Raw genomic sequence first — 72,089 nt, forward strand, 5'->3', positions numbered from 1 at the left:
TGTTCAAAATAATGTTCTACACAATATGCAACCTTTCAATATATGCTAAACGTCCCCATTAAGGAGTTGAAGGGCCGGCCCCTAAATATTTCTTTTGCATATATCTCGGAAACGAAAAAGAATTTCTGAATAGTTGTTGAACAAAATGTGTTCGAAATCATAAGAGCTTTAAGGTGAAATCAGGAAAAAAAGGGGCTGGCCCCTCAAAATCGGGGCCGAGAGGGGCCGAAAGTCTTTCATCAATAACTCTTTAAGGATCAATATTTTGTTATACATTACTGAAGCAAAAATGTTTATCTGAACAGTCTACAACTATATATTATAATAAAAATCTCATATGTTACATAATTAGGGGCTATAAGGGGACCAGAATGCTAAATCTTTGACGCTTTTTATCTCGAAAGTGGGGAATATTTTTATAAGCAATATTGAACAAAAGATGTTCAAAATAATGTTCTAAGCAATATGCAACCTTTCAATCTTTGCTAAACGTCCCCATTAAGGAGTTGAAGGGCCGGCCCCTAAATATTTCTTTTGCATATATCTCGGAAACGAAAAAGAATTTCTGAATAGTTGTTGAACAAAATATGTTCGAAATCATAAGAGCTTTAAGGTGATATAAAGGAAAAGGGGCTGGCCCCTCAAAATGAGGGCCGATAGGGGCCGAAAGTCTTTCATCAATAACTCTTTAACGATCAATATTTTGTAAAATATTACTGCAGCAAAAAAATTTATCTGGGCAAGCTACAACTATATTATGTTATTCAAATCACATGTTACATAATTAGGGGTCATGAGGGGCAGAAATACTAAATCTTTGACGCTTTATAATTCGAAAGTGGGAAATATTTTGATAAGCAATATTGAATAAAAGATGTTCACAATAACGTTCTGAACAATATGTAACCTTTCAATTTTTGCTAAACGTCTCCATTAAGGAGTTGAAGGGCCGGCCCCTAAATATTTCTTTTGCACATATATCGGAAACGAAAAAGAATTTCTGAATAGTTGTTGAACAAAAAGTGTTCAAAATCATAAGAGCTTTAAGGTGATATCAAGAAAAAGGGACTTGCCCCTCAAAATAAGGGCTGATAGGGGCCGAAAGTCTTTCATCAATAACTCTTAAACGATCAATATTTTGTAATAAATTACTAAGGCAGAATAGATCATCTTCACACTCCTTAACTATATAACGTTGTTGGCATCATATGTTTCGTTATAAGGGACAATAGGGGCCAGAATGCTAAATCTTTGACGTTAAAAAGGGACATTAGGGGCCAGAATGCTAAATCTTTGACGCTTTATATCTCGAAAGTGGGAAATATCTTGATAAGCAATATTGAATAAAAGATGTTCACAATAACGTTCTGAACAATATGTTACCTTTCAATTTTTGCTGAACGTTCCCATTAAGGAGTTGAAGGGCCGGCCCCTATTATTTCTTTTGCAGATATTTCGGAAACGAAACAAAAATGTAGAATAGTTGTTGAACAAAAAGTGTTCAAAATCATGAGAGCTGTAAGAAGATAGCAAGAAAATAGGGCTGGCCCCTCAAAATAGGGACCAAGACGGGCCGAAAATCTTTAATCTATAATCTTTAATGATCAACATTTTGTTATAGATTACTGAAGCAAAATTGTTCATCTTAACAATTTATTTATATCATTATATTTGAACAAAAGTCTCAGTCAAATTCTTATCTCATCTTATCAAAAATCGGACGGGAGACCCACTCGTTGCTCGCAACGAGATCGCATCTAGTTATTATTATTATTATTATTATTTTTCTTCCTGGGTACTTTTTTGTCCGTGAGTGATCTCCGAAACTACACATCCGATTGAGGTGAAACCTTTTTAGGGTTAATAGGAATGTTATGTAGATTTGCGGAACGAAGGTCATTTTGCGCGCACGCGCATGCACGTGCGTGCGCGTGCAATGCGTAAAATGACCAATATACTTGTTATAGTTGTAACTTTTATATTTTTTGATGAAATGCTTTGATACTCAGAATATAAGGATGTATTAATAGTGTATACAAGATGACATGGTCAGAATGCGCATGCATGCACATGCGCGCATGCGCAATGATTGAAATAACCAATGCAAATGATATAGACTTAACTTGTACATTTTTTGATGAATTGCTTTGAAACTCAGAATATAAATATATATTAGAAGTGTACACAAGATGACATGATCAGCGCACACATGCATGCACTTGCAAGCACGTGCGTGCGCGTGCAATGAGTAGAATGACCAATATACTTGATATAGCCAAAACTTTCATATCTTTTGATGAAATACTTTAATACTCAGAATTTAAGGATATATTAATGTGTAGACAAGATGACATGGTCGGCATGCACATGCATGCACGTGCGTACGCGTGCAATGAGTAAAATGACCAATATACTTGATATAACCATAACTTTTACATTTTTTGATGTAATGCTTTGATACTCAGAATATATAGACCCTTTATAAATGTAGACAAGACGACATTGTCAACATGCACATGCGCGCGCATGCAATGCTAAAATGACCAATTTACTTGATGTAGCTGTAAATTTTACACTTTTTGATGAAATGCTTTGATACTCAAATATGTAGATATATTAATAAGTGTTGACAAGATGACACGGTCATCATGGACATGCATACACGTGCGCGCGCTTGCAATGCGTAAAATGACAGATATACTTAATATATAGCCGAATTTTTTTTATCTTTTGATGAAATTTGAATATAAAGATGTATTAAAAGTGTAGACAAGTTGACATGGTCATTTTTTACATGCATGCCCGTGCGCCCGCGTGTAATGCGTAAAAAAAACAATATACTTGATTGCCTTTTTTAATGAAGCTTACAGGGAATAAGACACCAAAAGGAAGTTGGGGAGTGTTTGGGGAACATCTGTAACGGTCCCCGTTACAATTAATACTAGTTATTGATGACTTAACAGTCAGTTAAAAAAATCAGCCTTATTCAGAATCAATGCTTTGATTCAATTTCATTTTTTAAAGGTCATAATGTAGAATTACTTGTAGAATGAGCGCATTGTAGTAAAATGATACCAAACTGTTGTAAAATCATTTGCAATAATATTTATTGCTGATTAATGGACATGTCCTCAAAATCCTAGACTGATTTTCAAAACCAAAAGCAGCGAAGGTAGGCCACCAGATTGAAATATATACAGGTCTAATCATTAACGATACATCAGACATCAACATAGGCTCTCAAAGACCTTTACTCTGCATATGTGTAGCAAAACGAAAAGGTAAAAACGCATTGCATTTTGGCCTCTTCCAATTTGAAATTTCCACGGATATTTCTTACTGTTTTTCAAAAACAATTTTTGCCATGTACAACTTACAACAAAAAAATCAAAACCTATTCTATGTTATGGAACTATGGGAAAAAATGCTAGGTATAGAACTAACTAACAACAGACTCCTTTACAATTAAAAGAATAGTGGCTCAGCATGCAGCAGTTTCCCATCTACATGTATAATATGGCGATTTTTTTTTCTTTCGATTTTTTTTTTTTTTTTTTTTTTTTTTGATAAGCTAAAAATGAATGGTTGTGTTAACGAGAGATTGTCCATTTATTTTTTTAGCTCAGCAGACTGCGGCAATCAGACGCATTGACGTCCATTTGCTCTTCTATATTGTCTACTTAAAAAGGTTCATGACATGTGAGTGTTATGTACAGTCAAACTTTGGCCTCCGGAGTCAATGCAACCAAGAAAAAACTTCGAAATATCTAGGTTAAAATACATATAGAATTAAGAAGTGGGATTTCCGACTCACTTCGACATATCTGTAGTATTCGAAATAGCAGTGTTCGAGATACCAAATACATGTATAAGTGTACTTCTGCACTGTGTTCTAGTGAACTTTTAACTTTAGAGTTTCCGATACATATCTGTGATAACTTTAACATTAGAATTGTACACATTATATAGTGTCGCTTTACAAATACCAAGACAATAATTATCAAGCACTACAATTTAATGAGTTATCATCAACTGGATATAATGTGTGGGGTAGGGTTTTTTCTCTCTCTTTTTTATGCCCCCGCATCGAAGATTCGGGGGTATATAGTTTTTGCCTTGTCCGTCCGTCTGTCTGCATGTCTGTTTGTTTGTTTGTCCGCAGAAAACTTTAACCTTGTCCATAACTTTTGATTGGTTGGAGCTATGACTTTCATATTTCACCTGTGTATTCCTTGTGACAAGACCTTTCTTTGGGTACCATCATATTTGACCTTTTGACCTTGGAGTTTGACCCACTTTGTCAAAATTTTATGAGACTCTAACTTTTGCCATAACTTTTGAACGGTTGGTGCTAGGGCTTTCGTATATAATATGTCTATTCCTTGTGACAAGTCCTTCCTTTGGATACCAACCATTTTGATCCTTTCACATTGACCTAGGAGTTTGACCTACTTGAAAATCTTTAACCTTGGCCATAACTTTTGAATGGTTGGTGCTAGGGCTTTCATGCTTCACATATGTAATCCTTTTGACAAGACCTTCCTTTGGATACCAACCACTTTGACCCTTTGACCTCGACCTTGGAGTTTGACCTACTTTTGAAAATATTTAGTCTTGGCCATAACTTTTAAACATTTGGTGCTACGGCTTTCATACTTAAATTCACATGTGCATTCCTTTGGACAAGACTCTCCTTTGGATACCAACAATTTTGGCATTGACCTTGACCTTGGAGTTTGACCTACTTTTAAAAAGCTTGAACTTTGGCCATAACATGTGAACGTTTGGTTCTAGGGCTTTCACATTTCACGAACATGTGTATCACTTTTGAGAAGACCTTCCCTTTGGGCCACATCTGACCTTGACCTTGACGTTTTATTTACTTTTAAAAAACTTTAACCTTCGCCATAACTTTTGAACAGTTGGAGCTTGGTCTTTCAAATTTCACAGGTATATTATTCCTCCAGACAAGACCTTTTTAGGGGTACCAACATTTTTTATCTCTTGACCTGGAGTTTGACTTGCATTTGAGAAACTTTAACCTTCGCCATATAAGCTGCCATACGGGGCATCAGTGTTTCACAAACACATTTTGTTTTATTTTGTGATTAGGTGGGTAGGTTCTGGAATGCAATATGGGCTCATAAAACATGTAAGGGATCAAGAAGAACGGAGTAGTATTTTATTTCTCTATTTAATTAATTAAATAACAGTGATTTTTGTTCATCAAGGCCTTAATTTCTAGCTGCCTTTGAACATTATATTTTTCCCTAAAGGATGTAAATGGCTGGTACCATATATGTTGAAAATAACACATACACAAACTCAATATCTACACCTTTTATCTGATTTCATTTCTTTACACGTTTAAAAAGACATGTATTTTCATATATCCACAAGTACCTAGTATTAGTTCCTCTTTCAATTACATACTATAGTATCTTATACACCCCACATTTAAGAAAATCATTTAATTTTTACGCACACTGTACGTCTCTTTGGTGTCAGAACATTTGGTACCGGTTTCTGGCGTCGCCTTTCCTCCCTTCATGTTTTTATTTGCTTTTGAATAGTTTTTTGTATTTTTGATAATTTATGCCAATAATGTCCACGGCAATAAGAACAAACAGGAACCTCACATTCCTCACAGTATTGTTTACATTGTCTTTTGTCATGTTGTGGACATCGTGGGTAGGTAGGTAATCTTTGTTTTAGTGGTACAGCAGTATGGTTTTTGGATGAATCTGCAAAATGTTTTCCAAGGCACGCCATGCAGAATTTTATGTTACAAAATACACAATGTCGTTCTGCCTTTGCGGCCTCGCACAAATCACACTGTGGGGTATCTTCACCGTTGTCCATGGGGTCCATTTTGTTGTATCTCTATCGATAAGTTGTATACATGTACTACTTGAAGAGAATCTAATAAACAAAAGAAGAAACTGAGTGACACTGCTGTACGTAAACTACATTAATTGAAATAAGGTAAAAGTGTAACCCCATACTAGTATCCAAGCTTAAACGAGAGAAGCTTAAAGTTCATTGAACCCCTGGAAAGAAAGACAACTCTTACTGGAGTAAATTAACCTATTCCTTTTTCCTCTGTAAAAATACATTTCTGTCAAATTTTGGGCCACAAATTATTTGAATGGTCATGTGTTTATTTTAATTATAAATTACATATCCTTTAGGTAATCGTAAGCAATAAAACAAAGCAATAAAAGCAATAAAACAAAATTTCATATGAGATATGATGGCCCTTAAAATATTCTCCAAAATGCAATATCATTAAAAAAAGCTCCCAATAAAAATCAACTATAGGAGTTTCTTAATTGTGCCGTACATACAAAGAACGGACTCAATTTCTTTTAACTGTAATGAACATTCATATGAAGAAAAAAAACGCAATTATTCTCGTAGAAGATTTTTTATACTAATACCCACGGCCTATATCGATATAAATTTAAAACATTCATGCCTTTTAGGATATCCGCTCTCACCCAGGAAGTATAACTCTTAAAATTATTATTTAATTAAAAAAAGTCTCTAAATGAAGCTTAAAATTGTAATCTTTTCGTGCAACAATTTTTATTTCATGTATCTCAATATGATTTAATTAAGGTGCTTTGAAGTTTTGGAAACGGTCTTGTAAAAAGTTGACATTTGTACCCCTAAGAGTATTTAAAGAAAAAATACATTTTTAGAGAAATCAAATTGTATGTCTTGCAATGATAGCAAAAGCTTTTTACACCTTGTATTATATAACAATTGAACTATATCTAGAAGCGCTAAAATACCATGTAAGTATTAAAAAAACATGCATTTTTCTATGAATGCCTGGATACCTATAGTTTTTTTTTTAGCTCACCTCAACGAAGTTGGGGGGGGGGGGGACTTATGTAATACCTTCGGCGTCGGCGTCCCATGTTAAAATTTTTGGAGCAGAATTGTTTTCAAGTACTTCTATGCTCTATATTAATCAGAGATGCACGGAGGATGCTTCTAGTATGTTACGTTGTACCAGTCAAGGTTTCAGATGCTGCAATTTTAGCTGAAGAATGACCAGGTTAATGTTTTGGAGCAGGTTTAAGTTTTTGGAGCAGGCCTCATTTCCAAGTAACTGTAAGACCTATATTGACCAAACTTGCATGCCTTGGATGATACATACTACTGGACTTGCTTAGGATGCTGGATCTGACCCACATTTTTCGGATGAGTGACCAGGTTAAAATTTTTGGAGCAGGTCTCATTTCCAATTACTGTAAGCCCCATATTGACCAAACTTACATGGGTAATAAATGTAAGGATGCACACTACTGGACTTGCTTCTGGATCTGACCTATATTTCCCAGATGACTGACCAGGTTAAAGTTTTTGGAGCAGGTCCATTATCAAGAAACGGTAGTGCTATCTGAACCAAACTCCTTTGGATGATGCATCACGGGATGAACACTCTCAAACTTGCTTCAGATGCTGGGTATGACTTACATTTTCTGGATGAGTGACTAGTTTAAAGTTTTTAGGTAAGTCCATATTGCCAAGTCCCATTTTTATGCAAGCCCCATTGGACCAAAATTGCATACAAATGTTGCCTCTAGGGATGCACACTCCTAGATTATTAGTTTAGTGTGGGACTTTGCCTTACTTAAAGACAACATTCGTTGAGGTGAGCTCGTAATCTCTGATTACCTATGTTTATATTCTAAAATATATTTGTTGATCAATTTTAAATTAGAAAATGCATATATCTGGTGCTTTTAGTCGCGTTTCCTGAAAATATATTTGAGATTTGATAATTAATTTCCCCTATATGATATATGATTAATTAGTCTAATTCATCATAAGGGTTATACATGTAATTTCTTTGTGAATTCAGAGACATTTTTGTGAGCATTTTCAGTAACTGCTGATTTTCGGAACCTGGGGATCGAACTACCTTAACGATTAAGATATTTAATTTGCCAGAACAGAGAAAACCTTTTTTTTCATCAGCTTGAAAACATCGAGTAACTGGACGTGGTATTTCAAGTTAATTTTAGTTTGAAAAACATGCAGTAATAATTGAGTTTAATGTAAAAACGATTTGGCACAGTTTCAAGAGAAAAAAACCTAGCTGTTCTCCCACACAGTACAGTTATGGTAAATGTAAAATTTACAACATGATTAATATTTTTTTTGTTTTGAATAATCATGAACCTTAAATTAAGGAGGCTGGGGGTCAACAAATTAACCACAAATTAACCACCAGATTTAACTTATTTTTTTAGATATGATATCTTAAGCTGTCAACTATCATTTGGCAAAGAAAAATTTCAAAAATTTTAGTTTTAAAATTTGATCATTTTCTATATCTTCATATGGAGCTCTTCTTCTAAAGGAGATCAATATAGTCTAAAAATGGCCACAACCCCCCAGCCTCTTTAAGCCCAAGAAACACGCACACACACAAAAAAAAGGACTCACCATCCTTTAGAGCAGAAAGCGGAATACCCGACTTCCTGGTCTGTTTTCGTATATATCTACCTACATGTTATTGAAATAAAGATATAGGTTCATTTGGATGCATTGAAATGGATATCTATATCTATTTAAACTTTTGTTCCACATGAGGAATTTTCTGTTATGCTCGCTGAAAAACTCTGATATAGATAAGATTGATTTACTTATATTGATGTTGACAGAGATTAAAAAATATATCGGTATTTAAAACTCCTATACAGAAAACGGAAGCACTTAGAGATTCACGTTAACTTTGTAAACTTAACAATTTTTGTTGCAAATATTACATACAAACAATATTATGTTATACCAAGTGTATGTAAAATATTTTATGTATATGTATATTGAATTTCCTTCTGTTTTATATATCCTTTATTTTGTAATTGCCTATTGATTATGTAATCTGATAACCATGCATATGACTTAAGGGATAAATAAACAAACAAACAAAACATTCATGTTTTTGACGATTAAGGTCTGACGACACGTTCCTCAAACATCTGCATGTTTTATATCTCTTTGTAATATTAAAAAAAATAATTCATAATTGTCATTCTCTGATGATTTCTAATTTTTTTTTTTTCCAAAATGTCTTAAATATAATAAGTTCACCAAAAACTGTAATATTGGCAATTCAAAAGACTAGCAAAAGGATTATATACTGAGGAAACACCACCCTCTGGTATCTTGCACAAATGCCTGGTACTTGGTACCTCAATTTTTTGTGTAAAAAGTTGTTAAAGTAGCCATACTTCAATGACAAATTCTTGGGAAAAATTATATATTATTGAGTAAAACGTGTCGTCTGACCTTAAACTGATCATGTTAAATCGCCAGATCAGAAACAAGTTTTTCTTTCTTTTTTATTCTATTAGCTTGAAAATATCGAGTAACTGGGCGTTCTATTTCAAATTTTATATACATGTACACCTCGATCTAGGATTCCGTTGCAAATACAAATAGACCTAATTATATATTCTCAACACCATGTTAGTTTTTATAAAATTAATTTAGCTCTCTGATTAGATTATGTTTGTCATTTTTCCGTCCATCTGTCGACTGACTGATATCTTTTCACATTTTCGATTTCTTCCTCTCGGCCCCTAGGCTAATTAATTTAAATGCATAAAGCTCTGCACCCCTTTAAAAGTAGAGATAATAGCAAAACTTAGGGTGTGATCTTTTTCAATATCTTCTCAAGAACCACTGAAAAAGAAAGGAAAAAAAATCAAACAAAACAAAATTTATATGAAAACTTTAATTTATTGTGAGTTCGGATTTAAAGTACAACCCTTGCCAAATGGACTAAGAGTGGGGCTATATTGGGATCAAGGTTTCACATTAATTGTAACATGTGTGATATGTAGAGAAAGGTTTGTTGTCGGATTTGATCGGGATCGGCGATCGAAGATTTAAATATGGCGGCTGGTGGCATGGCGGTAAATTCGGGTAAATTCCTTTTCTCTCTGAAACATTTGTCTGCATACACAGAACAATATTAATCAACTAACAATTGAGTCTTAAACGTTACTTCCTATGATGATGTATAACTTACAACACCAGTGTGATAAAACAATTTTACATTTAGTTAGAATTTCCTCCATGGGAATTCCCGGGTGTCAAAACTCTGAGGAATGAAGACCTGTTTGCTAATCTATGCAGGGTTGGCCGGGAAATACCAGTGGTAAATACCGGTATTTCCCGTCCCGGGAAATTCTACATATTTTCTCTAAACTGGGAAATACTAAGTTATTAGAGTTTTTTTTTATATCTCTAATTCATTCAATCTGATACAAAATTTAAAAATAAAATAAACATAAAAACAGAAGATGAATAATATGGAATATGTCTCAAATTGCTATATAACATATTCAGAATGTATCACCTACTCCAGGTCCCATACCCAAAAGCATTCTGAAACATTTCCCTGGCTGTACAAAAACTGAAGTTTTTCAATTCAAGTTTCTTTTCAGTTTTGTAAAATTATTAAGTTTATTAATTATAAATCCAAGAACAACAAAAAAACTTGTTTTCATCCTTCTATAAACACTGTAGTTATTACAAACAATCATGTTGTTTTAACAAATTGCTCAGTTTTGTGCTCCTGTTTTGAGAGATAATTACCTTGAGTAAAACTAAAGGCTTCTTCTCAGATTTGATATTCATACCATACTCTACATTTAAGAATTTTCTTCGATCCTTCTTTAGTTACATAAAAACCCAATTGGGATCTTTGTGTTCATTTCATGGACCTTTATAGACTACATCTGACTCAAGCACTCATGATTGGTATATGAATATACAATCTTATGATTACATGTATATAAAATGAATTACTTGGAAACCAGAATTTTTTAAATCGGGAACAGTGATACCAGGTAGATATCTTAGCCAATAAGGTGTACTACATGTCAATATGAATGAAATATGTACCTATATCTTATTTCCCAGTATTTCCCGGGAAATACCAGTAATTACCAGTATTTCCCACCATCCTGGGAAATATGAGTATTTCTCAGTTTTTTGCCAACCCTGAATCTATGATGTACAGTTATAAAGATTGATACATCAACAGATGCTGCTTCATTTTTGAGGATCTCTTTCTTTTAAAGAATTTACTCAACAGAAACTCATGCAGAAAATGAACTCTCAATATTTTATTTAATGATGATTGGGGGGGGGGGGGGGGGGATGCTGGAAGGCCATAAAAAATGATATTAAAAAAGTACAGTTAAATATTATGTTTTGTACACCACCATTTTTTCATAAAGGCAAGAAGGAAAAAAAATTTACAGAATGTAAAATTTTAACCTCTTTTAGTTTCACTTTGTAACACATGTATATAACAGCTGTAAGTTATAAGTATAAATCCATGAATTTACAGTCTTATTGTACACAAACTGACTCATACAGAGACGGACTCGTATGCAAGAATTCAATTTGTATTCAAAACTGTCCAGAAGTCAGCTCGTATAGTAAACACTTGTAAGGTATTTTCTTCTGTTACATAAAATCTTTGTATGAAAGTGAAGTCAACTCTTACACAAGGTTTTTTCTTTTCTTTCTGTCCATGTAAAAAAATTAATAAAATTCACTGGATTTGTAAAATTCAGAAAAAATTAGAACAAATTAAAATATCTACTGTTGTTGGTCTAACAATGAACACCCTTCTGGTTTGGAAATTAAATGATTTTTTTTATTGTTAATAGCAATGCAAACTCAGAGGTTTCTTGAATTTGCAGCAAACACTAATTAAAACATTCACTGAGATGTATCATTTTAGACAAGTTTTATTGAATTATTATGCAATAATACTTTTACAATATTAATTATTTTACAATGTTGGGATCTGATTCAGTTGTGATGATACTATTTTAGAAAAAAAAGAAAAACAAATGATATTCAGAGTGAAAAGATTATGAAACATTATTAATTTCTTTACACAGTCCCATTTAGTTGGGTGGGGATGGGGGACAACCAAACATTTTCAGTGTGGGGGCACACCCAAGAAAAATTCCTTGACAAGCATTAAGTAAACCCAGGGATTTGTCTAGCTATTTTATTTAACTACCCTTTTCATATAAACAGTCAGGGGTGAGACTGAAAATCATCTTTTTTAAAAATGATGATTTCTAGTCATGAAATTGATTTTTAAAAATGACTAAAATTCATCATTTTTATCAAATTGTTAGATCTGAGCGCACTTAATTATCTAGTTAGTTTTACGGGGCGCACTAATTTATTTTGGTTTCAGTTGTTTGTGAAGATGTTTCCCTACACATGGGTCCATGGCAGGATAGTGTACTATATCTTATTACTGTAGTAAATGGGTTGGAAGAATTCACTTGGGAATGGAAATATGAAAACAAGTCATATTTACAAAAATAATAAAAACATGTACATAATGTAGTTAGAAGAAATGACAATTATCAATCACTTTTAAATATGACAGATTTCAGTCTCACCCGACTGATAAATGGGGAAAAATGAGAACAATCGGCTGACATTAGAGCTAGAGGTTTGAATACAGTATGAATGAGAGTCAAGGGACATGTTCCCCCTGGACCTTTTCAAATAAATGTGTCAAAAATCTGCCTTCTGAGAACTAATCTGGGGGGATCATTTTTTTTTTTTAGAACTATCATAAATAAAATCATATTATGTATTTCAGATGTTGCACATTTGTTTACGGAAATTTGCTGTGACTAAAAGGGGAATTTTGATATTTTCCCCAAAGGTGCCATTTACTGGTAGTTAAAAAAACATTGATAAATCCCTCCCCACCCCCACCCAACCCCCAGTTGTTATGGCCCATGTTTCACTCATTGTCAAATAAAATTCAAGTGCCGGTGTGCCAGATATAATATGTATGATACAATATTTTATGTACACAAGAGAAAAAAAAAACTTTGCGTAAGAGTTGACAGTTCATTTTTCCTTGTGTACAAGTTGACTTTTCAGTATTTTATATGACGAGACTTCAAGTTGGCTTTTGTAGGAGTTGGCGTGTGTATGACTCGATTGGAGACCAACGCATGATTATAGTCTGTTTCTTGTTAAATGCACAAATTGCAACTCTTTGTTCTCCATAGAAAATTTGATTTCTTTTATTGTAGACCCAGTTTTTTTGATACTTGATTTTAAAAATGTTGTAGAGGCCAGATTATGGGGGCCATTCAAAGAACTGGAACAAACAGTCCATGCAGCCATCCATAGAAAAATTCCTGATGCCATTCACGATTTGGAAATTGCTCTCAAGAAACATAAGCCAGATTTCATTGCATTGTTAAAGAACCCAGTATGTTTTACATTTTGACTGACTTTTTGTCTGAAAGAGAATCTGTGAACACCTTATAAATTAAGATCATTTGTATACATTTGCGTTTAGTTTGTTTGCAGAGTTTTTTTTTTTTTTTTCCTAAGTCATAATAATTATTCAAATGTATTTAAACATCTACATACCGTATAATGGGTGTTTTTTACGTGCTGCTAATTTTTACGAATTTTATAAATCCGTAAAATTTAAATGTGTAAAATTTCACAAAAGTAAAAAACGCCTCACATTAATTTTCAAACCTCGTATGTATGGGAGTAATGCTAATTGCCATTCAGCTCAGTACTGTTGGTATTTTTGGTCAATTACCTGGTTACTGTATTATTAGTATTTTTACGAGACACAAATTTTCTGATAATTAATTATTACAGATCTTCCAATTATACCCGTTTTTTAAGTCTTTGACCCTTTCTTCTGTTTTTGTGCTTCGAATAAATCAGGATGGTTTGAGTTGTCTTTCTTTGTTTCCAGTAAAATCAGCGTTTTTTTTTTCTTATATAACTGGTACCGATAAACTGTACCATTCCCAATGCCAAAAAATGTTAATTTTTCCCAATTTTGAGATTAAAAATTCCCAAATCAACTGCCAAACAACAGACTACGATGACATCATATTTCTTTTTAAATGAAACATTGTACAAGTTGACTAATTGTTTCACTTCTGCATAAATTAAAAGTAGAGATTAGTCGAAATATGGCGGGACCTCAGACCGATCTGTGATGTAGGCAACGTAGTTTCATACATTTTGACAAATTGAAAGCATGAAAATGCGAAAACAAGGGATATTGATATGAAAAACAGTAAATACTTGTTGTTATTCTTTAAAACACGGAGTAATAGGTTATGAGGTTGGAATAAACGGAAAATATGTTTCATTTGTTTAAATGACAGAAAATTCTCCTTTGTAAGTTTGTTCTACTCCGATGCTATTTTTCCCAATTGAATCGGTACCGGACCCTTTCCCAATGGGTAGAAAAAAATCGCTGAAAATCAAGAGGAGCACACGGTGCACAACAATAATGATACCTAGCAATGTGTATTAAAAATACAGGAATGAATGAAAAGCATACGTTATATAAAGGTAAATGAACAAACATATTTATAATTTGTTGAATCGTTATCACAGGAACAATTTCTTTTCTTTTCCTTTCTTTTTTTTTTACATCAGGTTGTCCAGAAACATTTATTTGAATGTAAACGCATTCAAAGTGCTAACATCATTGATCTGGAATTTTACCTCCGATGATTTAAATTTTTTACAGATGCTCAATTTGTAAAAATTTAACGCGTAAAATTTAAAACACCATATTTGAACCAAAATTTACAGAAGTAAAAATAACCCATTATACGGTATTCTGTGATATGTATGGGTAAATTGATATTAAAAAAGTATTTTTGTGTATCTGTATCAATTTTAGAGTGTGGGGATGGGGGGTATACTTAATCATAGTATGAAAATGTAGATAAGCTTTATATGATATATGGTACTGGAGAGTAGTTGAAGATTGTTGCATTTTAGTAGCTTATTCACAATACACTTGACTACTATACAAGGATTATAAAATAAAGAAGACCTTGATATCTGACCTTGATACTTACAAGAAATACTTTTACAGCCTAAGAATGCCATGTACAGGACAGCGGTCCGTAATTCCACAAAGGAGGGGCTACCAGTTATGGGGGACCAAACCAAACAAACCTTCTCACAACAGTTCATTGAGGAGGCCCTGATACTTAGTGACCTGTTTGATATGAGTGAAATAGCAGCAGTAGAACTGCTAATGGCAGGTAAGTTATCAATTAGCTACAGCAGTTCATAAGAGTTATTCTATGCTTTAGTGTTTGTAAAGGGGGATATTACTTAGTTTTGATTTTAAATTGAAGAATAATTGGAAGTTAATGGGCAAGGGACAGAGATTCATAGTAGATAGAGGAAATGTATGGTAGATATAGGAAATGTTTATTATGTAAACATGATATATATGAGTATTGGATAATTGGTAGATACTCGGAAAATGCATGAGGTATGATACAACCTTTACAGGTAAGGTGCACTGCTATCACAGGTGACTTTTCACCTTTTTACAGGTGAGAGACAGCAGGCAGAGTTCCCTGGGTTGACCAGGGGCCTGGTAGCAGTGCTGTTGTACTATGATGGACAGAAGAGTCTGGTTAACTCCCTCCGTACCCTTCTTCAGTCCAGGGAGGGAAGAATGTGGACCATGGAGTTGACCCCTGACCTCTCCAGCATGGTGAATCAATACACAGATCAACTGATTCAGAAAGATCGTCTTATTAACACTATACTAGGTAACAACTTTACTTTGAAATTTTGACTGGTAATCCAGACCAAAGCAGATAGAGTTTTGATCATGATACTTTATTATTTATTTTTTGCATTTTATCTGAATAAATTTTATTGCATCTTGAGAATAACATGGAGAGACAGTGTCAGTAGATTTAGATATATGTGCATGTACTTCTCTATGACAATTAGGTATGTAGGATTGTAAAACACTGAATCTATAAATGGGTAGGAGCAGCTGGTTAAAAAAAAACTGATGGCTTTGTACATGTATACACAAGGACAGTAAACAAATGCACTCACAATATTTTAATGACAATTTGAGTTATTTTTGGCATAAATGCTTTGAGAATGTAGGAAATTTAAGTAGAAAGAATCCTTTGAATTTTAAATATGGCTACATGCATGTTATACATGTATGTCTAGAAGTTGTATTCAGGTTAAAATCAGAAGAAAATTAAAAGTTTTTTTTTTAGTTCTTGTGAATGTGCATTTAATACAACTACATTTTCAAAATCATTCTACATTACAAATCATTTTGCAGATCAGTTAAACAACATGGACCTAACAAAAGAAATGGACAGACTACAAAGAGATAGGGCCATTGGTCCGCCTAAACACAAGAAACAGGTTTGTGATTTTCTCTGAATAACCTGAAACTGAAATACATGACCTTTATCCATGTCGAAATCTAATTAATGTTTGAAGTGTTTGTAATGTTTGTCTATCCTTGACATTTATTTCTATTGACAATATTGAACCTTGTCTTGTTTTCCAGGTGTCTGACTTGTACAGAGAGATCCAGATTATTTTAGCAGACTGTCTCTTCTGTCTGGCCACACAGCAGCCCCTGGAGAAAGCTGACACCTTGAGGCTGATTCAGCACCTAAGGGCAGACAACTCACTGAGTGCTGATGGCACCCTGGACCCTGTGAGTCTGTGTCTGTTAATGGCTCTGCTGTACTGTTTTGATGTCAGTTTATTGGAACATGAAGACGGAAGAGGTTAGTCATTGATAGTTTACTTATCATTCCAAAAACCACAGTCATGTGTGCTTTTTTAATGTACTTCTCTTAACTCTTTCCCCCTCACAAGCGCCTCTCGACGCCCATCCATGATTACCGCACTAGAGTCTCTCGACGCCTATACAGAATTTCTGCACAAGCGCCTTTCGACGTCTTGTTATTTTAAGACTGTGTGAAAACGAGACTATGACGTCGGCAACTTTGGGGCAGGTATCAAATTGAAGCGTTATTATTGGCCTACAAAAATAAAGTGTGTGCACTGTCATCAATTCACGTGTACCTATAAATAAAGATGGTTTTTACCTTGTATGGTAGGAAAAACGAAAGTTGTTAATTCAAAATGGCGGATTACGAACAATGTACGTTGAGATTATTTCTATTCACGTGACGATTTAGATAAACTTTATGGGTTTTAGGATGCTGAATCGAATACATATATTCATTAAGAATTCATTTGTGCAGAAAAAATTAATTTGGAACATTATAATTGGCCAGAAAATCTTCGACATTTCATGGCGTGCGAGTTGAAAGTCACATGGCCAGTATTCCAGAGCCGATTTTTGTGTAAAAACAACTGCAACAAAAGATTTCTTGGGTGATATGTTTTATCCAAACATTATTATAGACTATGTGCATCACAAAAATAAAAGTGCACGGCGAATAAATGCACAGAAGAGAAAGGAAGACCGTGTCTGGTACAAAATCACTGAAGCAGAAAAGAAGGCTAACTTGGCCAAAAAAAGAAATTAAAAAGATTATCCGTTTGTGTAAACTTCGCAGTGTGCATCTATGCAAAATGTGGATCTTTTCACATACCAAAATAGACATTGAAACCTTTTTATTGACCATAAAATGATTAAATTCTAAATATTTTATCATGAAAAATGCGTGTATATACACTGACTCTTGACATTTACCAAACTTTTTCTTAGTTTAAAAATAAAGGATTGGCTTTAAATTATCATCATTGTAAAGATGAGATTGTGCTGAAAATAAAAATACTTGGTTTTATATATTTATACCCAATAATTTGAGAGTAATAAGAATAAATATAAAGCACTGTGATTTTTTTCTTTATTTCTGAAAATGCCTGAGTAAATGGGGTTATCACTGATGCTAGACTGCTGTGGAGATAAGGCTGCAGCAGTGGCTTGCTACAGGAGTATACAGTAACACCTTATTTTCAAAGCTCTGAGGGGGAAAGAGTTAAAAGATGTTATGAAATGCATTGATTTAATGAATTGTGATAAAATTGTTGTGTATATATTAGACTCCAAAGTCCAGAGGTCTCGCAAAAGTCTGATGGTCTGCACCAAACCCCGATGGTTTGATGTCGGTACAGATGCCAAAGTCCGATGTCTTGTTTCGTTAGAGACACGCCGCGCTAAAGTGTGATGGTCTGACACGCTGAAGTCCGATGGTGCGGAAAAACAATCAACATTGATGATGTCACAATATTCTGATGTCCTTGACGATGTTGTCCTGCATTTAAAAGGCAGCTAATCAGTAATTGTCCTTGCATACAATTTTACTGATTTTGCTATTGCTTGCACCCACCAGAGGTATAAGGGCTAGTCCTCGCACACCACTCCACTGAAAAGGAATAGTCCTTGCACACTATAGGACTGATTAGGGTTAGTCTCGCACTCAAGATATCTAGGTTATAGTTGTTACATACTTTTCGACGTATTAGGGTTAGTCTCACTCTCACACCCGTCCAAGAGATTAGGGTTAGTCCTTGCATTTAATATTTATTTGTATTTTTTTCCTAAACCATCTGACCTTGGCATAGCGCAGCATCCCAATTTGGCACAGTAGTACCATGACATCAAAAACATTATTTGTTTTCCAACGCCATCAGACTTTGGCATGTCAAACCATCAGGTTTGGCACAGACCATCAGAATTTGGAGTGACCATAGGACTTTGGAGTCTTGCACATATTTTCTTTTTTTTTCTGCAGTATATCTTTCTGCAGTAATTTCTGTGCATTGAAATAATAAGAATTATTATTTTAAGGATGAACAAAAAGTTAAACTTGATTATGTTTGACATTTATAGAGATCCTACAGCGATTACCAATGATGACAGACTCGACCTACATACCGGACATACACCAGGATCTCATGTCAACGCGAGCCTGGGCCAACCCTGGATTAAAGAGTGTCGTGTTGTTAGCCTGGGGGGTGACTCTGAGGCAACTCAACCAGTACCAAACCCCCACAGGTAAAATATCAAATCTGATCAATCATTACACCTAAAAAAATGTGTTTCTTTCCTACAACATTCTCAAAAAATCTAGGGTCAGTAGGTCGGGATTTTTTTTTTTTTTTTAGCTAATGAATAATAGGGTCAAACATCCTCGGACTGATTATCCAGGTGTGATATTAACAGCAGACACCCAACGTGGCTGTCTAGCGCAGAAAACGAACTTAAAGTTGGGGGGGGGAAATGCTTGATATAACAATAATGATTACTCTTTATATTTAAGGGAAATGATGATTAGGTTGACATATGTTGTATCCCAAATTAAGCTACAATTAACATTTTTTGTGTAAATTGAATCAGCTGATTGACAGTGTGTGAAATTAACGGTAGACCAATAGACAAAATCTATAGAAAATGCGTCCGGTCTATAGCAAGGTGAATATCTCAAGACCGATTTGTCTATAGAGTAAAATTGGCCATTTTACTCAATACAACTTTTCAGCCAAGGAAAAACTTAAGCTTCAATGCTCTATTGTTCGTAAATCTCCTTCATCTAATCCATTTTGCAGTACTTCATGTTTTATTTATTCCTAAAACGGTGGTTATTTTTTTGTAGTCCGAATTTCCTCAATTCCTCTGTTTATTGAAGATACGTCTAAATATCCCATAAAATTATTTCTTGACTCAGTAAACCAAAGAATGGGTATTGGTTTGATTTATATCACATAAAAAAATTATAATTAAAATACATTTTAAATTTTAACATGGAAAAAAATCAATGTTCACCCTATAATCTATAGGTATGCACCTTTGCAAAAGGGGATAGAAAGATAGTGAAATTCAGTGATATTTATGCATGACTATTGATTAACTAGTACATAAAAATGATAAAAATCATCTTCATTTTCAGCAATATGCTTAATTAATTTTTTTAAACCAATATGGCAAATGAAAAAAAAAAATCCTAAGAGCTTAGAATTTTTTTCTTCTTCAACATGTTACAGTAAACACATTTTTTTGCCTATTCACAAAAGTTTTCATTAACAAAAATTGAAATCTTCTTAGAAATTTTAATGTTCCCTGCATCTGTAAAATTCAACATAATAAATTTACTGTTCAAAGTGTAACACCCCCCCCCCCCAAATCATTTCTTAATAATCATGATTATAAACCTCCATGTATCTTATGCCAATTCATAAATTAATACAGTGTAGGGAAAAAGGAATAAGCAATGGGAAAATATACAATTAAATAAAAATACAGATATATAATTTTTTTGGTCTATAGGAAATTTGTCAGGTCTATAGAATTTCAAATTATTGTAGACCAATTGTCTGTAGCTTATAAAAGTTAGTTTCGTACACTGGATTGAACAAACACAGATTTGGCAGGAAAAAAAATCCATTTGTGGGTAATTTGAATGGGTTGGTGGGGTTACAGTAAACAAACATAATTTTTTTTAGGCCTTATCAAGATGCGTGTGTTACACAGGTATCAAATCAGAATCATAGGTTAACTTTGAAAATTAGACAAAGGGCAATAATTTATCTATGTACCTACTACAATATGTGTTTATTAGGCACTGTTAAAAAGAATGCAAGCATTAGATTGATATACGTGTATGTTGGTATGAAATTCTGAAAAAGGTACCAAGCTTTGAGTTAATGATCTACCTTGCCAACGTTATGTCATGCTGGATTGTGAATAAATTCTAAATTCTAAATTGCAAGATAATCATGATAATGCAACTGCTTTAAGGTGTGCAGTTTTAGGAAAATAAACTTTAAACTTATTTTCAACATGTTTAATGTCTTAGATGATAAGAGTTGAGACTTATTCATGACTCGCTGAGTCTCACTCTTGATTAACTCGAGTTAAGACTTCTTTATGACTCGTTGAGACTCAATCTTGATTTATACTTGTTTTCTAGGAGTGAATGGAATTTGTGAGGAGGATGAGGTGGTTATTAATGAGGCCCTAGAAGCTAACGTGTTTCACTTCCTGCGGCTGGCTGTGGTGGCCGTACATGATTTCCATAAAGAGGTAGGTCATTGGTGCATATTCGAAGTTGCCATCAAAATTCATGCATTTATATTTTAGTAATGAGTAGGGATGTCAACCAATATTTGAACATTCAAATATTTATTCGATGAGTTAATATTCGAATATGAATTTAAAGCAACAGTACGGCTCCAAAATGTGTGCTTTTTCATCCAAATTTACCCAATATGTTATTAAGAAATAAGGTATAAAGTTGATGTAAGCAGTTTGAGAAACAGAAATATTCTCTACTCAAACAAAATTAACGTAATTAGAATCTGCCGGAAAATCAAGGGTCGTACGAACTGGAGCAATCTTAGATCTGTTTATTTGTACCACGTGAATTCTAAAACGGCACGTGCCTACACTATAGAGTTTACAGTTATAATGAATATTAGGGCTATTCCAGGAAAAATTGTATGGGGGGGTTGGAAGGCACTTTTATTTTTACCCCACCACCCATACATTTTTAATTACCTTCTACCCCACCCCCCATCAATTTAAAATTGCTTTTGATACAACCACCCATCTAAAATTTAAAAAAAAAAAATTGTGTCTCACATATATATGCAATAAAATTTTATGTACTTTTTTCAGGTATTGTAATTTATCTGACTTCGAATGAGTGTTGGGTTTTGACATCTATCCAACCAGGGCCCGTTTTACAAAAGAACTTATGACTAAGATCAAAGTGTTATTATGCAAATAAATTTCTTTTTTGCATTACTTTAAAAATGTTTGAAATCTTTCTGAAAAAAATAAGATAGTTTATGCCAACAATTTTTAACAGAAACATAAGTTTTTTTAAGATTTTATGAACAACTAAAGTTCTTAGTCTTAGTCATAAGTTTTTTTGTAAAACAGTTCCCTGTGTTCCTGCTGCAGCTTAAAAAAATATGTTCCTTTAGGCTTATGATACACACCACTGAAAACCTTTATTATACTTGATTTGTATATCTGTTCTGATGCATGACTTTGTAGTCTGTAAAGCTTAGGTAAATTTTACAAGTATGTGTACACATGTACTAGTAGAAATGACATTCCTACAATTAATTAAAATTAATATTGTAAATTATAGTCTAGCTATCCTTAACAATTGTTGTTCCCCTTGTTCATAACAAAATGATTCCTGCTTCTTTTTTTTTTGGGGGGGGGGGGGAGGGGGCTTAACTTCTGTAGGCAGTGTCTGTGAAGTGAAAACTTTGATTAAAAAAATATATTTAATGAATTCTAAATCCCATCTAACAACTTAGACCATTGGTGCATACAAGTTCGACAAGTTAACATGTTAACAGGTTAAGGACTGGCATGTTTTTGACATAATATATTTCATATTGTTTTCAAACTCATATCTCGTCTTCCTTTTACTCTGTATGTGGTGTAAAGTAAAATATTTGACTTGCAAACTCCGTAGTCATGCTCTAAAATGTTCATTATCAGATACGTTTTTTTTTCTACTTTCGGTTTAAAATAAAACGATCTTTCTGATTGTTTCTAATATCATTTAATTTACCAATGTAATCATGTTTGATTAAACTGGCGAAAAGAAACTGGACCAGGGAGTCCAAAGCACAACTAATCCGTTTTCCAATCCCCCACTGTCATTGCAGTCACAATTGCACATGCTTTTTTAGTTATCTGCCCTTGTTTCCGTTTTGTTCGATTCTACTTTCACTTTCAATGTAAACACACTTTACAACTGTTTAGGACGAAAATATCAGTATTTACCGATTTATACAAAATGAGAGGAAAGAAGTACTTTGCACTTGATTATTTGTGAGGGTAAATACAACCACCCATCTAAAAATATATCAAGTCAGGACAACCACCCAATGGCATACAAATTTAATTGCTCCAGACCCACTACCCATACAAAAATATATGAAGTGCCGTCCAACCCTCCCGTACATTTTTTCCTGGAATAGCCCTTAGGTGAAAGCAAGTTTCAAAAACACAAATTATCATAACTTTCTGATAAAATAATCTAAAATAATAATCGTAAAGATTTTAGTCTGCATTCGGGCGAATTTAACAGAATTAAAAGTACAAATGTTTACGTTTTGTGTATTGGGGTCTGAGAAAGGAAAAACCAACTAATCATGTTATCGCGGCAAATGTCAAACAAAATATTTTTCTGCACAGTTAAAAAAAAATAGCATTTCAAATGGCAACAATGTTTATAAGTCAAAAATGTATTTTTTATGTTGAGTTTACACTACTTTTTTTTCTTTGAAAGCGACGGAAAAATGAGAAATGATAACTAGTATCAACAAACCTGTCGAATAGAACCTTCGAGAGCCCTGCGTGAGTGTTGCCGAGTTCCCGTTTCTTCCTTATCCAGCGATTTTATTAATCCCCAAACTAATTTTAGTCAGGAAAGTTGCTTTTTCAAGTTCTATTTTCAGTTTCTTTTTCTTTTTGGTCGACTTTGTCAATGTAGCAGGCCTACCGGGATTCCCTCTCTAACCAGGCTGTTTTGTTTATGAAAACTACGCATGCGTGCATAGCATGGAATGTGGAACCCCGAACATGTTGCGATGTATATATTTACGTCCCATAAATAACTATTAATTTTAATGAAATAATCCAAATTATTTAATTGTAAAAGTTGTAATTTTCTGAAAGTTTATTCATTTATGAGTAGTAAAAAAATTCCAAATCTTGTCGGAAAATTTTATCTAGTCAGTTTTTTTGATGAGATGCGCCGTACTGTCACTTTAAGATTCGAATATTCGGTATTTTTCAGATTTCACAAAAAAGAGATAACAAAAGAGTGCTAGAATTATTCCCGTTTATTTACTAGCAATGCCCTGATTTCTTTCACTTCTTTCTTATCTAATAGATCTAAATTATTTCATTTTGAGTAAGGCATAAAAGAAATAAACAAGAATTATTAATGTATAATACAAAAAGAACATTCAATAATTTAATATGATCGGATCTAGAATCGAGGACAATGGAATGAAACCTTTCTTGAATGTACAAGAGACACGTGAAGAGTGTACTTATGAAAATAATTTTATTGATCATTGAATTACATGTACATCTTTGATAGAATCAGCCTGTAATATAAAGGGCTTAATTTCAGAATAATGCATCAATTACTTGATTATCTCGAGTTGAATATATTCCCAAATTTTAAAATCATTACCGGGATATTAATGACCTAGGATAATTGTCTATGAAAGTGTTTGTTTATAATTTCAAAGCATTGTATCAAATTTTATATTCTTATTAAGCAGATAATTGTAATAATTACGTGTATTTAAATCTGAAGAGTAAACTGGTTAGATGACAGGTTCATCATTTTGAGCTTGTATAGATATCATTTGTTAAAATTATATTTTGGTTGTATACGCTTTATCAATTATTTATTTTAAACATTGACAAATATCAAATGTAGAATTCGTTTTTGTATACATAAAAAAGTGTACAAGAAATACATGTATATGGAGATAACAAACAGTATTAAAGCTCCAATTTTACTTCCAAATACCGACACAAAACCTGCCATGAGAGTATGATGATGTAGATTTAAAATAAACCAGATTTTATTTATTTTATCGAATATTCGAATATATTCGAATACTTTCATTGAATATTCGAATATGAATTATTGACAAAATTGACATCCCTAGTAACGAGTCTAACAAGAAGTTTTTTGACAAGTCATGAATGTGACTCTTCAAAATGAATCCTAAATAACAGGATCAGGACGTTTAGTCATGTGATCATAAAACCATTATAACTGTTTTGTTTTGCAGGAATATTATCTGAAGAAAATCCACGGGCTGATTACCGACTTCATTTTTCACATGCCACTCAAGGTACTAATGTGACACCAAAACAAATAGTTGATGCATTTGATCGAAAAATGGGCCAATTTTTCATGAATAACTTTGAAAAGAAAATTTACCATATTTCAAATATAAAGAAATGAAAAATTACAAAATTCGTATAATTTTCTAAATTATCCACTGTTGGACAGTGGAAAAATAATTCTGTTTGAAAGGTTGATAATTTTTTAATAAATATTGGTTGTTGTAAAATATTTGACAAAAATTCCTCACATGAAGAAGAGAAATAAAATTAGTCAAAACCGTTTATGAAGTGGTAAAAAGTTACGTAGTTTAAAAGTCTGTGAAAGAAACTGTAGTGGGGATATTTTTACAGGTGAAAGAGCTCCGTACAAGAGGAGATGAAGCAGCGAGAATTGCGGCGTCCCAGAGTTCCTTAGAACCTCCCACGTCACCCAGTCACGGCTTCCAGTACTTACTGAGACTGGTATGTTACTGTCCCTGTAGTGTTACTGTGTACATCAACATAATTAAGGGTACATTGACCCTCTGACAAGAGAGATAACTTTTAGTGGGATTTATGACAATTATTCCTGTAAGAAATAGTCGGGTTAAAGGGTGATTTCCTTAAAATTTTGTGCCACAAGGTATGATGAGATTGTTGATATTCAATTATTTCTCAGATTTCTTTTGGAAAATCATCATATAAGCAAAATTTTATATTTGTGGCCAGAGGGGTGGTGAACCATAATTACATAAAATCCTACTATCATGTCATACATTGTAGATAGGAGATTTATACAGGACTGATCCCCTCTGTCTGCGACTGTCTGTGGAGTACTGGTGTCCTCAGGATAACTATGGACCTCACGAAACGATGTACAACGTTAGACCTCCACAAAGACAGGTAGATATAGTATCATATAGTATAATGTAATATAGATATTAAATACTTATACACAGGATAACTATATGGACCTTTCAAAGCAACAAACAATGTTAGACCTCCCAAAAGACTGGTAGTGATAGTATTACATGTTTAAAAAATATGATATATTGTAAGGTTATAAAAAGGCAGTGATGTTATCATAATATTGTGCATTAAGTCATGTATACCGGGGTAAGCAAGTTAAGGACAGCAAAATGGTTTGAGCACATACCTGTACGAGTGTTATATATGGGAGAAATGTTACTGACATGACATGTTATACAAAAACAAGCAGTGATAGTAAAAACAAAATGGATAAAAATGGGTTATAAAAATATATTAACATGATAGTTTATTTTAAAAAACATATCATAATTTCATATAATACTTGCAACTTCACAAAGATTTACACTCGAGTATAGTTTTGAATCATTGGTAGACAAAAAACAATTTTACTATTGGATTTACATTAGACAAAGAGAAAGGGATGTGAATTAAGTAGAGAATGTAGTGTGTATGAATTTTTTATTATAGGTGTCACTCTACAAGTTTGTCCGTCTGGCGGGGGATCTCCTTCCCCCTTCCCTCTACGTGCCATACATCCAGATGCTGATTGGTCTAAGCAGTAACCCACAGTCAGCCCACTATTGTTTTGACCTTCTCAAGGTCAATGGAATGGGATCAGGTAAATAAGATATCTTTGATAGCTTCAGTGGAATTGTGTATCCAAAAAAATTTGAATGACAGATGTTTTTATGTGCTGTCACAAATGTTCTTATGTGCATCCACAAATGTGAAAATAGAACAGGTCTTAGGGCATGGGAGATTTGAGCAAGCACTGAGCTACATGTATCTTGGTATACTATATGAAATGTTTCATATACTTGTCTCATACATATATTTTATTTTTAATCAGGAGGCCCAGCCAGTGCTGTTTCATGGCAGCACATTTTCCTGTCATTGAATCAGTACTATGCAAGTTTACGTCGGGAGGTTCCTAGCGGTGCTGACATGTCTCACATGGGACTTCGTGGACCCCACCCCCGGGGAATCACCCCACAGGAACTGGAGGGGCTGGTAGTTGTCCTGAAACTGTGTCGTGTTGTGTCTGAAAATGTGAGTACATTGACCAATCAATTAACATATTTAAAATATGTACAGTGGTATATGTATGTAAAAGTCTTTTTAATCAGGTAAAGAAATAATGCTTCAAAAGTCAAGTACTTTGATCAACCCGTGATTCATAATAGCTTGATATAAAGGCATTTTGATTATGTGTTTGCATTATGAGTTATATTAAACAATAATGAATAATAAAATTTTAATTTTCTCAAAACATAGCAGAGAAAGAAATAGAGACTTTAAAGATGAAATCTAATGTCAAAGCTTGCATAAAATTAAAGTACATTTTACTCTTTAGCACCAGAAAAATTGACTTGTTGTATTACAGAATGAGAACTGTCGCGTGGCTTTCTGTGAAAACCAACAGTGGCAGGTGGCGGTGGTGTTATTTGGACTGGTGACATGTAGTATCCCCCTCGATCTTAAAGCAGAGATCTTCAGGGTGCTGGCGGCATTTGCAAAGACGCCGGATGTGGCTGCCAGTCTTTGGCATATGCTGGAAGCCTCCCAGGTAGTCATTGAAAAATGGCTCTTTATTTAATTTTAATTGACATTCAGTGTGTTTGTTGCATTGTGTAATGTTATATTAAAATTTTGGCACCAGAGAAGAGGGATCTTGGCATGCATCTCACCTCTCTCTTTCCCTCTGTCTTTTATATACTGTAAATTCCTTATTTTATGCGAGTACTTAATATCGCGAAATGACCCAAGGGCGTCAAATCACGAGAACAATAATTCGCAAATGGGTGATTTATCTAGAGATTTTACATACATTAAAGCACCATAAAAATAAAAGCGAGTAATTTTATTTCGCGAGTGGTGCTTCTCGCGTAATTACGTGATAATTTATTCCTCGCGTATATTTAGGAATTTACAGTACTGTATGTATGTGTGTGGATATACCACTTAGATTAATTTGTTTGCTTTGTTTTAAAGATTTTGACAACAGTTCAGAGCAGCAGTTCCTCTCAAAGTGGAATCCAGGTAATTGTTTTTCTCAGGTAAATTTTGTTTCTCTTGTAAATCTTTGTTCTCTTACAACTACCCTATGAAAAACAGACAAAATTTACTGTAAATGTAGACCTTTAACCAAATAGCAATATACATGTACAGTAACTATGTATTGCTTTATGAAATAATTCATTTAAGGGATCAATATTTTTTTAAGGGGGGGGGGGGGTGTTCTGACCTGAATTGAAATTCTCATTTGACTTTTCAAATTATCAATGAATTTCAAGTCACATCATAAGGAAATAAATGGCAGTTTTGAACCCTGTGTTCAACATTTTGTAATTAGTTCAAGTCAGAGTTAGTTTAAGAGTAGTTATCTATGTTTGATAAACCTTACAATTGATAATTCTTATGTTTGTAAGAGTCTTGTACCTTGATTTCTGTTTTGCCCTGTAGGTGGAGCTGGAGGAGGTGGAGACCCGAGCGGAGGAGTTTCCCATGACACGAGCTTTCCTGTCCTTACTGGACTCCCTCACTGATATTCCTGTCCCCCCAGGCCTCGGGGCTGGTCTCAGGGCACCAGGATTTCAGCCATACCTGGAGTTTGTCAAGGATAATGTGTTTGAGAAGTTTTATGCTCGAAGTTACAAGAATCCATCAGAAAAGGTTTGATATAAGATTTTTTAAGGTCATGACAATCTTGTCAGTAAATAGCTACACTGTACTTCCATCAAGTAAAATCACTTTATAGCTAAAAATCAACAATAGGCAAGAAAAAGAAAAAAAGGGTAAAAAGAGATTGTAATTATATACTTTTTATTAGTTATCTGTGATTTGAATTGACATTTATTGAAAATGAGGTAATTGTATGTTACTTGTCGCCAAGGATAACAGTTACTAACAAATAGCTTGTGGCTAACTAAGGATCTTGTGTAAACTGCTGGGGGATTGATTTATTTTAACTCTTTCCCCCTCAGAGCTTTGAAGATAAGGCATTACTGTATACTCCCGTAGCAAGCCACTGCTGCAGCCTTATCTCCACAGCAGTCTAGCATCAGTGATAACCCCATTTACTCAGGCATTTTCAGAAATAAAGAAAAAAATCACAGTGCTTTATATTTATTCTTATTACTCTCAAATTATTGGGTAAAAGTATATAAGACCAAGTATTTTTATTTTCAGCACAATCTCATCTTTACAATGATGATAATTTAAAGCCAATCCTTTATTTTTAAACTAAGAAAAAGTTTGGTAAATGTCAAGAGTCAGCGTATATACACACATTTTTCATGACAAAATATTTAGAATTTAATCATTTTACAGTCAATAAAAAGGTTTCAATGTCTATTTTGGTATGTGAAAAGATCCACATTTTGCATAGATGCACACTGCGAAGTTTACACAAACGGATAATATCTTTTTAATATCTTTTTTTGGCCAAGTAAGCCTTCTTTTCTGCTTCAGTGATTTTGTACCAGACACGGTCTTCCTTTCTCTTCTGTGCATTTATTCGCCGTGCACTTTTATTTTTGTGATGCACATAGTCTATAATAATGTTTGGAGAAAACATATCACCCAAGAAATCTTTTGTTGCAGTTGTTTTTACACAAAAATCGGCTCTGGAATACTGGCAATGTGACTTTCAACTCGCACGCATGAAATGTCGAAGGTTTTCTGGCCAATTATAATGTTCCAAATTAATTTTTTCTGCACAGATGAATTCTTTATGAATATATGTATTCGATTCAGCATCCTAAAGCCCATAAAGTTTATCTAAATCGTCACGTGAATAGAAATAATCTCACCATACATTGTTCGTAATCTGCCATTTTGAATTAACAACTTTTGTTTTTCCTACCATACAAGGTAAAAACCATCTTTATTTATAGGTACACGTGAATTGATGACAGTGCACATACTTTATTTTTTTAGGCCAATAATAACGCTTCAATTTGATACCTGCCCCAAAGTTGCCGACGTCATAGTCTCGTTTTCACATAGTCTTAAAATAACAAGACGTCGAAAGGCGCTTGTGCGGAAATTCTGTATAGGCGTCGAGAGACGCTAGTGCGGTAATCATGGATGGGCGTCGAGAGACGCTTGCGCGGAAATCCTGGCTAGGTGTCGAGAGGCGCTTGTGAGGGGGAAAGAGTTAATGTAAAGTTTTACTTTACAGTGGGAGGTGGCTAGTGACTGTGTAAGGATCCTATGTAAACTGCTGTGGGATTGATCTACTTTAACGTAATGCTTTACTTTACAGTGGGAGGTGGCTAGTGACTGTGTGAGAACCCTATGTAAACTGCTGTGGGATTGATTTACTTTAACATAATGCTTTACTTTACAGTGGGAGGTAGCTAGTGACTGTGTGAGGATCCTGTGTAAACTGCTGCGGGAGTATGAGGTGGTGGGCAGTGACTTTGGGGAGGAGTTTGTGGAGGTACAGATGGGGGGCATAGTCCCTGCCAACAAATCTCCAGGGTACATCCTTATGCTACACCTGCTGAAGGACTCCCACTTCCTGTCCACGGTAAGATTCACAGGTGTTTTAACTACACTCAAACTCAATGGGACCAAGAAAAAATCTATGAGTATTTCGAGATGCATGTATAAAGGGTTCAAGACAAATGGGCAAACTGGTCTAAAAACAGATGTTATAAAGTATGCATATCTTCATGTTTTTATGTCACACATCTGTTTGAAATCCATTGGTGTACCTGTAAGTTACTTCATTAAGAATTAAAATTATTTTTAAGGTGTTGAAAATACTAGACGACAGTGTTCGACAACTTGAAACATACAAGACGATACCAGGTAAATAATGAAATTTTAAATTAAGGTCTTTTTATTTGAGTTTTCTTCACAGAAGAACCTATCTTGATAAAAATTAAAAATTGTAAGCATGCTTATTGCGTCCTAATTGACTTAAATAGTTTTATCCAAATGTATTGTTTTATTTATTGATTTTACTAGCTAAGTTTAATGTTAAGTAAGTTAATTTGATTGTTGATTGGTCTGGCTAATGTTAAATGAGTTAATTTGATTGATTGGGCTGGCGAAGTTTAATGTTAAGTGAGTTAATTTGATTTGCTGATTGGACTGGCTAATGTTAGGTGAGTTAATTTGATTGGTTGATTGGACTGGCTAAGTTTAATGTTAAGTGAGTTAATTTGATTGGCTGATTGGACTGGCTAATGTTGAGTGAGTTAATTTGTTTGGTTGATCTTACAGGACAAGAGGCCTTGGAGTCTGCCAGCCTGCTGTGTTTACAGTTGATAGAGACAAGTCTGGAGAAGTCGGGGACATTCCTCGACGCTTGTCGTGAGACCGGAGCCTCAGCCATGGTGTCTGCCATGGATCGTCTTCTACTGAGCATAAATCCACGGAGCGGAAAAGCTGACCACCTCGTCAATGTCACAAAGTAGGTCACAAAATCTGTAATGTCAAAAAAGTCAAAAATAATCCATTTAGTTCAGTCATCAGTATTCTAGTTGTTATTTTCACTTCACAAAAAAGTAATAATAAAACAAGCATACAAAGTATGTACATGTATACCTACATTTTGATTGATATAAGAGTCTTATTGCTTATAGTCATATAAGTTTAAAGAAGAGCAGAAATTTGAAGATGATTGTAACATGAATTTCAGCAACCTATTTTGTGTTCATTGTCAGAATAAAAATAAATAAATGTTTATTTTATTATTATTATTATTGAAAACTTTCTGTAGATTTATACAGTTCAGCATTCCCCTTCCTGAGCATGCCCAGTCTGCCATGAAGATCCTGTATCGCGTGTGTCACTCCGCTCCCGTCCAAGTAGCACTTGTGAATCTGTTTACATCAAATCAGGTAACTGTGTATTTTTATTGAGACACCAAAATGAACATTTTATAAAAGCATAAATTCTCCCTGAATAGATTCCATCTTTGTCTGGTTGGTACTGAATTTGATGCTACATACACTGTGCCTAGATCCATTATTAAGTTGATGGATACACTGGATTGTTACATGTATTAGGCATATGTAAGTAAAATACATTAGCCTTGTCATTCTTGGCTTATATTATCATATCAGTAAGTTTTACAATTCATTATTTCAGACTTCTCATCTGGAGCTGCTGCATGGGTTTGTGGAATGTCTGGAAGTGGAGGAACCAGAACAAATGGTGGAGAAGACAATCCACTTACCAGAGGAAGAGGGTAACTAGGGTTACAACAGTGAACTGGAGAGAGAGGGGGGAATTGATCTGATAGTGATAATTTTTTCTTTAATTAACATGAGTTTAAGAAAACAGATGTTGAAAGATTACACTATAATGGAAACATTATGTGTCTACTGTTATGATTTTTTTTTCCAAGTAATGCCATTTTATTAAATAGCTTTGGTATTTTTGCAGATGACTCCCGTGAGATTGGCCACGTCCGGAATTCCACCAGACAATACCTGCTTCAGGTCCTACTGAGATCTCTAGATCAACCTTCACCAAACTTAGCACACCTGCTGCTGGGGTTTGACATTAGGAAGTCTGTTAACAGAACTCTTCTGCAGGATCCAGGTGAGCTAAATGTTGTCAAGAAGTTTTGTCCGGAAACACTGCATTTGTACACTTACAGAAATGACTTGATGAAATTAGTACATGTACTTTATGACATAGTTAAAATTAATTGATAGAATTTGATGGAATTATTAAATGAGCTCCAGTGTTCTTGGAATGTGTTGTGCACTTTAAGTTAAAGTAAAAAATATCCCTGACAAAGTTTCCTACCATATGTTTTATTTTTCTGTAGATGAATGGGTTTTGTAATGTCCAAATACATCTTATCGAAAATACCTACAACTTTTCAAGTTTTACTAATCCTGATTAATATGTTTTGAGACTGATAAAATTTGTTTTGAAATAAATATGTAGTCCAAAATACAAAATATCCTAAAATATGCTAAGGTAATTCTGCACATTCAGATACTGATTTATATTTCTAAAACCAGGAATCCTGGGGTCACCTAAGACTTGTCTACATGCTGTTCTGTCCCTGTTAGAGAGGGGGGTAGGGACACACTCGGGCCCCACCTGCCTGAGGGACACTCCACGGCTATCAGAGCTGGCCTACAAACTCATCTACCTCCTAGCTGCCAACAGGGAGACATCCACGCCCACTTTAAGATATTTACGTACAACAAGGGATTTCTTGTACAGACAGCTTCAGCATTTGCCATTCACTCAGCAGTTTTATAGTTAGTGAATATTTTGTAATGAAATTTTGCATTTGGGACAAAAAATTTTAAAGAAAAATTTAGATTATTTCATTTATCCTTTTCAAAGGGTTATTTCAGTGACATATTTGCATGTATAACATACACTTTTTCATGTGCAAAAGAGGAGCTAGTCCAAGCTGGTATGTTATCAATTTGTGACCCTATTTTTAGAACGCCCAGTAATGATTTCTCAGTCTTGGTTGCTGAAGCTGATTGCCATTGAACTGCGACTGACTGCACTGAACCGTCAAAGGTCACACACACTGAGGTTAATGAAAGCCCTGCTGGATGATGGGTCAGAAGGTCAAACAGGTAAGGTCAAGTTCAAAGGTTACACACTGAAGTAAATGAAAGCCTTTCTCAATGACTGGACAGAAGGTTAAAAAAAATATAAGATCAGGATCCGTGACAGTCTGTATGGAAGTTAGAGCAGGACATGTAGCTTTACAAATTGTGTCAAATTTCTTTAACATGTAAGAAAGTAATTGTTATTGGCATTGTTAGAAAGGGAATAACTCATCAAATCATAGATAAACTTGGGAAACACGAACTACAAACAACAGGAATAGGTTTATGTTGAAAGATTTTTTTATGCATTTAAAGCAAATCATTTCTAGAGTTAGCTTGTGCATGCAGTGTTCAAAATCTTACATTGTGTAATGGTGAACATTGCAGATAAATTTTGCTGTCTTTACAGTGTTACAGCCAGCAATAGGAGACGAAGCTGATCTGACGTATGACAGATTTACTGATCAGAGTCTACAGACATCGTATCTGTCTCAGACAGCCAGACCATTCAGAAGTAAGCAAAGAACAGCATGGATATTTATCACACTGCTCTTCTGTTGCTCTTGTAAACTGTTTCACACTGCAATTTCATTTCTCAGGTCGCCAAGTGCGAAGAAAATTGCTAGGACTTCTAGATGAAGTTGATTTTTCACAGCGCTACCCACCTACAATGCAGCTAGAGTTTTTTGAATTGTCAATGATAGAACAAGCCATCAAAAGTGTAGAAACTCGGACTGAACAGGACGTTTTGTATTGTGATGTCAAACGACTTCACTGTGTACTGATGAACGAACTAAACAATTACCAGGGCAATATTATGGTGACCCAGAGGCCTCGGGTTCTAGAGGTGAGGTCAATATCAAGATTATTAAGGGGCCTCAAGCAGTAAAACCTTTCTTACTTAGTCCTCTTCATGCCAGGTGGCACATAAGGCAGCAACTCAGTCTGTCCCTCCAGTCCAATCCTATGCTTCTGTTTCCACTGTCCTCCAGGACAACTCTGTTTCAGGTCACTCTCTGCTGTTCTTTGCCATGTTGTCTCTGGCCTGCCCCTTTTTCTTTTGCCGTCAGATAAGGGAATGTTAAAATTTTAAGAACACTATACTACTAACAAAAATTTACAATTTTATAAACTTTGCAGGAAGTAGAGAATATTCTCCAGCATGTGGTCCTACGTAACAGAATCAGACAGGAACTGTACACTAAACAGCAGGCTCTGGAGGCGTGGCGACAGGTCACCGAGGTTCTGTTGACCGCGTGTCCAGAGGACCTACTGACCGCCGAGGACAGACAGACCGTCTTGTTTGAGCTCCTACAGGAACTACAGAGAAAGGTGAACAAAATCTTTATGCCTTGAAGTCTTGGTTGCCAACCCAGAGGCTCTGGTATCTTATTTAGTTGACAGTTTTAACCTACTAGAATTTCAGCATCTAATTATGGTCCATTTTACTTTTGTATATTAAAGGTTAAAGTGTAAACCTAGCTAAAAATGTTTTTTTTTTAAGATATGGATTGAAAATTAAGAACTTTTTTTTTCTATCTTATCACAAATATTCTTGATGACAGTTGCTTCATTAGCGAGAAAGAAAAGTTTTGTTTGATTTTAGAGAGGGGAAAAGCTGTATTATTGCTTCCCTTGATACTGCATTTCATATCGATAATTACAAAGCTATTCATTAATTTTAGGTGACAGAAGATGATGCATTGACAGAGTTAACTGCCCCTGTAGCTGGAATCATTCTGACACTGATGACAAATCTACGTCAGTGTTTCTGTCAGGATTCAGTCACTGATGAAGAAACATCGCAATTCCTCACCATGCTGGACTCCACAGTAGGTCAAGGTCAAACAGGGTCATGGGGTCAAGTGTCAGGGTCAAGAACTCAATTTGCTTCTTCACTTCAGTTGGTGCTGAGAGGAGTAATAGATCACATTCTTCTGTCCAGTAAGTTTACATTGATTAATTGAATTTTTTGATTTTCTGCTTAGAATGAAAAATAAAAAACAATGAATAAATTGTACATGGTTGAGAAATGTTGTTTTAATAGTTGACATTTCTGTTTAGGCGGTGGTCAGCAGAGAGTGAGAGCCAATCTATATGGAGCCCTTCTGTATTATCGACAAATTGCCCAGAAACCCAAATCACTGACTCATATAGATACAGGTATGTCTTTAAAGAACCAATCTGTAAGGATCTCTTCTGTATTTTTTACAAATTGAACAGAAACCTAAGTCACTGACTCACATGGATATACAGTGCTACCTTGGTATATTGCCCTGTTATATTGCCACCCCCGCTTATTGCCAGGAATTCTCGAAGAATGGATTTCCCCGTGTTAATACACCCGTTATATTGCCACCCCCACTTATTGCCATCCGCCACTGATTTTGGAAAACAAAAAGTCTTATTATATAAGGAAAACCCTCGATAACAATGCCAGTTATCTAGAACGTGTCGGTAATTCGGACAACACACCCCTGCTTTGACAGTGGTTGCGGTGAAGCGTAACTGGCTGGACAAGGAATTCAGCTAAATTAAAGATGATTGTTGAATAAAACTCAAAATTAGTAATGTCTTTTTCGTGTTTTTATAAGATAGAAGAATTATTTCATCACAAAAATGGAAACGTCAGACAAGAGAAAGCTTACAAAGAGCTAGGTTCACTTTATGCATAAAATGGCCCTGTAGATATACCATTTTATTGACTAATACCCCGTGTACCATTTTCCACATTATTATAAAGTAGAGACTTGGTGCTTTCAGTTTATACAACAGAATTTCCTTTGAAGAGTCCAGGCATTGAAAAACAGGTTGTGTGAAACTGCAGTGTTATTGAATTTCGCAGAAAACAGGTGTTTTTTAGAACCTTCAGCAAAGAATAAAAATATGAGCACACCCCTCAATCCAAAAATTAAAATATGATTTATAATCTTCATTAACAGTTCTTTTATAATATATTTACACATTTTGGATCGGAGGTTGTGCTGTATACAAAATATTGAAAAATGGCATCATATTTTAGCAATTTTTGAAGAAATATTCAGGATATGTGAATAATGACGCTATTCATGACGTCATAATGCATTGACTAGAAAGAAAATTACGTCATTTTCAGTAGATATTCATTCACCAAGTGCTCAAGTATTATTTATTGTCTTGTTGACTGAAACTATACAGTTTTAAATTTTCAGAAATTCACAGGGCCAAAAAAGGCCCTAAGTGGCTCTTGCTCTTTGGATTACGAGGAAAAAAAAGATTGATCAACATTTGATCTGTTTGATTGTAAATCGCCTATAATTGCTTATCATGGATAATGCACAAAACTACAATAAATGCAAAAAATTCATTTGTGTCCCCTTAGATTAAAACCCCATGGCATTCTATCGACGATGAAAAAGGAAACCCCATCTCTATTTTTAGATTACTATAATTCTGCACGTGAAAATATTAGGGATTCCGTTACCCCTGAAATTTTCTTTAATTGTTGGGCATATATTGGGTTGATTGATAAACACATGGATAAACATCAAAACAGAATCGGAAGAGAAGTGCACAGTCAGGTAATAGCTAACATGAGAATACATGTTTACAACAACAGGTTGACGTATTCTGACGTGACTTATCATTCGTCAGTCATGATGCTTTACCAACCAAACTTTTTAACTGATTCAGAAATTCTTTAGACGGTAAAATAATCTACTTTCGATTCAGATGAAATTAATGATAATTCTCAGAAAACTTTTTTATACTGAGAGGCTATAACGGCTACAGACATTTTTGTCATCCGGTTACTAAATTCTTAGAGCATGACGAAAGAGCAAGAAATTGATAAATGTTCAATATTCTGATATTTTATTTCTTTTCAGTCAAAATCTTGTAAATAAAAAGAAATAATACAAGTAACTGATTTTTTTCAAAACAAATGAGAGTTGCCCTAATACACATGTGCATAAGCATGGCATAAAGAGATTGTAACTGAAATATTAATTACGTAAACTATTTATTTTGTTTTGATTACCCACTGAATTGTAATTTATGGCAGAATTCGTTATATTGCCACCCTCGCTTTAATGCCAAAATCTGTCTTGGATAAAAGTTGGCAATATACCGAGGTATCACTGTAGATAGAAGTCACTGGTTACTTACATGTACATATTTGTTTTAAGAATACATTCATTGTATGAAGTTGATGCTTGAAGTGTCACAAATACACCACAGATTTTGCTCCTGACTTTGTGGCATACATGTGTTGGCATGAAATTGTATGCATATAGATTACAGTCATGCTCTGTATGAATTTTATCATATGAAATGCAAAACATAAAATAACATAACATAGAAGGAACAGGAAAGGCTTATATCAAGGTTTCCTTTTTCTCACAGAGGCTGGAGGTGATGGCGTTGGTAAGAGGATTTTGGCCGATGCCCACTCCGAGTACGAACAGCTGAGGCGTGAAAATGTGGCTACCATCCTGTCATATGGTGACAACTTTATGGACATGGTGTGTCGTGATGCGTGTGATGGACACGATGTAGGACGGGTAAGGAGTGAATCTTGGTAACCTTCCTGATTTTTAGCTCCACTGGTTTCTAAATGGACAGGTTCCAGCAGTTGATGACCTATATTGTACATTTATATTTGTCTTGTAAATGATGGCTTTATCTGTTGATGACCTATATTTATATTGTCTGAGGTAGATGCTGGCTTTATCAGTTGATGACCTATATATATATTTGTCTGTTGTAAATGCTGGCTTTATCAGTGAATGACCTATATTTATATTTCTCTGTTGTAGATGCTGGCTTTATCAGTGGATGACCTATACTTATATTGTCTGTTGTAGATGCTGGCTTTATCAGTACTGGACACTATTCTGTCTATGGACAAGTTCCAGCAGTGGATGACCTTTATGTCCTCCAAAGGTTACCTCCAACACCTGGTAGACAGCCTTCTCCATGACGACCAGCAGCTACAGACACTTGTGTCTGCCACCCCTCAACTCAGAGTGCTATACATCTACCTATCTAAACTAGTATGTCTTCCATTACTACTTCATTCTTCACCCCCACATTCCTCATTATGCATCTAACATCACATTAATCTGCGACTCATTCAAAAATTTAATTTAATAATCCATTGATTTTTAATATTGATGAAGTTTAAGGGCACTTTACATGTATATACAGATACAGTGACTGTGTGTTTCAGAGTTTGTTGACTCGAGTAGCAGAATCAGCAGTGGGGGCCCACACCTTGTTACAGTGTGGAGTCATGCAGAGGCTGGCGGGGTGTGTCTTCTTTGACCTTCGACCTGACTTTGACAGGTGGGTGTGTCAGTATGAACACGTACAAACACTTAGCAGTTTAAAGGTTAGCAGTTTGGAGGTTTGCATATATACTAAATTTAGATTAGAGTTTCTGTAATCATTGCCTAAGCAAACGTGTACACTGTATGTATAAATTGTTGACTGTGTTCTATGTTTTACAGAGATGAAGCCGGTGTGGATACCGAGGAAGATTTCCTGCCCAGCCCAATGGCCCGCTATCGTCAGCTTCTCTTTGCCGCCCTCAAATTCTGTCTGGCCATGCTGACCTCACTGGGCATAGAAAACCAGGACTGTGGCAATCAGGTCAAAATCTTTTCCAGCACTAGGTGTTGTTTAATGCAAAGCCCCTTGGACCAATAGCAGTATTTAATAGCCCCCTAGAAAGTCTTTATATCATTTATCATAATATTTTGATTTGTGGGTGTCGGTGTTCATAGGCAATTAACATGTTCTTACGGACATACATGTAATTTCATTTGTAACTCATACATACATGTACGCAAGAATCATTGAACGGATACATTTAAAAAAATATTGACATGGGGATGTAAATTTGTGGGTAAGGTTGACCCACCAAATCCACAAACGTCAGTCGTCCACAAATGATGATTCCACAGTATAGTATTATTTACCATTCTATGCTGTTATAGGTGATGCAGTTTATCCTGTCTCATGGAGAAGTTTTCCACGGAATTCTGCGTGACCGGCAGCCAAGTTTAAGACTCCCAGCTTTACGGGAACTAGCTCTAACTACAGCGGTACTGACCCGAGCTAACGCCAGAGGTAAATGCTGTTATCTGTGCATTTGTAGTAGTGTTGTTTTTACTAGTTTCATTAATAAATGGTTAAAACTACGTATTTTTTGTCGTTTAAGGGGATGAAGGACACATGGTCACATGACTCTGTTTAACTACGTCATAGTCTCCGTTTATATAAGTGCAAAACGTGCAAAGCATCAGTTCTTGTATAATTTTTTGACAATTTTTTTTCCTTAATTACCATCTAATATTAAAAAAAAATGAAAAGTTTAACATTCTTGTAAACATTAACAAATTATGAAAAAGATTGATCCACTCCTCTGTTTTCCTAAACTGCGTGTCCAATTCGTCGGTGACGTCATACACGATCTGTTAGTACAGCAAGATCATACTCGGTGAATACAGGGGCGGTATTATTATGTAAAAACAGGTCATAATCAGTATATGATAAACTATTTTGAGAAACAGGGAACACAAAAATTATTTTTGCATGGCTGATGACGGAAATCTTATGTAGGTATATCTTATTTCGCTTATTTAGCTTACATGTGACGTCATAGATGGTTTTTCCCGTACTCGAGAAAAATGTAAACATGACACGTTTTCGTTCTGCTTATGTCCTCTTTAACGATGTCCTGTGCAATATTGAGGTTAGCTTCACCATTCGAAATTTTTACAATTAATCAATAATTAGAAGGACTTGCATTTCAACGTAAATTTAAAAATATTGAATGATAGAATTTTTTGTAAATTACATTTTTTGTTGTTTAAGTTGTCTTAAAAAGTTCGTAATTTTCCCATCCAGATGCAGTGTGATAGAAGAAGCTTGCTTTTTCTAATTCCAAACCCTATTCATACTCTAAAATATTTTAAAAGATACATGTTCACTTACATGTTTTTTATATATGCTTTAAAAATCCCATTATGGACAGAGTAATGAGCTCGGAAACGTGGAGAATTAAAACTCCACTTAGATACTCTAGGGCATAGTATTTGGCAACCAATATCTCTAAAATAAGGTAAGAAACCTAATGATATAACTGCTTTAAGATATGTGGGACATACTTAATTAGAAATATACAAAATATAAAAAAAATTGAATGACAAGTATTTTTTCAGCTAAAGGTCCTTCTTCCCCTTAATCGAAATCACCTCTTTTGCTAATGGTTTACTAAATAGGCATTCCAGATGCAGAATTTGATGACCTTGATCCAGCGGGAATCGAGTTGAAAGGTCAAAAGGTCAGGATTGAGAGACAAATGTTGGCATTAATGCCAAAGTACTGCATATCCGAGAGAGTCAACAAACAACTCAAGTTACTGGAGTCTGATGAGTCCACTCGAGGGAGGGACTTGAGCTCGGAGCTTGCAGTTGTCTTTTTAGAGGTGTCATCCAATGTTACTTCATACTGCCGAGCTGTCATCTCAACTTCAGGTAAACCTACAAATTTATAGAAGTTGTAATTATATTTTTTGTTAGATTAATCACTTAACTGTTGATAAACATGTCAGAATTGCAAAAAAGGGTTTTGAATTTTAGATATAAATCTGACATTATAAGTTTACGTGTATCAGGTGCCAAAAATGATACCATCAACTTTTTAAAGTGTCGGGGGCAGATAATACCTTTATAAACCTTTATAGTGTTAGGGGTAGATAATCATAAACTTCATAAAAGTGATGGACAGATAATAATTTTGTGAATTTTATATAGTCACTGTGCCAGGAGATAATCATTTTGAAAAATTAATTCAGTATCAAGGGCAGATAATCATATTTTACACTTTATACACTATTGGAAGCATTTTACCATATTGTAGATGTTAAGTAATATCAGGGGCAGATAATCATATTCTTACTTTTTGCAATGTTAGATATTTTTTTTTAAATTTGTAGGGCCAACCTCCCAGTTTTCTCGAGTTCTGTTCCGACCAAGTCTGGATGAAGCCCTTGCTAGAGATCTAGGAAGTACTGATGGTAGGTTATTTATAGCACTAGAGGTCAGAGGTCAGTAAACTGTTATACATTTAGTACAACAAGCATAAGCCGTCATCCTAAATGTCATAAATTGACAAGGTATTGCCTCACAGCAATCACTCTGTCATTCTGTCTGTCCGCAAATTTTTACAGGTTTTGGATTGTCCTATTAAGTTCAAATTCAGTATACATTATTTCAGTAGGTAGTAGGTTATATTTAAGATACCAAGGTTGATTCTGTTTGTCATCCAGTTAGGAGCCAGGGTGGTGGAGTAGATGCTATTCCTAAAGAATGGAACTGTGGCAAAGGGAGATAATTTTCCCTCTGTTGACTTTTTAAAGCTTCTTTGAATCCCCGGGGATTAATAATCTCACATACTATAAAAAATCCAGAGAATAATCTCTATCACATTTTGTATCCTTCTTTTACTTTAAGTAGGAGATAATTATTTGTCGGTCTGTCACTCTCTCCTCTGTTAAAGGTCAATGTCATAAATTTAGATACATGTATGTTATGAAATGGTACACTTTAGTTTCCACCTGATGAATTTCATATCAGAACTCCATTTGACAAAGAAAACACCCATTGATTTTGAGGTACATGTATTTCAATACCAGCAGAATGCTTAGACTTGGGATTTCTAAAGTAAAATATGAAATTTAAGATTTCAGAAATGTTTTCAACAAACAGTAAGGTTATTGTTTTGTGGTTGCATTTCATTAAAAGAATGTAGTTTAATGAGCAGGCACTTTTTGTTGCAACATATTTATATACATATTTATTTCAGGGTTTTTTTAGGGGTCGTAGGGGGCCTGTAATAGGCCCCATTCCCTATGGTAAAAAGTGTGTGTTTTTCCCAATTTCATCAAAGAAAATTCCCAAAACACAATTCGAAATTTGACATTAATGTCAATTATGCTAAGTATAATAGAAAAAAATTAAACTTATATAAAACTTCAGAACAGCAAACAAAAAACAGTTAAGCTGATTTTCAATAAAGATTTATTGAATGTAAATAAGTCAATGAATGCCTTGCAAATAAAGAAATGGCTCCTATTTGAATTTATCTTGAAAAATGTGAATTATGATATTTTTCCCAATTTTAACTAAATGACGCTATTTTTTCCCAAATGGAAAGGCCCAGGCCCTTGATTTTAAGACCTAAAAAAACCCCCTGTATTTATTTATACATTCTGCTGGTAAATCAAGGTTAATTATATAAGAAAAGAATATTTTAACTGTTATTGAAAATATTGCAATACATATCACAATACAGTTAAAAATATCACAGTATATTGTAATAAAAAATTCTCAGTCAATACTCAGTCCTCTTTTCCATAGAATAGCTCAAGTCCTCTTTTACCTTTTGCAATGAGACTTAAGGTGATGACTCGAACTAAAGAAAAACCTCTATAGATTTCTTGGCATAAAAGATGAAAGGTCAAGGTCACAAATTCAAATTGTCCAGGTTCCTGATCACCATTACTCTATAACAAAAGTATGACCTCTTGGTTTTAAGATGACGGGTGGAAGGTCAAGGTCAAAAATTTGATAGGCTTCCATCAACTTATTCTCTCTGCATACATGTGATAATTTTTAGGCCCAAATAGTGTACAGGAGTCTTCAAAATACTGGAATTTGGGTGAAAATACTGTACATTGTTCATCAAAAAACTGTACAAAATACATGTATCGATCAAAAATCAATGTAAGAGGTTCATTTTTTTATTGATAAATTTTAAATTAGCTAACAAGTGTACCACTGCATGCAGTGTTATATGTAATTACTCATTTCAAGAAATGTTTGCAGCTTTTAGAATTTCAGCAATCCCCATGGTCAATGCTGAATTTGGTAAAAAGACTTCCATAGTACAGTGTTTAATACGAGAGTCTGGTCGCTTCCAGTCATCTGCATTTTTTTTTAATGATACTACAAGCATTTCTCTTACTCTGTGTTAGAATGGACAATACTTATGTCTAAGCAGAGCAAAAAAAAGTCATAGATTAAATTTCGTGTTGCTGTCACACATAATGTTTTCTCTTTGAAACGTCTTTAATTTCATACTGACAAAATTTTAACTAATTACAGTTGAAAAACCCCTAAATAAGGGTCTTATGAAAAAATATTCTGTCTCAAAAAGCTTTGATACGTTTCAATTATGATGTAATTATCATGGGAAGATCATGATGTTTTGAGAGCAAGAATTAAGGAAAAATGGCGGTTTCCGGTAAACAATTCAAAATACGGCACAAATTTTCATTTCCCATGAATTTTGGTGTACCGCCGTGAGCCCATGAATGGGGTAAAAAATATGTGACATTTTGTGTACAGCCGGTACACATGTCACATGTATGTCTCTGTGTGCATACGTGAACATCAAATAATTTGTGGGCTCTATTGATCATATAGTGAAATTGCATCAATATACATGTATATGAAAATCTCTGCTCCTGAGTATTTAGCAAAGAAACTAAGCAAGACTTAAAGTGCTTCTACCAAAATTGTGAAATTCATAGGCCCTGAGTCACGGTACTTGATTTAGGTTTGGCTCTATCATAAATGAGTGGATATTTTTACTTTAGAGATTTCTTTCATCTTTGTAAAGGTAAACTTGAAAACCTCACAGTCATGATTAGAGTGGGTAGAGGTACACGTAAAGGTGCTTATTTTTACTTGTCTTGATACAGACACATCATTCTTGAGTATCAGTACAGTTCAGGCCCCCAGCCTAGGAGTGGTTGTGTACCAACTCCGTCAGTGTGCCACTCACTTCATGTCTGTGTACGAGAGCCACAAACAACACCTACGTAAACTACAAAGTCTGGCTGACCTTAGTACAGACGATCTCAAACAGGTAAAGAGAAACTAATAAAATTGAAAGAACAAAGAAAATGAAAAAAAAATGGAAGGTTGACGTTTTTGGTCATTTAGAGTACATCTTATTGTTTTATGCAGGGTTCTCCACAAGGGGTTTTACCGTGGCGGCCCACCATGGTTAATTTTATGTGCGCCATGGTTAAACGAGATGTGTCATGGTTAAAAAATTGGCGGCTGCCATGATTAAATTTTTATTGCATTTCAGTTTTGACACCTACTTTTTAATGACTTGAGTAGTTAATTGTGTTTATACTACGACTGCCATGCACCTCGCATACCTCGAGAGAAAGCAGACTGTGCTAAACAAACACAGTAGTTGATCGGCGAATGTGCTGTGAAGCATGACAATGGAGAGTCAATCAGCTGACAATCAGTATATTGAGGGATAATTTTCCTGTACACATGTAATTTCGGGAAATACCAACGTGTTCACTGTACGATAACAAATTTACAAAAGATGACATAACGAGCAGTAACAACATGATAATCAACAAGCATCCCATTGAAGTTTCTGTGCCCAGAAAAAAATTAACCCTTTCAAAATTTCCTATTCTTTGTATTTAATCAATTTTTCATGCTTGGTTTTTAAGTATTAATTTTATTATCTTTCTGATAAAATGTACATAAGTGCCAATCTTCGCCTTAGTTTTAGAGTTACCTCCCGTTTTTATGAAACGTTGCGTGGTGCTATTTTTAGCACTTGGACACGTGGAGAAGTAAACAATGAAGGAAACTCAGCGAAAATGCAATATGTAAAAAAAAAACGTTTAGAAAAAAAAAACAGAATAGAGAAAGCAAAATTACAGTTATGTCAAATATATGCCCCTGGTTATATTAAGTTACTTTTACCATGCATGCCATCACTTAAGTTTTCATAGACTATGTAGTTAAAAAAACTTAGGACATTACGATGTTCGTTCGTCTGTTCGTTTGTGTATCTGTTAATTTTTTTTTCAAAATACTACCCATTTATCAGTTTTAGTCATATTTAAATAAAATGTTTCATACAACAGACAACATCAATTCTGTATATCAGTTTTTGAATAATGTTGCCATGGTTACTCTATCAAAATATTTTTTTTAAATTCCTTAAAAAATTTTCCTATAGTTTTTGGCCAATTTTGGTAAACATTTGTAAAGTAAGATACATAATCTTTTTATTTATATTTTTTAGCTTTAAGAAATATCAATATTGGTTATTTCAACTTTTTGTGTTGCTGGTTAAGTTTTGTTAAACCAATCATTGATTAATGAAGGTTAGGAAGTCTAACACGCATATGTGTTTTCGGTCACATTTCACCTTCGCGCAGTTTTTTCCATGGTTAAATTTTCAAATGTGGAGAACCCTGTTCATGTCAGACTGTGTATTAAAGTTAAACTGTTTCTTTAGTTTTCTGGAGTTGAAGAGAAGCTCACATCACATCAGAGACAGAAACTTGCTAAGAACCGCCTCACCAAAATCGTGCGCTACAAAGAGGAACAACTGCAGTACTTTGCTTGTATCCTTTTTGAATAAAGCCTTATGTTACAATACAAGCACCATCAATATCTTTGAAGTTGAAGTAAAATTTTTAAAAGAATGTTAGACAGCTACTTTATATTTTGAAACATGATAATGGACAGATATATAAAATGCTTGAACAAACATAAATTGTAGTAATCTACCTTGACTGTTGCTGCAGACATCTTGGAGAACTGTCTATTTATGTTATGGCGCCACCTGGAGTACTATCTCATTCACTGCGTTCCTGTCAATCAGCAGACATCTGTGTACCAGAGTCAGACTCGCAGACACACTCAACTCAGGAGACTTCAAGGTAAGCCAGGCTTTTTTTCCTCATGTCCTTTATATGCTGCAAATGAGTGTTAAGTGAACCAGACTTGCCATCCTTTTTGTTTCAATGACATGATTACTATATACAGGGAAATTTTGCCCCCATTTTTATTTTTTGCCTTCTTCACAAGTGCGAGAATTTAAAGTGGGGCAAATTAACGAAACAGAATGATCTCCTAGACACGCCTGAGTTGGGGTGAATTTCATCCGGTTTTATTTTTGCCCTCTTACACTTGAAAACAATTTTGTTTGCAAGTGTAAGAGGGCAAAAACAAAACCGGATAAAAATAATGTATATAGTACACTGTATTGAAATTTTTTGTCTCTATGTGTAATGTACTAAATGTTTGCTGATTAGTTAATTTTTAAATGTTTGCAGATTTGACTGGGATTTCTCACTCATCATTAGGGGAATCTGAATCGGAGTCTTTACCAGACATTGACAGACAGCTTATGATGGGAGTGACCAGTGAAGATATAGAGACACTGAAGCAGACAGCAAACTCTGCCATTCATGACTCACTCCTCAAAAAGATTCAAAAAATTGACCAGGTAAAAGTTGAGGAACAGATAATAATTCCAAATAATAAAGGGAGAGGCCTAGAGGACACAGGTGTACCAAAAAAGGGAAAAAAAATGTTCATATCCCCATTAAAGAGTGGTTCACTTGCCCCTCTCCCACCACCCACTTCAAAAGACAACATTTCTCTCACAGCCCTTTCAAAAATGATGTGTCTTCCCCTCTCCAACTGACCACCTTCGAAAGTTTTTCAATACCCCTTCTCCATTAAAATGGTTATCTTACCTCTTTCCCACAGCCAAGATTAAAATATGGTTTCTCTACCCATTTCCCACAGCCTGCTTAAAAATGGTTCAGTGTTTTATGATATTAAAGGATTAATTGAAATTTGCTTATCAAAGGGAACATTGAAATTTTAGTCCATAATTGACTCCAACTTGTTTAAGATGACACTATTTATAATCAATGAGCACTTTAAAACAAGAAAGACTATAAATGAACCATATTTATCATCTAACTGTGAAAAGTATCTTTTCATTAAACCATTGATTGATTGTTTGTTTATTTGTTTATTTGTTTAGGAATATTGTAAGTCCAGGACCCACTACAGCTTTGTGGAGGCCCTCATTAGGAGAGTACGAAGACTATTGAGGCTAAACACGGGGAGCTGATAGTTATAAAAACAGACACAGGTGGTTCCCTGTAGTGAAGTCAATGATGTCTCTAAATATGACTTTAAAAAAAAGACTTTCAGAAAAAAAAATTACTGTAAATCAAGGAATGATTTTAATATAAAGTTCTACTGGCAGTGGAGCAACTGAGCTGATATTGCATGGAACTTTACATTTCAATATCTGTTTAAATCATTTTTAGCTCACCTCAACGAAGTTGGGGGAGCTTATGTAATACCCTCGGCGTCGGTGTCCCAGGTTAAGGTTTTTGGAGCAGTTTTCTTTTCAAGTACTTCTATGGCCTATATTAGCAGAGATGCATGGAGGATGCTTCTAGTGTGTTTCATTGTACCAGTCAAGGTTTCAGATGCTGCAATTTCAGGTTAATGTTTTTGGAGCAGGTTAAAGTTTTTGGAGCAGGTTAAAGTTTTTGGAGCAGGTCTCATTTCCAAGTAACTATAAGCCCTATATTGACCAAACTTGCATGGATGATACATCTAAGGATGCACACTACTGAACTTGCTTCGGATGCTGGATCTGACCTACATTTTCCGGATGAGTGACCAGTTTAAGGTTTTTGGAGTAGATCTCATTTCCAAGTAACTATAAGCCCTATATTGACCAAACTTGCATGGATGATACATCTAAGGATGCACACTACTGGGCTTGCTTCGGATGCTGGATCTGACCTATATTTTCCGGATGAGTGACCAGGTTAAAGTTTTTGGAGCAGATGTCATTACCAAGTAACTATAAACCCTATATTGACCAAACTTGCATGGATGATACATATAAGGATTCACACTACTGGACTTGCTTCAGATGCTGAATCTGACCTACATTTTCCGGATGAGTAACGAGGTTAAAGTTTTTGGAGCAGATCTCATTTCCAAGTAACTATAAGCCCTATATTGACCAAACTTGCATGGATGATACATCTAAGGATGCACACTACTGGGCTTGCTTCGGATGCTGAATCTGACCTATATTTTCTGGATGAGTAACCAGGTTAAAGTTTTTGGAGCAGATCTCATTTCCAAGTAACTATAAACCCTATATTGACCAAACTTGCATGGATGATACATCTAAGGATTCACACTACTGGACTTGCTTCGGATGCTGGATCTGACCTATATTTTCCGGATGAGTGACCAAGTTAAAGTTTTTGGAGCAGATGTCATTTCCAAGTAACTATAAGGCCTATCTGAACCAAACTTGCATGGATGATGCATCAAGGGATGAACAATCTCAAAACTTGCTTCGAATGCTGGATTTGACTTACATTTTCTGAATGAGTGACTAGTTTTAAGTTTTCAGATAAGTCTATTCCCAAGTAACTGCAAACCCTATCAGACCAAAATTGCATAAATGTTGCATCTAGGGATGCACTCTCCTAGATTATTAGTTTAGTGTGGGACTTTGCCTTACTTAAAGACAACATTCGTTGAGGTGAGCTCTGTAATCTCTGATTACCTATGTTTGTCCTTGTATTTAAAGATGTATATGAATTAACTTGAGATGAAAACATCTACAATAAAAAGGTTTTCTGAATCAGATTTCTCATGTTTCCTTTTGGGGTTACAGTTAAACCTCATTATCTTGAGCCCAATGAGGCCATGAAAAACATGCAAATAAAGTGTTTATTTTGCCCAATCAAAATCCTTGGATGAATTACATATACACTATATACATTCGTATGTAAGATATAAGGACATATCTAACTGCATTAAAATACAATAGAATCAGAATTATTAAACAGTTTTTATTCATATTTTGAATTATTAATGGATTTAATATTTTAACACCCCCCCCCCCCCCCCCACACACACACACACACACACACACACAAAACAGGAGCACTAGAAAGTGAACTTGAATCAAACATTGATATCTTTTTTTGTGGTTTTGGCTACTGGATAAAATTCCTTTCACAAATGTGTCATTATGTAAAACATATTGTTCACTTATATTTGATTTTCTTCACTCCACTAAACTCGGCTACAAAAAGGTTGTCTCTGGTGTCTACACATAAACCAAGTGGATGTTGTATATGACAGTTATCAATGTAACGGAGGAACTGTCCGTCCTGATCTAGGATGTGGATACAGTGGTTGACATAGTCTGATGTCAGGATCTGACTCTGGCTGTCTGTTGTGATGCCATGTGGAAAGAATGATCCCTTGTTATTAGAGGGATGACCAGTGTATCTAAATCGGAGTTTTCCTGCCCGATTAACCACCACTACAGCTTTGGCTCCACGGTCAGCCACACAGATATCCAGGTTTCTGTTCTCACTGATGTATTTATAGTAATCAGATGAATACAGAGGTTTACCTTCACTATCAAACTGAATGGTTTGTTTCTCTGTGGAGCCAGAGTAACGGACAACTTTTGATTGTTTATTATCAACACTGTTCATGGTAACCAGGAGGTAATCAAAGGAGGTACTACAGATATAGTAAGGTGTCCATCCCTGTAGTCTGATCACTTCCTTTATCTGGTCATTCTTCACTATGTTTACAGCTCTTGTATAAGGGTCAGTATAAACTAGATCTCCACTCCTTGTCACTGCTATGTCATATGGTCTTTTCCCTGACTTGGTTTGGATTGACTTCAGTAGTTTGCCCCGGAGGTTGTAGAGTTTCGTGATTATGTCATCTCCACATGTCCAGATTTCTTCATCACTGAGACAGGTAATACTGTATAGTCTGTTATACCCAGTGTCTATGGTGGTCACGAGCTCTGGTTCATCAAGCAGTGGTTTGACTGGAGGACAGGATACAGCTTCTGGTGTCTTCATTGTGTAGCCCTGTTCTTCTGTTGTAATGGATAATGCTGACAAAGAACCAAACATTTGATGGAGTTGTTCTGTGTTGATCTGATGAGGAGAGAAACTTGGTAATGAAACATTGACTTTAGGAGGTAAACTTTTAAATTCAGCATTTTTTGATATGTATGTAGATGCCATGGAAACATCATTGGAGTCCAGTATTTTCTTCAAGTCAAGAATGCACTGTTTTATATCAAAAGTAATCTGTTTGATTTCATTTTCCTGTTTATTTAGAGCAGCCAGATGTTTAGTTTTCATCTCATCAATTTCAGATTTCTGTTTGTTGACAATGGTGTTAATTTCTCTGTGCCAGTCTTCTCCATGTTTGGTGACAGCTGTTGTCAGTTTCTCATAATGTTTTTCCAAGTTGACGTTTTCAGATTTTAAATTTGATGTTATTTCTTCATATGTAGGATAGATTCTTTCCTCGAGTTCTTTCAAGTCTTTTTCTAATTTTTTTGTTACAGAACTTAGTTTTTGCAGAGCATCAGATAAATCATGTCCTTTATGTTTCCCAGAGGAGAGGCAGGTAGAACAGACAGGAATGTCACATTTCTCACAATAAAGTTCACAATGTTTCTGGGTGTGGTTTGGACATTTTGGGTAGTAAGGAGTAGAAGTTCTGTGTTTGTATGGTACAACATTGTGTCTTTTAGATGAATCAGAGAGATGTTTTCCAACACAAACTATACAGAGGTTTACATGACAAAGTTCACAATGACTCTGTAATGCAGCTCTTTGACACAGGTCACAGAGGAGGAGTACTTGAGCTCTGTCCAGGGGGTTCATTACTGGGGCTTCGGAAAAAAAAATAGATGACATTTTTTTAAGTAAATAGAGACTTGGATACTTGTAACTGACAACAGAAATTTTATTTTAATTTAAACAAGTACAATACAGTGGCGGATCTAGGAATCTTGAAAAGGGGGAGGGGAGGGAGTGACCAGTTTGGGGTAGGGGTAGGGGCCCACGGCCATACCAAAAAAATTGATTTATTAAATCTTATGTATATGGGGGGCCCCTTCTCTAAATCCGCCAGTGCTATAGAAGGGTTTAGTTTAGTTCGTGAATTTTAGAAATGACAGGAAAGATATATTTCAAAATGCTGTGTTAACAGTCATTATGTTTGATTTTTTTTTTTTTTCAAAAAGAAAAATGACTTTGCACCTCATAGTAATATAATCAGTATGACCTAAAGTGGCTCCTCTTTCATGCATCGGTTAATGTATTTCACAACACTTTAGATCAAATACATTTAGGTAATGTTTTGTTTCATGTTAAATCTTAAATATTATCTTGTCTCACCTTTAGATCCAGCAATGCCTTCCTGAGAATCCTGCACACTCTTCACTCTAGATTTTAACCTGTTACCAGTCATATGATTCAAATACCTGAGATATCTTTTATCTGTCGATGTAGAGATATAGATTGTTGTACCACAGTTAGGCCATTGCAAGTTTTTTCTATGTTTAGTGTCCGCGTGCGCCTTGGTTTCTGACACCCCATTTCAGAAAAAAACAAAAAAAAAACAAACTCAGGAGTCCTAAAATTGATTGTCTTAGTCAAAAGCTCAGAAATTTGTCAAATTTTGATAACATTTTATATAAAAATATTTCTCTCTAGTACGTCATATTGTGTATACACTACGGTCAGCGCGGATCCCGTATTTTCCCGCGACCCCGTGATGGTGTTTTAATCCTTTCCGCGATACACCGTCGCGGTTTTATCATCCCGGTGATCGCGGGGACACGAGATTACCTTGACGGTGTGCTCTACCATATTTTATTCAATGTGAAGTCGATAATCCTTAATTTCAAAGTAAGGATATTTAATTGTGAATATATAAGATCGATTTTTTTTTTAAATTTGGCTTAAACATGTTAAAATTCTAGAAATAATTTATAAAATCTCTTTTTTTCAGTCTAAAGGGTGATATTTGAATGATACTTGGCATTTATTCTATCAAAATATTATCATTGAAACAGTTGTAGTTTTCTAATAAGTAACCTGAATTATATTGAGGAGATCTATAAGTCAACATAATTTTTTTTATTGTAGTAAATATCGATTTATATTACGCCCTTTTTTTCATCATAAGTTTTTTTCATACAGTATTACTAAAGTTTTTTTTCCGAATTGAAAATCGCAAAGTGTATATCGATGAAAAAAAAATGAAATGAAAACACATAATTTCACGCCAAAATACCTCTTCCAACATTTTCAAATATTATTTACAATAATCCCGAACATCTGAATTAACGATATATTGATCATCACTTAATTTGTTAGAATTATGGGCCTGAATGGAAAAAAAAACAGCTCTGTTCATCATGTTCATATATTCTAAAAGAAGTCGACAATTGCCATTTTCATAAAGCTAAAAGAATTAATTAAATGGTTGCGTTCTCAGCTGATAATTAAGCAGAGAAGTCATGAACTAAATAAGTTGAAACTGACCAAACACGTGTACATGTATTACACAATCACAGCGTGTGCAGTGGGGCGTACCTAATCCTATCGGTCGCCCACTATAAGACTATAGGTTCTCGGAAAATTCACGAGATGATCAAGACCTTTCACGATAACCGTGTTTTCAAGCTGTAAAAACTGCATGTATAACATGACCATATTTCAGTAGCCGGTCTTGACACCTTGATCACCCATCATACATATAGGTTATATCAACTGATCAAACGCAGTCCTGAAATCACAAAAATATCGTTATACTTGTATAAAGAATTAAAAAAAAAAATAAAAGTCTTCTTTTTTATTGGTCCACGATCTTGAAAAACGGGACTGTCAGAGTAATTATTGAAACCAAAGAGAAAGGTTTCACGAAACTGAAACTTTTGTATCATTTAAGGGAGTGGGTGTTAAATTACACACTTTAATTTTGGGAAGAGAATTAACATGAGGATTTGTTTGCAACGCAAAAGAGTGTGTGCGGGGGGGGGGGGGGGTTATAAGAATAAAAATCTAAAATAATTTTTACACTATACAGTATTATAATATATTTATTTAATCAACACACTTCATGAATGCCCAAAGTAATCAATAAATATGAACAGTCTGATTAAAACCACCCCCCCTTCTCCTATCGTCGTCGATATGCGAATATGAGATACTTATTTGATCTATTTTTCTCTATCATATTAATGCATAACACTTGCTGTTTGTTCAAAGCTTTCAAGCTCTGGAGGAATTCTGAATGAAATTTCATTTTTCTAATAGTTGCTGAGAATTTAATGTTGTATTGAATCAATGGAAAATTTTGTATAAAATAATTTGCTACTTATAGAATGGACAAATTATTTTATAGTTTGCAATGTATTTCAAGTTTTACGAAGCAGACTCCTATTCAATATGAATGCAAAATTTTGCATGTCCAGGTATACAATACAGGTAAATCACAGCTTTAAGAAATCTAATCTATTGTTGTGCAGACGTATGTGTATATCTATTATCCCATGACCGACAGATTTTTCTTTGATCTTCACAAGGGTGTATATCTCATATCAACATAAGTGTGGTGATATTTTAAATATCACATGTGTGATATAAAGCTAGTGATATCCAACTGTTAGATACAGGGTGTAGGAGGAGCTATGCAAATGAGACAAAAATTCGTTTCTAAATTTTAATGAACTAAAACAAGAAAAAGGCACAAAACATAGCAAATTTCACACAACTGATGACATTTCTAAAATATTGGCAATTTCCCGCTCTTCTGGAGCAGAAAAGAAAGTTTAAATCAAAGCACAAATTACAAACTGACAAAAAATAAATTGACACGGAGTAATTCTCGAAGCGGATAACGTTATCTCCTATATAAATTCGCACATCCTGTGCAAGCTGTTTAGGTAGAATATTCAAATTTTCCTCCCCGGCATCCTCCAGTTTTGGAATAACGGCATTCTCCTTCTCCACACAAATGTTTGAAATCACTGTTTACAAAAAAGACATTGACACGGAGCAATTCTCGAAGCGGATAACTTTATCTCCCATAGGAATTCGCACATCCTGTTCAGGGTGTTTAGGTAGAATAGTAGAATTTTCCTTCCCGTCATCCTCCGGTTTTGGAATAATGGCATTTTCCTTCTCCACGTCGTCGCACTGTTTCAGGGATTTTTGGGGGTGGCTCCAGTGCTCGACTTACTTCAAGGAGTTGTTGCGCCGACTGCCTTTTGTAGGTTCTAACTGCGGGACTACGGTGCCCCGTTCTCTCCATGATCTGTTGCTCTTCAAAACCTATATAGTGTAAATAAATATTGAAATTATTAATTCAAGTCACGTACCTAGCATACTTTTACGTCATCAAACATAAAATATTTCTCCTTTTATAAAGACAATTTAACTAAATCTTGGCTTACCGGACTGAAACAATGTCGTTGCACAGGTCCGTTTCCCCGAGTGATTTGAAAAGTTCCCCACAAACCCTGCCTCGGCACACATGGTCTTGATAATGGTACCCAACTTGTCGGGTCCCGGGAGTGGTCGTCTATAGAATGACCCTTCCCCCACCAGAGAAATGTAGGACGAGTAAACATCAAACAAACTGCGGAGTGTACCGGATTCTGAGTAGTGGCGTATCGTCTTGGCAAGAATGTTTCTCTGGTGTAATCCTCCGGAGAAATTCTTTGACGTGCGCCCACAAAATTCAATGTGTGCCTTGCCATCAGAATCGCCACATTTGATTTGACATACCTCTAATTTTCGGTGTTCATCTAGTCCACGGAGTCCAAAAAGTTTGCAGTTGTAATAAAATACAGTGTTAATGTAACTCTTTGAAGTATGCGATCCCAGTAATTTTTTCTCCCACAGGACGTCTTCTTGTTCCGGCGTTAACGGATCCGCTTGCTTTATTAGACACTCCTATTCCTTGGGATGCTAGCTCCTTCATTCGCGCGTCTAGAGTTTTCCTGAAGTCGTGGAAACGGGCATCTTCGACATCTAAAAAGTTCATATCATGAACACCTTCCTCTCGCACCGTAGAATACCGGAACAGATTTGATACAAAGTTCTCGGGGGGTAGGGGGAACCATCTGCACGCCTGGCTTCAATCACAAAACATGATAAAGTATACGCAAGTTCTTGGTATGTACTTGTGAGGATTTCGGGAATGATTTTTAAATCAAGTTGCTGTTGGTTACGCTGAGATTTCCAGTCGTTGAACACTTTAACTGTCCATGAAGTGTTACATGTACGGCGCGTGTTTTTACTTTCTTGATTTTTTTGAAGTGCACTTATCTCAGTAGCCGAGACAGGTTTTCCGAATCTAGTAGTAGTATTTTCAGTCCATTCAGTAAAATTTTCCTGTTTTAATTCCGGAAACGCTTCCAAACACCAATTCTGTATATCGAAATTCCCAAAGGCCTGGCCATTTAAATCAGATTGGCTTAGTTCGTACATCTGAACTGCCTCACTCAACTGAAAATCATCCTCGTCGTAGGCTTGCTGAAAAACGGCGTTTAATTCCAATTCGTTATTCTGAACTCCTTCTGCCATCTTATGGCTTTCGTTATTGCAAACTCGGAGGCTAACGCCTCCTCGCGTGCAATAACTCAACGATATTTTGTATGCATCATCTCGTGTCATCATGTAACTATTACTTACATAACACTTCCTTTCTGTGTCAGTGCCAAAGTTCTGACTGTGCGTACTGCAAACTCGAATCTAGCCCGGGGATACATACAACCTTCTGTTCCAATTGTATTTTATCAGTGTAAATTAAATTTCAAAATTGAATATGTTGTATATTTGCACATGCTGTAACATCCTCTGAGGTATTAATAACGTTTTTTGCCTGTAATTGAAGGTAAATAAATTTTTTAAAAAAGGGGGGGGGGAGGGGTATCACATGCATGAAGATAATGTTTGATGCCCAAAGCATGGGAAGTCAGTCACTAGGGTAACCGTCACTCAAAAACAATCAACGGATGAAAACTTAAACTAACTATGAATCAGTTTCGAATTATCAGTTGATTATGGACCGAAAATTAATTAAATTTTTAAATCAAAATAGGGCGAAGCTTGCTATTTACAAATAAACATGTATCTGAAGTAAATTAAAGTTTGAATGATAATATTTATAGACAGGATATAATTTTTAAATAATATTTTACACCCGAATCATAGTTTGTTTGTGATACTTGGATAAATACCGTAAAAAGCGCACTAGATTAGAAGTCACGAAAAAGAGTCTAGTATACATGTTGTACGTTCATAAGTACTTTCTCAAGTTTAAAATTTTCAAGGAAACATGAATTACGAATAAGGAGTACAGAAAAAAATATCTATTCCTTTGAAGATTTTATTCTGAGCGCCCCCTTTTTTTATATATATATAATATTGCGACTATTTTACTTATTTCAAGTGGTTAAATGAAGGAAAAGTTGTTTTCAATTGACAATTAAATCATTGAGTTATCGGGTGATCTATAACTGTGATCTACAAAATTAATGCATATGTATAATTACGGATAATTTAAGAACAATAAATGAACACACAATATATTATATTGTTGTCTCCATATCATGCATTCTTTCTTTCCTTTTCTGTTCTTTCTTTTTTTATTTTTGAAAGAGGCGTGAAATAAAAAGATAATTAATCAAATATAAAAAGGAGACCTAAATAACTGCTAAGACTGGTTTCATCCTTTTAATTTTTTTTTACTTCTATTCATTCTAGTTCTGTTATGTTTTTTTCCCATCGGGGGAGGTAACTCGCGTTTATGAAGAGAATAATTAGCCGGGCTCATTGCTCGAAGAGCAATAGCCGGCTTTTGTTACGGTGTTCAACCGGAAATGCTGCTTCCTCACCGCCAAATCAAATACGAGTAAGAATATAATACGTATGCTCAACCACCTTTGAAGCAATAGAAACACTTAATTAAACAAATTTAACAGGTCTGGGCGGCCTCCGTTTTTGGAGGATAGCTAATTCAATATGGCTGCCAAAATTTTTTACCATATATGGAAATCGTGTTGCATTGTGGGATAGTTTATCCTCCGATTTCAGAGGATAACACTGGTAATTTTCAAACACCTCGTGCCTACCTTTAATCAAAAAGTGCAAGCACCAGAGTACATGCAAATAAAAGTTCAAACATTAAACTATCGATTGTATGTGGCGATTTGAGATTCTATGTCTAGATATTTTGCAATTTATTTTCAAAGTTAGCACTTTTTGCGCTCCATAAATACTGAATATTTCTTGTTATTTTGTTTTAATTTTTATTATTTTTCCCTATTTAGACAAATAAAAAAGTACTTTAATATTTCTTTTATATTTTCTTTTAATTCAAAAAAAGGAAACACAAAAGGAAACGTATTTTAAGCATGTTTAAAACGCAAAATATACTCTGCCTTATAAATTAAGCAAATAAAAATATAAATGGATTGAATGAATAATTATAAAAAAAAAATAAATAATTTGAATAGCATAAGTAAATAAAATAAATAATTTAGCATGTTTACTAAGAAATTAACATATATTCATACATGTATGATCATGTGTATATATAAACAAATAAAATATTACAAAGTGATGTGCTTAAGAATTATTAAATGAAAGAAATAATAAATGATTAAAATTAATTTTTCCAAAAAAATTGTTTATCAAAATTTCTAAACTGCTTATCACATAAATACGGTACTGGAAAATCAGCGTGGTTATAATTAACCTCAGTCACAGGCAGGTAAGTGCAATGTTTGTTTTCCAAGCTGTATACCGAATAACTGATTGACGGCAAATTACAAAAATATAGCTATATTGATTTAATATCTGGAATTATCCATCATCATATGAAATTGTACCTTTTATTTGTTTTGATTTCGAAGTCAGCGTACGGTTCATAAATGCAAGAGTTGCTGTTATTTGTCTGGTTAAGAGTTATCTGCCCTTAGTTTTGAAAATTCCGGTAGGTGGCAAGACCTCTATCCTCTGTTTTCAGAGGATAAAATCTATCCTCCAAAAACAGAGGCCGCCTAGACCTGTTTAAGTTAACTACAAAATTCTCTAAACCCAAAAACATTAATGGTAATATACTTTCTCCCCTCTTCTTCAATTAAGTATTTGTTCAAAATATGCGAAAGGTTTTCATCAAGTCTCTGTCAACGTCACTTTCTATAAATGAAGAACCTTGTGTTATCAGGCTAACACTAATGCGGGGAGCACGTGACCCGATGCGCACCTTTATGCAAAACTCCCCGCTGAGGACCCGTCTGTGTATACACGTTTGACCTTGCTGCATCAATGTTTATTTACTTCTGTAAGTGATGTTAGACCCCGAAACGATACATGTGATAAATTGTTTACGCTGTTAAATTTCAAACTGCATTTTATTTAATTTTTTAAACATTTTTCTTATTTATACTATATGCCATAAATATATTTTTGTGTTACATATTCTTCCAGTGTCTTGTTGTTATTCATCTGTTATTACAATGTATGTTTCATGTAAAACGGATTTGTTCACTTTTCTATATATGAGCCCGGCTCTCGATCTGTACTTCTGATTTTTTACCTGAGACGGATAACGCAAACCGCGATGGTGTGGATTAGTTGAGGACCCGTACCGCGAGAACACGCGGTTTTACCTGAGTTACCTGTGTTAAACAGCGATCAATTTCACACCACGAGGACTCGCGATAAATACGGAAACCGCGTTGACTGTAGTGTATTTAAGCATTTAATACCTTGATTTTACAAAGCAAAGGATATTTTCAGGAGAAAAAAAAATTCATGAAATCAAATCCTTTGAATGATGTCATTTTTATTACTGTAAAGACTGTGTTTTATTTTTTGGCTTGTGTGTTTTTTTTCGAATAGGTAGGTAGGTTTTTGAAAGAAGGGTGGACGCTAAACAGCGAAAAAACTTGGAATGGCCTTAGGTGTAATTTCTTTTGTAAAAAGTGTGGATTATCTGTACATAACTCACACCATTCTGTAAACTCCGCCCATCGAGTCAAGACAAAAGAACATTACATAGAACCAAGCAACATTTGTAAATCAAATACATGTAACCATCTCTTTTAGAAGTACCAAATTAAAGAGAAACAAGCTAATTAAGAGAGTTTGTGTCCCCTGCTTAGGGAAAAAAAAGAGCATGCGCAGTTCGGGGGTGGGTGGGGTCAGACCCCCCCCCCTGGATTTGTAGAATTATTGAATGTATACCTGTATACTGAAGCAAATAAAAATGCCAATATGGATATAAAGATTTGATTGCTTATTCTTTAATATGTGTTTAGAAGATTCTTTTTATATAGAATATTTATCGCACTGTAATAATAATTTTATGAGTTTGTACACGCCAGACGTCATAACTTTTTCATTTCATATGTTGAATACTATCATTTAGTAAATCCAAAAAAAGGGGGAAATCGTCCGGGATTTGAACCCGGCCGGGACCTCTCACTTGCTAACGAAGCAATTATAAGAATCATACTCCTAGACCACAGAGACGCTTGATTATACATCAAATTAAATGCAAACATCAGCTCACATATTATGTTTATATTCACGTTCGATATTGTCAAAATTTTACACCATACATGGTATCTAATTTAGCCTTTGTTAAACAGTTCTAATAGATGTACTTGAAATATGAAGTCCGCTGACAACCTGTATTATATGTAATAACTCTCCACATGCCCTTGTGCTAAAAAAAGTGCCAAGCGACTTTTATTACAATAAATTACAATAGGAGCGGAACACTTTGAGATGGACGAGAGAGGCCATAGGGAGTTTTGGTATAAAAATTCATTGCAAAAGCTCAAAAGATTTTTGAGATATCGCCCGGAAACGAAAGTGTTACACACAGACCAGAGATGGGGTAATGGTAATGTGTAATGGTAATAAACAGTAATTAATTACAAATTTCGAAGTAATTGAAAGTAATGTGTAATTGGCCCAATTTTCAATTACATGTAATTGTAATTTTAATTACTTTTGAGAAAATCATGTAATTCACAATTACTTTTCAATTACATTCAATTACACTGGTGTTTAATAAATGAGAAATAGCCCCCTCCCCTTTTTTCAAATCCCAAACACTTTTTTCAAGAAAGGTTAACTAATTTTTAGGACAAAATGCTCTATAATATGTTAAAAAAATATATATTTATTTTCTTTATTTAGTGAATTGCTGTTTCCTCTTTAAAATGCATTTTCTTCAAAACTTTTTAATTATATTATTTATCTCCTTGTTTATAAATATATTAAATAAAATTAACAATTTCAATTAAGTTGTTTATGAATTGACACTTAAAATATCTAGTCCAATGGCTTCTAATCCTTTGTTTGCCATACCTACAGCTTGTGTAAGAAGTGATTAACAGGTGCTAATTAGTGCCCTAGGGTTATGTACATATTGACACTTAACTTAAATAGAGATTTTACACACATTTTGACCTTACCTATTGGTAGTTTTATATACATACATTGACTATGTCTTCCCACAAATCTTTTTTAAAAGTATATAATTTGGTGTTATAACACCATGGCAATTTTTCTATTTTAATAAAAATTTGTGGGAAGACAGTAGTTTAACACACAAATGTCAAATACTATAACATTTTGAGATGTATAGCTTAGAATGATGAAAAAAAGCAGAAAACAAGGCAAAACGCATCCATTGTTTTTGTAAAAATTATCAGAAAGCTTAAAAACGGACACATGAATAAATGGAAAACAGCATCCAGGTCCTGTAAAAGGGCCGTGTCCCTGTTGAAAATTGGCTCTTTTTTCCCAAAGTTCCAGTAACAATTCCCATGCAAATGATGGCCAAATTCAATTTTTTTATGCTTGTTATATATAGAAATAACGTGTTTTGAAATTTTAATCATTTTTCAAGGTACCGGTATATCATGTGTATATGGGGAACAAGTCCACTATATTTAACTCTTTAATCAACAAATAAATATAAGTCAACAACATTTCCCAAAGAGCTAGGTTCAATTTATGCATAAAATGACCATGTCCTTATATCAGTTAATTGACTATCATCCTCTGTCCCATTTCATATATCAAAATAAAGTAGAGACTTAGTGCTTTCATTTCCTATAACAAAATTTCTTTTTGAGAATCCAGGTATTGCAAAACAGGCTTTAAGAAAATGAAATGTTCTTGAATTTTGCAGAAAACATACGTATTTGACTACCTTCAACAAAGAATTAAAATATGAGCACAACCCACGATCCAAAAATTAAAAAATGTTTTGTGATCTTCAGAAACAGATCTTTCATTATATAAATGCATATTTTGGATCAGAGGTTGTGCTCTATATGAAATATTGAAAAAATACCCCAACTTTTGGCCATTTTAAGGGAATTCACAGGATATGGGAAAAATGACGCATTTTATGACGTCATAATGCATTAACTAGAGAGAAAATTACGTCATGTTCAATAGATACACGGTCACCAGGTGTCCAAGCTATAAATACTGCATTTTTAACCAAAACTGAGCAGTTTCGATTTTTCAGAAATTCTCAGGGCCAAAAAAGGCCTTAAGTGGCTCTTGCTCTTTGCCATATTTTTGGTTGAAAATTCACAATTAGAAGGACACAGGACCCTGTACCAAAAAGGGTCAAGTAAGCCCTGAAATTTGCTATATTAGTCAGTATTTATTTATTCCTGTCACAAATGCCCCAGTGTAAAATATCTTCATTGTGGCAGGAAAATCTTTAAACCTGATAGATGTAGGTTAGGGCACTTAGGGGACACAATATTTCAAAATTTCATTAACATCTACACAATGTTTACTTAATGTAAAAAATAGTAACTGAAACTATATGAATATAAATGAACGTTCATGACTATTTATCAATGTTTATTTTAATGTTTTTTTTTAATGTAATTTGTAATTTAATTAATTACATTTCCAAAGTAATTGTAATTTAATTAATTACATTTCAAAATCCTTGTAATGGTAATGGTAATTTAATTGAAGGTTTTGGGCAAGTAATTGTAATTTAATTAATTACTCTCCTATGTAATTGACCCCATCCCTGACACAGACAGAATGTATGAATTTACGACCTTGAACTTTGACCTTTTGACCTCAAAATCAATAGGGATCTCTTCCTTAGGTTACAGGGAATTGTTATGTAAAATTTCATTGCAAAAGCTCAAAAGCTTTTCGAGATATCTTGCGGAAACTAAAGTGTTAAAACAGAAAGAATTTATGACTTTGACCTTTTGACCTCACTTCTTTAGGCCATAGGGAGTTGCTTTTCTTTGCGAAAGCTCAAAGGGTTCTCGAGATATCGCGCAGAAACGAAAGTGTTACAGACGGACAGAAATACAGTCGGACGGACAGACAATCAGACCCAAATTAATATCCCCCACTTTCAGTGAAAGCGGGGGACAAAAATACAAAACACAGAAAGGTCCTCATTTATAAATTAAAAACTGACTTTTCATTCAGACGTTGACCTGTTGAAAAACAAAACAAAAAGAAAATTTTCTTCATTCTTTTAAACTATTCTCATCGATGAAGACATAACTAATTAATACAGTAACTGTATGCAGGGAAAATTTTGCCCCGTTTTATTTTCGCCCCTTTCGCCCTACTCACAGTGGGCGAATTTAAAACAGAGGGAATTCAAAGAAGACAGTATATTATATTTCTTAAACAGAACTATGACTGGGTAAATTTAAAACAGGGCAAAATTGTTTGCAAGTGTAAAAGGACGAAAATAGCACGGGGCGAAAATAACCCTGTATACAGTACGTAGAATATTGCAAATTAATGACATTGTTTGTTTCTCTTAAATGACTTCATTATCAAATTCCTTTATATTTATAGCGATTCTCTGTAACGACTTAAACCTCTTTGCCACGCATGGTCACCGATTTTGATGAAACTTTGCCCATTATTACAACTTGACACCAGAAACATATATCAAATAAAATTTCGTTGCTATGTTTCTTGGTTGCCATGGTAACAGCCAGAAAAGTTGGAAAAATTGAGATTTTCAGCTACTTTGAATCTTTATTAAGCCTCAATATAGACTAAGAAAAAAAACAAACCATTCTTACAAAAACATGACACCTTGTTGCCACTTATGCTATAAAGAAACTATTTAGAATTTATCTCTAAATAAGTGGTAACCATGGGTACATTTAGAATACATTTTAGATGCTGAAAAACGCTCAGTATTCACTAATGATAGGTGTTACATGATCAAACTCAATCAACAACTTAAGAAAAACAATAAAACTATTTGACCTTAAGTAATGAAGTATTGGCAATATTATTCTAAAATAACTTTTATGGTTGCCATGGTAACACAGCGAAAACATGCAAAATCTGTTGCTAAAATTGGGTCAATGCTACTATCTTGAGGAAAAACAATAAAATTCATGACTGGCACATATACATCCTTATGACCTTGCAACACCGACAACATTTAAAAAAAACTGGGATTAATTGTTACTTTACAGTGTAACCATGGAAACAACGTACCAGACGTTTAAAGTGATACTTTTTGCTGCCTTAGGAATTTACTTACCTTTAAATCAAGAAACATATTATTTGACTCACCTTGAATAGCACTAATCTGGTAGAACTGAAGTTGAATATCATATATTGATAAAGTTTGTTGAAAAATACAATACTGTGTCTATAGTTAACAAGAAGGGAAAATGTTCGATTTTGTTAATTTTATATCAATATCAAACCCTATGTGCCAGATTTTTGCATCCAGTTAGAGATTGGGTGGTAGTAAATACTGAAAGTCAAGTTAGTTTTTCATAAATATCAATCATAAAAGTTTTGGGAATCTACATACAAGGGTACGTATCCAGGGAAACAGAATATTTTTCAGATTTTAATGCATATTTTTTCGGCAAATTTCCATAGCAATGCTCTATTTTAAAAAGAATTGAATTTGAATTTTTTGAAATGTGAAATTATTGTCAAACCAACACTTTTAAAAATGGATCATCAGTTGTGTAGAAATATGCTTTTTAAAAAGATAGGATAAGATTAAAATACTAAGAGAGTAAATTTGAAATCCCTTCGTGGTATTAAAACCATGGCAACGATTGCCAACCTGTAAGAAATATCATATTTCATCCTTGGTATATGTTACAAGGATCTTTTATCTATTATTTGCTTGCATTTCAACCTATAATTGTTTTTATTCTTAAGTGTTTGATTTTATAAAATTAAATGAACAAAATTATTACTTTTGAATATTTTGTTTCCATAGTAACATAAGTAATAGTTGATTTACAAAACATGTTTATCATGCATTTAAGACATCAGGCCTTCACCTATCAGAAACAGTCATTGCCACTTGTTTGCTTTGCTGCAAACGTTAACCTTGGGACTCTGAACATGTTCAAAATGCCATTTTTCAAACTTTAGGACATGTTGCTATGGTAATCATGACACGTAGCAACCAATGTTTGCCTGATTTGAGTTTACGGTATCAAATACTTTTATCATAGAGAGTTTGGAGAAATTCTGAGACCATGCGTGCCACAGCTCCTATATAAAAGTTCAAGTCATTGCAGAGAATGGCTCTTATATTGTTTTAAATTCTTGAAAAATGAAATTAAGTTAAAAAGGGTTTCGACAGTTTAAATACACAAAAATTAAATCAAAACAACCTGTTACATTGAAGTGTAGCACATTTTTCAAAAACACATGGAAGTCAACCAAAATTTGTACTACAATTATAAGATTAAAATCAATTTAGATAAATTTTAGTTATATCTATGGTACAAGTGACTAACCCCATATAATACTGATTATGTGTAGATACCCGATATGGACGTGATCAGAATTACACGATGGAGCATAGCTCCTTAGTTGTATAATAAAATATTATATGAATACTGCACCTGTAATTTTCAGATTAATTTTTTCTAAGTTTTTTTTTTTTTAAAATATGACTTTTAAGCCGAAAGCTAAAGTGAGATTTTTATATCAAGATTGTCCGTTGTCTGTCGTTGTTATCATTGTCATCGTAAATTTTTTATATCTTTGTCTTCTTCTCAAGAAGCACTAGGCCAATTTCAACCAACCATGGAACATATTATTCTTGTTTGTTTGTTTGTTTAACGTCTCTCTCGAGAATTTTTCACTCATATGAAGACGCCACCACTTGCCGGCGTAGGGCTACAAATTTTGACCTTTACTCGGAAATCAGGGACATTGAGCAGTGAGGGATCTTTTTCGTGCCAGCACCTACTGAGACACGGGACCTCGGTTTATACGGTCTCATCCGAAGGACCGGTCTCCACGTCTCATAGTGGGATCCGAATATTATCCTTGTTTGAAGATGGTTTAAATTTGTCCAATTGAGGTTCATGACCTCTTCCAAGGGAAGATAATAAAGACATGGTGAAAACTGGGAGATCCGGGTTATTTAAAAATCTTCTCAAGAACAACTGGGCCAGAAAAGGTGAAATTTATTTGAAAAGTTCTTATAAAGTAGATTTTAGTGAAGTGTTCAAATCATGAACGGGGGAAGTATATATAGGGTGTGGCCACTGTGGGCGATCAAAGTTTAACATAGGAATACAACAGGAAAATCTTTTTAAAAAAGAATTACACATAAACATAAAGGTTTTAAAATGTCCTCAAGAACAGCCAAATGCTGATCATATTTATTTGGAATCATCCTGAGTATAGAATCATTCAATGACCCCTGGGGATAGGGATAAGCCACAATGTGTGTTCAAAGTTTTACAAGGAAATACATAGGAAAATCATCTTTCAAGGCATGCACAACAAAACCATGTTTAATTATATTTATATGAAAGCATCTTCAAGTATTGTATAAATTCAGGTTTTTTCAGATCATGACCTCTTGGGTAAAATGGGACCACAAAGGGCAAAGCTGTCGAGATTTACATTCAGTCTTCATTACGATCATAATGTAAGTCATAAACTTTTACTTGTTTGAGTTGGCATTGTCAGTTTCTATGCTAACTTGTGATCTAAGTCAGGGAAAACTCTCCTTGGCGGCCCCTGACCATTTTCTAACAATTTTACATTTTATTATATATGATGACTGCTCAGAATGAAGAAACAAGATTCTTTCTTTTTATTTTGCCATACAAAAGTACCAATTCATAGTGGACAAGACATTTATATGTCCTTTGGATATACTATTAGTTTTAAGTGCTTTTTCTTCGTTTGGTTTCAATTAATTACATTTTAAACTTCAAGTGTAGACTTCCACAAGATAAACATAAATTCTTTCTGTTCATAGTCATATTTTAAACAAGTGTCTTCAGTTGTTACTTAAAGAAGTTCGATCCTTGAGCAAATTTTTGTCTGGACCTTTATTTCTAGAATTCTATATCATATTTTAGTTCTAACATTAAATATGTATTCAAAAAATAATGCGAGTTAAGCTATATTCAGTTAAAAATCCACGACTGAATTCCATTTAAAAAGCATTAAGTAAGGAACTATATTTTATGGCAGAAGGTTTTTTTAAAAGAAGAAAATGATCAATTTTCTATTTCGAAGTTTTTACAGTACTGTTAAGTTTGGATTTCTTTTTTCATGCAGGCTGTACACAGAGTTATTTTGGGCAGTGAAATGTTTTATGTTGGTCCTGAAATATATATTAAATTATTTTTTATGAATTTTATAATCATATTGTGACAAATTTAGCAAATATACCCTTAATGACAAGGATCATATAGGCCCAATTTTTACTTCAAATAATGAATTTTGCAATAAAATCTACATTATAGACCTCCTAAATGTAATAAGTTCTTTGAAAATATTCTTCTTTGCATCTGCATATTAAGCAGAAAAAAATAAGTGCATGGTTATGACGAGAAATGGACTTTGTATTGTAAAACTCATGTACCCCTTTTCAGAGATTTTCGGTTTTAGAATGAGGATCTTTTGATTATTAAAGAAATATATATTAATTTATTAAAATGTTTTGTTCTCGGATTATAAGTAAACAAATGAAATGCATGGTGTTGATCAGCAAGTTTGCCTCTACCTAAATTATGAAAATTGTGACCCCCAGAAAAGAGATTTTGGTTTTAGTAGGTGGTTCTACTGATCAGATACCCGTAGTAAAAATTGCAATATTAGTTTGAAAATCTTTTTTCTTAGGTATTTAGCAGGCAAACCAAGTTCTAATTTTGTTACGGCAAGGGTATTTGTATCAGATATATATGTGAAAATCATAACCAATGGGTCAGATGTTCTTGTGCTAGGACAGGCTCCATTAATTACATGCGTAAATTTTAACTCTACTTTTAGAGTTTTTACTTCTTGTTTATTCACCAACTCAAGTGACCATTAAGACCCTTTAAGCCTCTTGTAAAACAGTAGGGCTACATATCAGTAACTGTACTTTCTATCATTTCTTTTATGCAATTTGTATACATTAATGGCATGCTTAAATTATTTCTATAAAAATGCATTGTAAAAGATAGGAAATTCAGACCGCAAACATTATAATTACCATTACAATGAAAATATCAAAAAAACTTGCCGAAGTATTTACATCCACTGAATATCATTTCTTTTATTTCTTATGAAAACCATTGCCGTTTAGAAGTTAGTAAACCCCGCTAAGCAAGCCGCCTTCATCTAGATTTCTTGAGCAACGGCTCTTCCCTCAATTATGCATACAATGAGATACACATTTATATACAACTTTAAAAAAGGGATCTTCCCGTCTCTACTGACAAGAATAAAAATGGTGTATGAGAAACAAATAACTATGTATGTAGCCTGAGGACACTGAGACTGAGCTGAACAAAACATCGTTAAGCTTTTTTTAAAGACAAAAAATCAATCCTGGTCCAATAGGTCTTCTCGATATTTATAAAGGGGTGATCCTTTAGCACATTAAGAGGATTCAGCTATACATGTAGAATGGTCACTGACTTAATTAAATTCTTAAATGTCAGGAATTATTGAGAAATCAAACAAGTGGCTTAATTAGTAAATGTTTTGTTGTGAGATCGAAGTTTAGACAAAATAAATTTATAAAAAGAATTTAAAAAAAAAATCTTCTTCAGAAGAGCAAAGCCATTATTAGTCAAATTTCTGAATCTAGCCCTGATTTTGATGCAAATTTCAAAAATAAAGTTTCTCGCCCTCTGCAAGCTCCAATTCGATGTTGTTTACAAACTTAGAAATAAAACTCGAGTGACCTTGATAAGCACGATAGAAGAGTTAATAACCATACTGTATATTCAACCTTCGGTTGATTTTGACGGCACTTATTGCACCTTTCTGCTTGGGTGTCAGTTTTTCAGAACTCTGCTATACTATATAACTATTATTATTATTATTATTATTATTATTATTATTATTATTATTATAACATTAATACTATAATAATATGATATTATCATTATTATTATTACTGCTATTATATACCATATAAACCTTTCGATTCATCGTACAGATAGTCTAAAAGAAATAGATGTACATGATTTTGACTCATTTGTCTCTTTACATCTAATGCCCAGTAATATAATGAAGAAGGCATTGCGTGTGATGTTTAACCCTAATGTAAGACCGCCCCGACATTCCATAGGGAGCCGTGTATGATCTAATATATATTCCATGCACGTGTTTATTCATTCAGTATACCAATATACATGTATCATTTTACTTTATATTTCTTACCATTTACTCAAATTAGAATATATATATATATATATATATAAAACTTATATATAAGTTATATATCACATACTGTTTTTACGAACAGCTGATCTCTGTTTACTCTTTGATGGGAAGAAAAAACTTCTTGCATCGTTAAGAACATCTAATCCTCTCAGAAACGATAGGACATGGTAACAAAATATTTAAGTTTTTAAAATGCGCCTTCCAGGCGCGTAGCCAGCACGGAAGTGAAGTGTACGCAGAGAACGACAGGGGTCGGAGAGTGGGTTGGTTATGTTCCAACTTTCACAAATCACAATTTTATTAATACATTACCAAATTACCATGATTTAACTCTTCTACAACAAAAAAAATGGGGGGGGGGGACCACCCTTTCAAAAAACATTTTCAATAGTTAAAGGTAAGGTTTGGAAATAAATGAGGACAGGTCATCCCCCTGACCCCCTTGATACTACATGCCTGCTGGTGAGTGCCCAGAAGCTCCTGAGTATTATATAAATAGTGCACGTTTTTGAGGGTAACAGTTGAAATTGACACCCCAAGGAAAACCATTGTCAACCGACGCGTCAGCGGAGGTTGACAATGGTTTTCCGAGGGGTGTCAATTTCAACTGTTACCCTCAAAAACGTGCACTATTTATTTTATTATACTGAATGTCTTATTGATTTCGGATGTCATTAAAAAATTCGGAGATCGTCGTTAACTTCACGCTTAGAAAGCTTTCAAACTCCCCACTTCTATTTTTCTCAATAGGAAAGCTTCGTAAAAGATTTACCAACCTCTTTATTATTTGTTTGCTACTCAAAAAGTCCTTTATCACCTAAAGTTTGCACTCGCAAGGATGTTTCGTCTGTCGTTTGTCTTTTTCAAGTAAGCCACATCGGACGCAAGCTTTTATTGACGTCGTTTACTCGGTTTCTTTCAAACGCACAACCGACGTTTTGAGAATTCTACGGTGAACCGTACGCGCATGATTTGAACGCATGTGATATTTTCGTAATGTTACCCGTTGTCAAGTGTGTTGCTAACGCTGAGGGTAATATTACGGATTGTTAAATGTGTCTTAACCAATCAGATTTTAGTATTTAACATGAAAGTATAATAATACCAAATATTTCATTCATTGCAAAATAAAAATCATGCCATTTAGCCTTTGTTTAGAAAATAAAAGACATCATAGTTATTTTTATTGTTTTAACGCAAAGTTAATTCTTCCATGAAAACTTATTGTACCTGTATAGTTTAGGCTAAATATTTCACCGATATATTGGTATCATATACTCTTTTTTTTTATAACGTTCAAAAACACGTATACTAACTGTTAATTATTAACGATAAAATATCGTTTTTTAAAATTATATAATAGTAGATCATAGCATTCAACGATGTGTTTGAAATTTAATTTCTCAAAGATCTTTTAAAAAAATATCAATGTATTGAAAAACAATGACAAATTAATCGATTTATTTGGATTTGACAATGATTAAATAAAGAATTTAAAGTTTTATGACATAGTCTTGATAATAAAAATCAAATAGAAACAGTATGACACAAAAGAATTTCAACACGAATATTTGTTGGATGGTTCTGAGATTTTTTTCTTCGAATAACCTTTCTTTCTCTCTTTCTCCTTTTTTTGTGAAAAATGATGTGTACGCACTTGCGTATTTGCGTATAGGCAGCTACGCCCCTGCCTTCGTAAGGAACACAATGGATATATATAATCCTAATAGTAAACTTAAACGAAATAACAATTAAGGAGATATATTCTTACATCAAATTGCATTCACTGTTGATAATTTTATCGATGATAATTAAGCATTGAATCATTATTTTTTTTAAAGATATAGTCTCATAACTGCGACGGTGTGTGCAAACAAATTGAGTAACGCGCATTAGCACGTTATGAAAATTAGTTTGCACACATCATTGCAGTTATGAGACTATATCTTTCAAAAAATAACGATTCAATGCTCATATTTACATTTTTAACTCAAAATCCCTGTATTATTCTTCCAGTAAGTTACAATTAATGGAAGAGCTGTTGCAACAGCTTCTGTTCAGTGTGAGCTTGAATTTTGATTTTCGCTTATGACGTTGCACTTCCACGGCGTTCAACGTTTGTGACGTCAAAAAAAACGCATACATAAACCTTTTGACCCCTTGTTCGTGTTATGATGTTTTGAATGTCATAGTTTTCCTCACACTTTATAAGCAAAATACATGTAGAATGTAAATATTAAGAATTAAAGGACATGACACATTACTTACGTCAGGCAATAAAAGTAAACTATTGATAAGTATTTCTGCTAAAAGTAAACCAAAGAAAATAAAACGGTCAGAAATAAATGTTTTTGCTAGATTTTTATATTCAGGAAATATGATCTGCTTGGGAAAAAATTAAACTGCACGTTTCTCAACTAAATGTAACTTCCTATGTGATAGAGTAATATTTTAATTTATTTTATTAAGTGAATATTATATTATATAGTTCAGTGACTTAATATTCACGTGTATATATTTTATTTTTAGCATCGCGCAGCATTTCGTTTTCACGGAGTTTTGCGCTCACCGTTAATAAAATTAATAAAATATTACAACTTCATTTGGTTTTAATCTTTACTTATGTTCTAGAAGTTCTTACTTATCCTGAGGGTATATAATGTTATTGGTCAGTTTTAATAACCAAGCTTGCGATTGGTTAGGGACGTTTTTCCCGCCGATCTCTTTGTGTATCGGTCAGACATCTATAGACCATTGAGAAAGTGAGATGAGTATTTTTGGTCATCATTATATACAATATTAATTTTGAGACGAGACCTCAGGACAGAGACTGTAAGTTGACTTCTATTTCTTTTATCTATACTAATTCTTATTCTATACTTTCCGATAATTCATCGTCTTTGATTTTTAATGTAATTTTGTGAAGATATACTGAGTTCAACTTTATCATTATTAAATGAAGCTTAAAGTATAAATTCTTTGAGTATGTAAATAAAATATCAATTATGCAGAAGTATATAGAATATAATTATTGTTTAATAGGAGTATATATATCAAGACCCGTTATTTTTATCGGGTGGCCATTGTTTGAGCCTTGATCCACAATCAGGTATACCTACAATTATTTTCTATTTATTGTGTATATATTATTGCAAATAGATTTGTGAACTATTCATTTGTAATAGTTCTATTTGGAATAGTTCGATTTATATTCTCGTTTTCAAGACGTCGATGTAAGGGAAATAACTCTTACTTTTCCATGTATTTATTTCAATGCTCAGTATAATGTGTAATACTTTTATGATCGATTATTATAAAGTAATTCATGCCTAAATTCATGAATATCATTATAAATGTAATATGGTTGTTTGTTTTCTAAATACTTATAATTTGTTATTGATATTTTCAGGGC

At 34.2% G+C, this 72,089-nt stretch overlaps 2 protein-coding genes and 1 pseudogene across 5 annotated transcripts; 1 reads left to right on the forward strand and 2 right to left on the reverse strand.

Annotated features, from left to right (window-relative positions):
* The first annotated feature begins 9,890 nt into the window (after positions 1 to 9,890).
* LOC133186375 (nuclear pore complex protein Nup205-like) lies at positions 9,891 to 48,765 on the forward strand. 4 transcript variants are annotated; one of them, XM_061321629.1, is made up of 41 exons: positions 9,891 to 9,948; positions 13,155 to 13,297; positions 14,951 to 15,122; positions 15,423 to 15,644; positions 16,184 to 16,269; positions 16,418 to 16,643; positions 18,725 to 18,889; positions 20,802 to 20,914; positions 24,676 to 24,738; positions 25,085 to 25,195; positions 25,496 to 25,615; positions 26,171 to 26,321; positions 26,553 to 26,752; positions 27,087 to 27,269; positions 27,695 to 27,742; positions 28,166 to 28,375; positions 30,054 to 30,236; positions 30,463 to 30,520; positions 30,938 to 31,127; positions 31,437 to 31,557; positions 31,808 to 31,907; positions 32,105 to 32,263; positions 32,695 to 32,940; positions 33,133 to 33,273; positions 33,659 to 33,763; positions 33,849 to 34,096; positions 34,390 to 34,581; positions 34,935 to 35,193; positions 35,314 to 35,412; positions 37,633 to 37,790; positions 38,094 to 38,282; positions 38,459 to 38,574; positions 38,739 to 38,880; positions 39,228 to 39,360; positions 40,515 to 40,769; positions 41,231 to 41,311; positions 44,000 to 44,166; positions 45,580 to 45,688; positions 45,872 to 46,006; positions 46,403 to 46,575; positions 47,125 to 48,765. In XM_061321629.1, the coding sequence occupies exons 1-41, from the start codon at positions 9,918 to 9,920 to the stop codon at positions 47,212 to 47,214; spliced, it is 6,093 nt and encodes a 2,030-aa protein (XP_061177613.1). In that variant the 5' UTR covers positions 9,891 to 9,917; the 3' UTR covers positions 47,215 to 48,765. The 4 variants fall into 4 exon arrangements, with proteins under 4 accessions (XP_061177613.1, XP_061177616.1, XP_061177614.1 ...); XM_061321632.1 differs by lacking the exon at positions 46,403 to 46,575; XM_061321630.1 differs by lacking the exon at positions 35,314 to 35,412.
* A 394-nt stretch (positions 48,766 to 49,159) lies between these two features.
* On the reverse strand, positions 49,160 to 50,859 carry LOC133186378 (uncharacterized). Its single transcript, XM_061321634.1, has one exon. It carries the CDS (start codon positions 50,831 to 50,833, stop codon positions 49,175 to 49,177), a length of 1,659 nt encoding a protein of 552 aa, XP_061177618.1. The 5' UTR covers positions 50,834 to 50,859; the 3' UTR covers positions 49,160 to 49,174.
* A 3,248-nt stretch (positions 50,860 to 54,107) lies between these two features.
* LOC133186272 (uncharacterized) lies at positions 54,108 to 55,549 on the reverse strand (annotated as a pseudogene).
* Positions 55,550 to 72,089: the final 16,540 nt, after the last annotated feature.

Source organism: Saccostrea echinata, unplaced genomic scaffold (assembly GCF_033153115.1).
Source record: "Saccostrea echinata isolate AGI-Se365-2 ecotype Australia unplaced genomic scaffold, CSIRO_AGI_Sech_v1 ptg000013l, whole genome shotgun sequence".
Taxonomy (NCBI): domain Eukaryota; kingdom Metazoa; phylum Mollusca; class Bivalvia; order Ostreida; family Ostreidae; genus Saccostrea; species Saccostrea echinata.

Excerpts from the sequence above, each read along its gene's own strand:
- LOC133186375 (XM_061321629.1), top strand. The coding sequence starts at position 9,918 with ATGGCGGCTGGTGGCATGGCGGTAAATTCGG. Across the intron at positions 33,764-33,848 it reads GACAGCCAGACCATTCAGAA|GTCGCCAAGTGCGAAGAAAA; the intron begins GTAAGCAAAGAA and ends TTCATTTCTCAG. Across the intron at positions 37,791-38,093 it reads ATGGACACGATGTAGGACGG|ATGCTGGCTTTATCAGTACT; the intron begins GTAAGGAGTGAA and ends TGTCTGTTGTAG.
- LOC133186378 (XM_061321634.1), bottom strand. The coding sequence starts at position 50,833 with ATGAACCCCCTGGACAGAGCTCAAGTACTCCTCCTCTGTGACCTGTGT.